The sequence below is a fragment of the Chenopodium album genome, chromosome 1, assembly GCF_948465745.1.
Source record: "Chenopodium album chromosome 1, dcCheAlbu1.1, whole genome shotgun sequence".
In the NCBI taxonomy this organism is placed as follows: Eukaryota; Viridiplantae; Streptophyta; class Magnoliopsida; order Caryophyllales; family Amaranthaceae; genus Chenopodium; species Chenopodium album.
The window spans coordinates 59,437,243-59,498,190 of NC_137834.1; the positions used below are offsets into that span (position 1 = coordinate 59,437,243).

Here is a 60,948-nt window from a genome sequence, read left to right on the forward strand (position 1 = left end):
ACGTGAAAATTTTCTCCATGACAACTGACACTACAATTGCAACAGAATGCAGCAGGTCAAGCACAACTCCTGATCCGTAATCAACCATAACAAAACTTTAACACTCAATACCCTCTCATAGCACTTATCATTCTTGGGACTATGATAAAACTTCCGTTTCCTTCTCAATACAACCCATATATCCTCGAAAGTTGAAACACATATCAATTATGGTACAACACAGGTTTTTCCAATGAAATATTGCTAAGGCAATTGTAGTTGGTGCGAAAAGATTGTTCATCAATATTTGCCTTGGCAGACTTGCAGTAGTATTAGTATAGCTAGTTTAATCTAAAAAGAACTTACTCAAACTTAATTGTATTCAATGCCATTTTTTCAAACATTAGTCCTACAAAGACAAATGTACACTTTACCCAGTGAAGCACTATAAAAGCAATTAAGATCGAAAAGCTACCAATCAATCAACTTGAATTACATAATCCTTATTGTTAAATACAATGTATAATTGCATTATTTTGATATGATTTCGATATCAATCAAGGTAACTAACTGGATGCCTCTCACTAAGATCAATACACAGGCTGCGAGGTGTCAATTCGGACAACAGGATGGAGTTTGAGTCGGGTCTATTCCGGTCAGGTCAGTTCGGGTCGGATATGTTTGGGTCAAAATTATTCTTTTAATTCGGATCAGGTCGGGTCAAATTCGGGTTGGATCAAATTCAAGTCATGGTCTATAGAGTCCGGGTCGGATATGGGTCGGGTCAATTGGTTCATGTTCGGTTCGGATAAATTCAGATCGGGTTCAAAAAGAGTTAATTTCGGGTCGGATGAATTTGGGTCGGGTTGATCCTAATGATTTCGATTCAGTCAAGTTCGGTTTGATTAAGATAAGGTTGATACGTTGATTCATTAATTGGTCAATTTCAATTCAATTCCTTTCTGTGTTTGGTTGGATTTTAATCGAGTTGACCCAATTTATATCCAAATAAGATAACTTTTAAATTAGAGTTATTATTGAGTTTTTACCTTATTATTAGGTCAATATCAAGTCATTCATATATCATATTTTTTATCTGAGTTAAAAGAAGAGGTCTTAATGTTCAAGTATTACAAATTATTTGTAGCAAATTTTAGATTAGACGAATATAAAGCTTAGAAAGTAATTTTATATAATTGGTATATACATGAAGTAAACTTGTTACTCCGGATTATTTCTTTGTAGTAAAAAACGTTAAATTATTAATAATTAATAAATATAGTATAAGAACTTGAATAAAAAGGTCAATAATTAATTATGGTCGGGTAAAAATCAAATCGAGTTAAAATCGGGTCGAGTTAATATCAATTCGGATCAAAACAGATCAGATTAGATCTGTTATTTGCCGGGTCAATTTCGGATCGGGTTAAACTCGGTTCGGATCAAATCGATTCGGTTTGAGTTCAGGTCGGGTCAAATTGAATTCGGGTTGAGTTCATGTCAGATAAAATTGATGTCGGGTTAAGTTCCGATCGGGTCAAGTTCGGATTCGGGTTGAGTTTAGTTCGGCTACAGATCGGGTTTTCGGATCAAATTGGATCGGTTGCAGTTTGAAACGGATAGCTTTTTTCGGGTCGGTTTGGTTTTGACACTTCTTGACAGGCCATGTTTAGTTCAACATATTTCTATTTTATCGAATAAGTTTGGCGAAAATCAAGTTCTAATAGCAAGTTTATGTAAGTTCATGTAAGTTAAGATAAAACTAGATTGAAAATCAAGTAAACAGAATGCACTTTAGCCATTGTCCGAAATTAAACCAACACTGCTTCATACAAGTATAATACACAACACAAGAACAGAAAAGAAGAATAAATTTATAGAAAATTTCACAAAATTCAACCCAAAAAAACAATAAAGATAATAGAGAACATACCATAAACAATAGTAATGACATTAAGCAAAATAATGGCGCGAAATTTATTGGAGGTGAAAAATGATTGGCTTTGGAATAACAGGTTGAAGTTATTAATATCCGGAGATTTGATTGGCTGAGAAGCCGAAAGCGCCTTCGGCGGAGTAGTTTGATTGGCGGGAGTCCTACAAAGGTACACGAATCTGTTGGATGGCTTAGAAGGTGGATGAGGAAATGAGAGAGAAATGAATGGATTTGACTGGTGACAGAAAAATGAAGTTTTTATGGTTTGCTGCTTCCATGGATATCTGCTGCTTGAGCTTGAAACTACTGCTGAAGCCATTTCTGTTACTCTCCTACTCTCTCTCCTCTAAGAGTTTATGCAAAAAAAAATCCTACTTTATTTTTTGGTGTATGCTTTTGGACTGTACATATAGGTGTATTTGATTTAACTTATTTGAAAGGGGTCAGATTCTGTTTGTGAAGTGTGTACTCAGGTGTGAAATAGTGAATTGTTATGCACAAAATATGATCCATTCTATCAGTTGAATTTTGATATCAGTATTACTCTAAGCGCCTGTTCACATTTACTGAACTGATTGAAGCTGAACTAAACTGAACTCAACTAAGCTAAAATGAATATTTTATGAGAGAGGGAAATTAAGAGCTGAACTGAACTGATTGGAGCTGAACTAAACTGAACTGAACTGAAATTAAGTAAATATGAACCGGCCCTAAGTCTCCAATATTACTAATGCCAACTTTGTTTTTAATGAACAAGTCGGTGCCAATCCAATGAGTGGTACAACATGATATTAATAAATGTGATATACCCAAAGTTTGGTGTTATTGAGCATTATTTTACCCATTAAACATAACAAATACAGAGTAATAGTGTAATACTTAGAACTTGTATCGATGTATGATTATTGGTCAACTGTTGGTGCTGGTGCTGGTGCGTATCTGATTCCCACAAATCCCACCCAAGAGCATACATCTGCATAATGTCCTATGTTGGATAATTTCCTCCTACATGACACAAATGACACCTTCAGTCATCACTTTTGCTTATAACTCTCCTTGTTCTCAATCTTCCTAAAGCGGTCATGTAGCCACAGATGAATGCATAGCGATATTGTATCGATTATAAATCCACTGCATTCCTTTGTATCAATGATCTAAAACAAGTAGTTTCATACATATTGGAGCTTCAGTAATCAGTTCTTTCATAACATCTTGGCTAGGAGCCCATGGATTTATCACAACAGGCTGACTACCTTCCAGATTAATATGCTTTGTTCCTAACAGCACAGGGCCGGGTCAACTTCAATTGCTTTGTTCCTAACAGCACAGGGTCAACTTAAATTTCTTCGTTCCTACCATCCGTGAGTATATTTCGCCATAAACACACCACTCCTTAACAGCAAAGCCTAGCTTCTCAATACAAAATTTCCCCACACTCTCCTTGCAAACGCATTAGCAACATGAAATGGGAGGTTTTTCCCTGAATATGAAACAGGCAAATTGCAGTTCCCTAGTATTCAATTTCATATTGAACAACTTGCGCGATTTGTAACAATTTCACAACATGCTGAGAGTTCTGAATTTCTGATAATCAAATAAATGTGAAGTATGTAAAAAGCTGTATAAATGCCAAATTTTATAAGTAATTGTAACAAATTCAATATCTATACATTTTTATAAGATTACATACCCAAAACACTAAACAGAAAATATTTTATAAATATGCCAAACTTCGAAACTTAAGGCAGCAATGCAGCTGGCAGCTGGCTACTGGCTACTGGCTTAGATGAAGGATATTAACATGTTTTCGCTTTTACTGTTATGTACTTATGTATCAGGTTTATGTACACTAAACTATGGTGCTATCTATACATACACTGCACATCTTATCTACATTATCTATCACTCAAGTGTAATCTACCATTCCAGATATATAATTTGAGGCCTATTCTAGATCACCCCTCACCACTGCCAGAATCTGTGGACGATAAAGATCCAAACATATGAACAACTAGGCTTCCACCTGCAACAGAGGATAATGTGTAATAAGCACAAGTGAGGTACAACCATCATGATCACTCATACATAAAAACAGGAGATATTCAAGTATAGTATTGAATAGAACATAGAAGTTTAGATATTAATGCATGAGAGGCTGGAACAAACTTGAAAACAAGAGGCTGGGCAAGGAACAAGAGTGGCTTCTTCATCAACTTACTACTTTGCTTTATAGGTAATAATGTTTAGATTTTTCCTTTACTTATGTTTCCAACATTCACATGTCCTATTCCCTCCCATAAAATCCTTCCAGAGAGAACCATAACTAATACGTAGTAAATTGAAGCATTTATGGTGGTGCCTCCCAATTAAAGAAACAAAAGGTTTGGAAACCACCAGTGAGATACATAGGGATTCTGTCTGATAATAAGTTTAACAGAATCAATTTAAAAGGTGATCGAAACCCCTCCATTGAAGCCATTAGGCTAGTAAATCTCTCTCATATGCAGGCAGACTAGCTCATCAAGACTATTTTTTTTGCTGTACCAAGTTGCAAACCTGACTGGCCAAATCTTATAGTTTCATCCAAATCGGGTTTCAGTTTTAGCTTCTAAAGCTGATCTGCAGGTCTTTTTCATGGTTGGTAAGGGGGGAAGGAGGAAAAGGGTTCCTGTTGGACCATACATTCATGTTTCCAACTCCAAAGGTGGTCCAGGCTTGTTCAGTTTCCGGGATTAAACATTGGTAACCCACTTTGAAAAAGAAGCCTATGGTAAGATGAATCAACAAATTACGGCTATCACTTAAACATCCCTAATTCTGTGAAGCGCACATTCTTGAGCAAGCTTTCTTGATAAGTACAGAGTAAACACTATAATAGCAAAGATCATTAGATTCCTATAATTCCTCAATCATTGCCCTGGTCTAAAATGTTTCGGTCACATCGGGTACTCCTAGCAAAATTTTTGTAATTGGCTAGCAGTTTTTTAAATGCTTCTTACGAAGAAAGAATTGGCACCTCAGAAATCCAACTTAGATGCAGAGGATGAAATTACAAATTGCTAAATTTGTTCCATTCCAAGTGGGAAGAGATATGGGGCTGGGGCTCCAATCAAAAGGACAGAAGCATCGGCACTTAGATTTGCATAGCTGTACTTGCAGCACAGATTCACATATTCATTAGAATCTTTGCTCCAGATTTAAGGATGGAATCAAATCTGTAACGATAGTATTACCCACTACCACCACATCAGCCCAGATAAGTGTTTTATTTTTTATTTTTTTGGGAGGGGAAGGGAAGTTGGGGGGGGGGGGGGGGGGGGGGGGGTTGCATTTGTAATATACAGGGCATGTGTGAGGACTAATCAAATTAGTGATTGCTTACCAAGGATAAGAGCAGCACCAAGCCATCCAATAGTGTCCCATCTTTCACCAAGTAGGAACCAAGCAAACCCTGCACCCCAAACAGGTTCCGTTCCATAAATTATCGCTGTTTCAGTTGCTGATACATCTCTCATTGCAGCCATCTGCATTAAGAAATGTTTTACGTCACAAAAGAATTTTACCTGACGATATGATATCCTAGATGGTCAGCATAACACCATATTCACAATTTGTTTACTTGTTTTAAAGAAAAATAAATTTGAAGTTCACTATGCACCTATATGTATCTTCAATATAACAATTCCCAACACTTCCAGGTTGTCAATGCTGATACCCACTGAAAAGCATAATATTACCATTTTCAAAAATAAATAAACACAACATATCTTTTGATTTTATAATCTACTCCACGTTGTTAAAATGTTATCTCAAATAATTTCACAAGGTTCACTAGACCCAGCAGTCTAAAATGTATAAATTTTCCACAAAGCTTCTGTCATTAATTCATTACTACTTTCACCACATGAGTCTAGTTACCATTACAAGATGCAGAAGGTAATCAGCATGCTACCTCTATTAGCATAATCTGTGGTCTGAAAATTAGTTTATACACACTAGATGGCCAAGAAATAATTTCAACAAGAACAAGAAACAGGAATGTAATTCATATACAAAGTTAAATAAAGATGTAAGTAGCCATTTCTCATATGAAGGAAAAGAAGTAACTGTAATATAGGTCAAACTAAGGTTTAGAGAAGTTTACCTCTACCCATAAACATAACCCGGTTGTTAATACTCCTGTGTATATTGCTGGTATCCAGGGAAATGAGACCAATGATGCCCAAAACAAATCCCATGTCCATGGTCTAAGACTTTCACCAAACCAACCATCGAAGAAGAACCAGATTATTGATGATAGTGCAACAACGCATACCTGGAGGAAACCTCAGAACTGCTCAGGACACAGGCGAAAAAAATCAATATTTTCAATTAACAGGTAGCCTTTTTTTTTTTTTAATTACATACGTAAAGTATTTCTGAATTGGAAATGAACCTCAATTGCCAAACGTTGAACATGAAAAGTCCTTCAGGGCTCCTAAAATTGAACTTACCTCATATCCAAGAAGTGGTATGAAGTTCTCTTTGCTTGTGCATCTTGAAATTCTTTCAGTTCTCAACATATGAATGCCAAAAAAAACTGCACTCAGAATGTTAAATAGATCTCCAACCTGAAAAAAGATTATACTGAGATATTTAAGATATCAGACAATGCCATATCATCTAGCACAGAGCTCAGATAATGGTGATTACTAATTTATCTATGATAAGAATGTAATGACATAAAGCATAAAGCACAGACTGGCCTGGCATAAGACACTTACATCAGGTGGGGATCCAGTAGATTCAAGCATAGCAACCCCTACAACCGACATGATAGCACCAAACCATGTAAGAGGTGGAATCACTGATCCAAACAATCCATCAAGCAAAGGAACCACAATGATCTGAGCAGAAGCATGGCCAAGAAATCAACAAAGAATATCACAATCAATACATTACAACCAGATGAGGTTTGATATCCGGAATATAGAAGCTTACTGTAAGTATAGAGATAAAAGAAGCACGTCCTGCATCAGATGTAAGTAACCCAAGTGACTGAAAAAGATAACCTAAACTGGCCCATAAACCCAATTCTGCTCCTGACTTGCAGACGTGCGCATCATGTCTTGCTTGAAATGCAGCAGGTAGAAAGGGAATAGCTGATAGAGTAAATCTAACAACATTGAAAGTAGCAGGGTCCATAAATTCTTCAACTTCTTTCAGAACTGGAATGTCACTAGCTGCCATAATAATCAAATCATCATTAATAATGTTCAACCAGAAATCATTAAACAACTATAAAAATAGGCAAGCAATTAGAAACATATTTCACCGTTTTCACTACATAAGTTTCAATAATCAATGTAGGCAGCAGTCAAATCGCGCCTCAACTTCTGATTCATAATAAACCCCTAGGAATCATATAGAAGTTATGGCCCTGTTTGGGAGAAAGCTGAAAGCTGAAGCTGAAGCTGATTGATTTAGCTGATTTTGACTAGCTGATTTTATTAACTGATTTGACTAACTTATTATATTAACTGATTATATAAAAGTGTTTGGTAAATAGCTGATAGCTTAAAGGTAGGGGTGAAAGTTCGGTTTGCGGTTTGGATTATAGCCAAAACCGAATCCAATCCGAATTAATTCGGTTTCAGAAATCTCAATCCGAATCCAAACCGAATTATGATTCAATCCAATCCAATCCAAACCGAATTAATTCGGTTTTTCAAATTAGAATCCAATCCAAACCGAAATTTGTTCCCTTCTTTTGCAACATTTAAACCCGAAACTCGAACTTCACCTAGAAAATTCCTACAATCATTTCATGTTAACTACATTCTTTGTGAGAGAGTAAGATATTGATAAAGGAGAATTGAGTTTATATATGAAAGGGGAAAGTGGTTGGATAATTTGAAAAAGAAAATGAGCTTAAATTATTGGGTTGAAATTCGGTTTGTAATTCGGTTTTCGGTTTTTTTAAACCCCAAACCGAATTCAATCTATAATCCATATTTTTAAATTTTTTCAATCCGATCCAATCCGAATTCAAAAAAAAATCCAAACCGAATTAGTAATTCGGTTTGGTTTTCGGTTCGGTTCGGTTTTAATCCGAATTACTTTCACCCCTACTTAAAGGTGATTGAGTATGTGAAATGACCAATAAGCTAATTGTGGGGTAGGTAATTTAGATAGAATTTTAAATTAAATGAGGTTATAAATGTCATTTCACAATAATTAATGAATAAGCTAATTGAAAAAGCTTTTTCAAAAAGAGCTTATTTAGTGTAATAAGCTCTTTCAATAAGCTTAGTACCAAACACTTGTATTAGCTTGTTTGACTAGTCAATCAGCTAAAGTTAGTCAAATAAGCTAATATACCCCCAATAAGCTTACTACCAAACATGGCCTATATCTCTACTCAAAAGCACCTCACAGCACATATCACTTCCAAAATTCATAACACCAATTTTAGAGTAACAATCTTTCAAAAATCATATTTACTGCTGCCAAGACAATTGAAGTTGGTAGGAAAATATCACTAGTCCATATATGAAGGGGCAGACATGGACTCTTCATTTCACCTCAAGTACCTATGTCAGACCCTCGACACTCTGACATAGGTACTTAGACACTTCACTTTCGATTCATAACCATGGTTTTTTTTACACAAAATAGCTGAGTTGGGCGCTTGGACACATACCCGTGTTGGACATGGGGACCATAGTCCATGTAACATTGGGGGCAGTAGTAAAATTAGCCTGGAAAAAGAACTCTACCCTAATTATATTCTAGCCATTATTTCTGTCTTTCTGAAGCTAATTTGCATTAGTATTACCATAGCCAAATGTATAATTTATCAATTGAAGCTCTATCAAAGTAATTAATCAACACCAATAAACTCTCACGAAATTACGAAGTACTACTAAAAGTCTAAAACAACAAAGCCTTAGTCTAAAAATGATCTGGGGTTAACTCACTTGAGGAGCAAAAATGATTTATCATCATAGCAATCATCCAACTACAAACATTAATAATATTATCTAAAAAATATAAACTACAATAAGCTTCATAAATAATACCAAATTAACAATCATCACAAAACATTTAAATTGATTTTTTGTGTACCAAAAAAAGAATCAGCAAAATAACACCAAATATAGAACAGAATTAAGAACACACCATATATAACAGTAATGACATTAAGCAGAATAATGGCGCGAACTTTCTTGGAAGTGAAAAAGATCCTACGCCACAATGATCGCTTCTGAAACAACGCCCCAAATTCATGGGATTTGATGGGTTTTGAAACCACTATTGCCTTCTCTCGATTATCATTAGCAGAATACTTACAAATGTAGACGAATTTTTTGGAAGCATTAGAATTTTTAGAAGAAGATGAACACGAAGAAGAAAATGAAGAGAGAGAAATGAATGAATTTGAGAAAGAAGAGAGTGTAAAATAGGTGTGAGGTTTTGAGATTAACTGCCATGGATGGCTGCTGCTTGAGCTTGATAGTGCTGTTGAAGCCATTTTTGTTTGATTTTGCTAAATTATTCTCTGCTAATCTTTTGATCTGATCGTTTTTGGTTTATGATTATTGATTTATGATTTGTAATATTTGATTTGAATTGAATTGATTTGATTGTTGGAGAAAAGAGTCAGATTTGTAGGTGGACTTGGGAGTGAATTGTGAAAATATCTTTCACTCAGTCTGTAATATTCATCACGTTTTTCTTATTTGGTTTTTTCGGCCATTAATCAATGTTTTAATGTCTCCGGCCAAATGTACAAGTGTCAAAAGACTCAAAATGGGACTAACCCAAAAAAACTATCCGTTTTGAACTGTAATGGATCCGATTTAATTAGAGAAATTCAACACCCAAACCCGATCTGTAACTGAACTGAACTCAACCCGAATTCGAACTTGACCCGATCTGAACATGACCCAGCACCGATTTGATCCGACCTGAACTCAACCCGAATCCAATTTGACCCGACCTGAACTCAAACTGAACCGATTTGACCCGAACCGAGCTCAACCCGATCCGAAATTGACCCGGAAAATAACCGGCCCGACCCAATTTTTACTCGATTTAATTTTTACCCGATTCGAATTTAACCGGACCATAATTAATTATTGACTTTTTTATTCGAGTTTTTATACTACTATATATACTACTCCCTCCGTGTTTTTTTAAGTGTTACACTTCCCATTTCCGGCTGTTTTTTTTAAGTGTTACACTTCCTTTTTTGGCAAAAAGTTATATTAAAATATTATATCTCTCTCCTCTTATAGTCCCCACCAAAACATACTACTACTTTTTTTATTATATCTTTTCTCTCAAATTCATTACTTTTCAATAAAGTATTACACAAATATTCAATAACATCCGGTTTACACTAATTTGGTGTAAATCGGGTTGAGCAACCAAACAATTTCAACACAAACATTAACATCTAAAATTTTCTCTCTCTTCCTTATTTACTCAGCAACCTCTTTCTCTCTCTTCTTTCTTTCTCAACTGCCAATTTTCTCTATGAGAACTTCAATTTTCTCTCTCTTCAACCTCTCAACCAGCGATTATCTCGTCTTTCACTCGCATGCGAAGTTGTTATTTGCTAATATAACACTTATTTCATTCTTTAGTGGGGAAAGGAGCATCAAACAAATCTGAGGAGACATGAACGCACCCATTGACAAGACCTTCACCAACCACCTTTGGACCATTATCTATTGGAGGTTTCTTCCGTGCTTCGACAGCATCATCAGCTTCAGTCAATTAGCGTTTCAGTTTATGTGGTGTCGATCTTAATTATTTTGATTTGTTTGAGTGATTGTACTATTTTTTTTCATGACGATTGTTAATTTTGTGTTTTTTTTTTTTTGATTTTGATACTCTGTTTTGCATATGTAGCTTAATTCAGTTGTGAAAAAAGGGTCACTTTGTGGAAAAAAAAAAGGTCACTTTTGTGGAAAAATAAGGTCATTTTTGTGAAAAAGGGTTACTTTTGTGAATATATGGGTCACTTTTGTTAAAACAAAAAGTCACTTTTGTAAGAAAAAAGGGTCACTTTTCGCAAAATGTTCGATGTACAATAAAATTATTGTAAACCGGGGGCATGCAAATGTTTTTGAAACTATTAACCCCACTATCTTTCTTTTACAATTTTTTAATACTTCAACTACCCCACTTACCTGTTAGTGTATTTAAGTCAATTAAATTGCCTAAAATTATGTGTCGGTCAAACTGTAACACTTAAAAAAACACGGAGGGAGTAATTATCTGCGGCCAAAAAAAAAAAAAAAAAAAAACCTATATTCACTAATATTCATCACATTTTTCTTATTTGGTTTTTTCGGCCATTAATTGAATGTTTCAAACTTTAAGTGTCTCCAGCCAAATGTGTGTATTGTTGTGCTCATATATGGCCATTGGCCAATATGGGTGAAAATGTCAATTTAATCAACAGTTCGGTTTCAAGATGGTAAATTGGGTTGTGGGTTGAAATGGGTTGGGTTAAAACAGATTCATATGGTTACTAAATTGATTCGACTTAATTACCTTTTTTTTTGGCAAATTTGCGAAAAAAAAAATCTTTTAAATGCATCATTTTGCGAAAAAAAAACCTTTTAAAAGCTTTATTGTAAAATAAATCCCGAACTTAAATTTTTTTTTGTTTAAAATAACATAGTAACACTAATCCTTATAATTAATATCTAATTTTTTCTAATCACTCTATAACTCTTACTTAACTATTTAATAATTTAATTAGTTTATAAATTCAAAATAATATAGAATACCACCACCCCACCTATAGGCAGCCACTCTTTCCTCTTCCCCTTGCGGCAGCCCCCTCCCTCGGCGACCCAACTCCACCGCTGGCCAATTCCCCTCCTTTTCCCTGTTGCAACCCTCCCCCTTTCTAAACCCTGGAAGCAGCCCCCAATTGCCATAATCGTTGTCGTATAACCCAATTCATGACTTCTCCACCGCAATCACCGCTGCAAACGAAGTAGAAAACTGCCGAGGTGTTCTTATGCACTTATCTTCTCTCTCCTCGAGGTTTGTTCTAACCCTTGACTATTCTTAAAATTTTAATTTGAGGCTCTTGATAACAGAGATGGTGGTTTTCGTGGCTAAGGTGGTGCGTAATTAGAGGATTGGGGTTTAAGGGTTTTGGAAAAAAGAGTTGGGAAAGGGGAGAATGAAGGGTTTGTGGAAGTAGCCACCATTGTTGAAGGCATTGAAGGTTGAGGAGAGAGAAAAAGAGAGAGATTGAAGAAGAAGAAAAAGGGTGTTGCTGCCATGGTTTAGGGGGGGGGGGGGGAGGTCGCCGAGGGTGAGGGCTGCTGCTAGGGGAGGGGGAAAGGGTGGTTGTGGTGGAGTGGTGGTTTTCTATTTTATTTTAAATTTATAAATTAATTTAATTATTAAATAGTTAATCAAGAGTTATAGAGTGATTAGAAGGAATTAGATGTTAATTAAGTGAATTAGTGCTACAAGGTTGTTTTAAAAAAAAAAAATTAATTTCGGGTTTTCTTTTACAATAAAGCTTTTAAAAGGTTTTTTTTTCTCAAAATGACACATTTAAAAGGTTTTTTTTTAACAAATTTGTCTTTTTTTTTTAAAACAAAATAGCAATTCAATTGTTTTTTTTTTCTTTTTTTTTTTTTTTTTTTTTTTGGTTTTTGGTTTTTGGTGTTTCCAATTCGAGGCTATGAATTGGATATATTAGATTAGAAACGAGCTTAATCAGGTTAAAGAGGATTTCGTTTCAAATCAAATGGAGGTAGGTCATAATTGAATTGGATATATTATAAACAAGTTAGGTTATTGAGTAGCAAGTTGGAACAGATTGATTACCAATTGCATTTTGCTTTAAGATTTATGTTTTGTTTTAAGCCTTTATTGATATTGTGCTTACCTTGTTTTAAAGCATCCCCACCAAACCAAGAGAACCTCAAATATCGGTTGTCACAAGCCCCGACCTCGCACCTATTGTAGATGCGTGCTCTATTGAGATACACTTGATCCGTGTTGTTGTGTGCTCATGTACCCTTTCCACTCTAGGCTTGTGTTCCTATCGCCAAAAGACACGAGCGCGCCACATGATTCGGTGTCAAAACACTCGACCGTGATAGTTGCTTGGATCATAACTAAATTCAGTCAACAAATAATAGATTGAAACGAGTCAAGTTATAAATGTTAGAGTAGTCTTCATAATAGGTGTTATGAATGATGGGAAATTAGTCCCACATTGGTAGAATAAAAGTTGGTTACATAGGTTAGTCTATATAGCTTAGTGTTGGGATGGAAGTCCCACATTGGTAGAATAGAAGAAGTTGGCTTGTTCAATTCTATTTAACTTGTTATTGGGAAGAAATTCCCACATTGGTTAAATAGAAAAGTATAGCTTGGAGCTAGTCTATAAGTTACTCTATTCTATTTAACTTGATGCTGGGAAGAAAAACTCCCACATTGGTTAAATATAAAAGTTTAGCTTGGAGCTAGGCTATAAGTTTAATATTTGGAGCAAAACAAAGTTTTTAATGTGAGTCGTGGTTATGACCACGGGCCCGGTCCGGCGGACTTTTCCCGATCGGGCGCGAGCATTAACTAAGGAAAGTACTTTTTGCTCGCCCGATAGGGCTAAGTTAGCCCGATCGGGTGCAAGAGCAAAGTTATTTTCCTAAGTGTAGATGGCCCGATCGGGCGCGAGCCTAGTTAAAAGTTTGTCCGTTTACTTGCCCGATCGGGCGGGCTTTGCCCGATTGGACGAATGCAAGTAGTTACTTTCTTACGGTTAAATTAATTATGATAATGGTAACTTTTCATTAAAAGTCTGACTATCTTAATTGATTTATTTTTGGAAATTGTGACTCTTGGAATAAAAGGCAATTCATTATATATAATTAATTGCTCCAAAATTATCACTCACCTTTTTACTTTGTCTTCTTCTTTCCTATCCATTCTTTTTGTTCTTAAAGTGTTCTTAGGGAGTTCAATTACATTGCTTCAATTGATCTCAAACTTAGGGAAATCCTGGAAGCATATATATTAACCGGTAACCCATAGCAATCATAGTGGGGGTTAAAATTGCTTTAAGGACAGTGTAAACACGTCCCTAATTCTTCAACCCCCATAGTTATTTTTCTAACAATCTTAAAGCAATTTTAAGTATTCTATCATGGAGAATGTCATGAAGAGTGTTGGTGACGCTGGGAAACTTGATCGGTTCGATGGTTCCAATTTTACTCGTTGGAAGGAGACCATGAAGTTCTTTCTCATCACAATGAAGTTGTTCTATATCCTTGATGTTGATCTTAAGCCCATTCCCGAACCGAAGGAAGATGAAAATGATGTTGTGAAGGCTGAACGCAAAAAGCGTGTTGAGGATGAAGCACTATGTAGAGGATACATTCTGAATCATCTTTCAGACCGACTATATGATCTCTACATACCGATGAAGAATCCAAAGGAAATATAGGACTCTTTGGAAACTAAGTATAATTTAGAAAAGCAAGGGGCAGATAAGTTCATTACTATGCAATTTTTTGAATTTACTATGAATGATTCTTCATCCGTGTTAGACCAAGTGCATTAATTTCTTATCTTGGCCTCTAAATTTAAGGATCTTGCTATAACCATTCCGGAAAAACTACTTGTGGGGGAAATAATTGCAAAATTACCCGCTAGTTGGAATGATTATAGGAAGAAACTTTTGCATACTCTTGAGGATTTTACTTTGGAACAAATTCAGAAACATTTACAGATTGAAGAGGAAACTCGAAATCGTGATAAGAAATCTGATGGTGGTTCTAGTTCCAAATTACAATTATTTAAGTAATGATCAAAAGGGGGGAGGCAAGAAAAGAAAGGCTAATAATCAAAATAAGCAGAAGAATTCTAACAAGAAGCCTAGAAAGAATTTGTCTGATGTTGTTTTTTACAAGTGTGGTGAAAAAGGGCACATTAAGAAATATTGTAAGAATCCTAAGAAGACTAAAAAAACAGAAAGAAGGTGGTGAGGCAAATGTTGTAGAGAATAACACCAATGATATTGTTGCCTTGATTTCTGAATTAAACATTGGTATGATTCAAGAAATGCACATGGCTTCGCTCACTACAAGTGATGATTGGTGGTATGATTCGAGTGCTACAGCACATGTGTGCAACAATAAGGCTCTTTTCAAGACCTACACCGATTCTTCCCCTGATCATGAAGTTCTTATGGGTGATCATCATTCTGCCAAGGTCCAAGGTTCTGGAACAGTTGAAGTGCAATTTACTTCTAGAAAGAAAGTCATTCTCACCAATGTACTTCATGTGCCTCAAATTAGGAAGAATTTAATTTCTGGTTTTATGTTTTCTAAGAAGGGTTTGAAAGTTGTAATAGAATCTGACAATGTAATTATATCTAAGGCTAGAACCTTTGTTGGAAAGGGCTATGCTTGTGATGGAATGTTCAAATTATCTATCAATAAATTTGAAAATTCTGCTTACTTTGTTGTGCAAAATGTAGAATGTGTGTGTATCTTTCAATTTATGGCATAATCGTTTAGCACATACTAATTATAAGACTATGAAAATTATGTCAAAAAGTGGTATGATTTCTTTTGGCAATGATAGTCATGATAAATGTGAAGTTTGTGTGCAATCGAAAATGAAGAGAAAACCTTTTCCTAAAGTTGATAGAAATACTGAAATATTAAAACTTGTTCATTCTGATATTTGTGAGTCTAATGGAAATTTGACTAGAGGTGGTAATAGGTATTTCATAACTTTCATTGATGATAGTTCTCGTTTTACCTATGTTTATTTGCTAAAGACAAAAGATCAGGCATTTGATACGTTTAAAGTGTATAAATCCATGGTAGAAACACAAAAAGATAAGAAAATTAAGATATTACGAAGTGATAGAGGTGGAGAATATTTTCCCTCAGAATTTTCTAATTTTTGTGAAGCTAATGGCATTATACATCATGTTAGTGCCCCTTATAGACCCCAATAAAATGGAGTGGCTGAAAGAAAGAATGGTGTGTTAGGTGATATGGTAAATGCCATGCTTGTCAATGCAAATTTGCCGCTTAATTTGTGGGGAGAAGCTTTACTAACCGCATGTCATGTACACAATAGAATTCCTTCTAAGAAAAATAAGGTATATTCATATGAGCTATGGAAAGGAAAGAAGCCTAATATTAATTATTTTAGAGTTTGGGGTTGTGTTGCATATTATAAGGTTCCCGAACCTAAGAAAACTAAATTAGGTCCTAGAGCTTTAAAGAGTGTTTTTGTGGGATATGCTGAAAATTCAAAAGCCTATAGGTTTTTGGATTTGGATTCTAATGTAATAGTGGAATCACGAGATGCTGAATTCTTTGAGAATAAAGTTTGTGGTGATTCCATAAACATTGGTGATTCAGCACTACCACAAGTTCCTCCTAATGATGTTTCTAGCTCAAGTAATGTTAGAAAATTGTCTGATTTATCTAGTGAACCTAGAAGAAGTGTAAGGGCAAGGAAGGAGAAAAATTTGGGTCCGGATTTTATTGATTCACAAGCTATTCTCTTTCTTGTAGAAGGCAATAGGTGTGAAGTTACTAATAAGATACCCATTCTACTTAATGTTGATGTTAATGTAGAGGATGATCCAAAAACGTTTAAAGAAGCAATGGCTTCTAGAAACGCAACTTTTTGGAAGGAGGCAATAAATGATGAGATGGATTCCTTGATTTCAAATAATACTTGGTATCTCACGGATTTGCCACCTGGTTCCAAAGTTGTTGGATGTAAGTGGGTGTTTAGAATTAAAAAGGACACAAATGGGAAGATAATATCGTTTAAGGCTAGGTTGGTAGTACAAGGTTTTACTTAGAAGGAAGGAGTGGATTATTTTGATACTTATGCACCCGTTGCTAGAATTACATCCATTAGAGTTCTAATGGCTTTAGCTTCTATTTATGGTTTGCATGTTCATCAAATGGATGTAAAAACAACTTTTCTAAATGGTGATTAAGATGAAGAGGTGTACATGAGGTAGCCTGAGGGTTTTGTTCTTCCTGGCAATGAAAGCAAAGTTTGCAAATTGATTAAGTCCTTGTATGGATTAAAACAAGATCCAAAACAGTGGCATGAAAAATTTGATTCTGCAATTTTTTCACATGGTTTTACTCATAATTCTGCTGATAGATGCATTTATTCTAAGTTTACAAAAGATTATGGAGTCATTGTATGTTTATATGTTGATGATATGTTAATCTTTGGGACGAACATAAAAGGCATTAATGAGACTAAGGAATATCTATCTTTTTGTTTCCAAATGAAAGATTTGGGTGAAGTGGATACAATATCAGGAATCAAAGCTATAAAACACAGTGGGGGTTATGCTTTGAGCCAGTCTCATTATGTTGATAAAATGCTTGATAAATTTCAGCATTTGAATATCAAAGAAGCCAATTCCCCTTATGATTCGTCATGTAAACTTGAAAAGAATAATGGTAGAGCAGTTACTCAACTTGAGTATGCAAGTGCAATAGGTAGTTTAATGTATGCATCACATTGTACTAGGCCCGATATTGCATTTGCAGTTTGCAAACTTTCTAGATTTACTAGCAATCCTAGTGTTGAACATTGGAAAGCTATTGGTAGAGTATTTGGTTTCTTAAAGAGAACCAAAAATCTTAGTTTGCATTATAATAGATTTCCATCTGTTTCTGAGGGTTTTTCAGATGCTAGTTGGATTACTAGCACTGGTGATAATAAATCTACTAGTGGGTGGGTTTTTATTCTTGGTGGAGGTGCTGTTTCTTGGGCTTCAAAGAAACAGACTTGTATTACTCATTCCATCATGGAGGCTAAATTTTTAGCTTTGGCGGCCGCAGGGAAAGAAGCAGAATGGCTGAGGAACATGTTACTTCCTCCGTATTGCAACAATGGACTTTTTGCACTATTTATCACTCTTGTTTGACCATATAATATGAGTTATACGTTAAGCAAAATATAGTCAAGTGGGATCTTATTGGATTCGTCTTATATAATACTTTCACAATATCAACTTTTTTATAATTTATACTCTTACATAACTATAGATATTTAGCATATAAAATGTGTCTCGGGATGCGTAATTTCCTCCTTGTTGCAATATTAACAGAACGGAGGAAGTATTAGATATAGAGTTGTGGTCACAACCGATGTCAGCCGTTTCTTTGAATTGTAATAGTGAAGCTACTTTGTCTAGAGCGTATAATAAGATTTATAATGGAAAATCTTGACATATTAGTTTGAGAAATGCATATGTACGTCAGTTAATATAAGATGGGATAATAACTGTTGTGTATGTTAAGTCTTGCAATAATTTGGCATATCCTTTTACAAAAGGATTACCAAGGGACATGGTGCAAACAATGTCTAAGGAAATTGGTTTGAAACCAATTATTTAATCAAGAACAACGAAAACCCAACCTTTCCTATAGTACTGCCCCTATATTAAAGGTTCAATGTGGTAAAAACAAGTTGTTTGTTGATGATATATTGATTATTGTTGAGTATAATTAATATATATGTGTGAGGGTGAGTTTTAGACTCTTAATGAAGTTTCAAAGGTTATTTTTGTACTTCACCTATATGAACATATAGGAATGGTGCCGTTCTTAGCAAAAGTGTGTTTACATTTGGAGATGTTCATGAATACCATGATGAGCACATGGCCATAATAGTGCTACCAATTCTAAGAACAATTTGTTTAACAAAGTTGTGTGTGTAGAATTTCCGGTAATGATATTTAAGATTATGGTTCAAAGCTACATGCTACCATTAATTTTGTTGTTACTTTGAAAGTTTATGCTCGGTGGAGGTTCAAATCGATAAGATACCTTCATTGATGCATAATTTTGTTGGTCAAGAACAAACACCAATTTTGAAGACTAAGTGGGAAATTGTTAGAGTAGTCTTCATAATAGGTGTTATGAATGATGGGAAATTAGTCCCACATTGGTAGAATAGAAGTTGGTTATATAGGTTAGTCTATATAGCTTAGTGTTGGGATCGAGCTAATAGTGCTCTGATACCATGTTGAATTCTGCAATTTCAGCAGAATTTCTTCAACTGATGAATTCTAGAGAGATGTTTTACAGGAATTGAGGAGAGAGAAGTTTGGGAAAGAATCTTTTTATTATTGAAATTGTAATGAAGAATTACAGCTCTAAGACTATTTACATCTAAGTATACAAAAGTGATATAGAGATTAAAATTAGCTATAATACAACAGAATTCTGTTGTAACAGAATTCTGACTTGGCCTTCTGTTGTAACAAAATGCTGAGCTAGATAGTAGCTTGTAACAACCTAGAGAAGGTTCTGGAACTATCTAGGTGAATCTAGAACACTTGAGAGAAAGAGAGCCAATAAATCCTTAGCTAGTTGTTCCTCGAGCTGATGATCATTTGAGCTGAGAACAGCAGCAGTGCGAGCATGTGTATCACTAATACCCCCCCCCCCCTCAAACTTGGGGTAGCTGAGATATCAGTAAGACTAAGCTTGTACAATAAGCTTCTGAATTGAGGACCAGATAAGGCCTTAGTAAATACATCAGCCAGCTGCTGATGAGTAGGAAGATAGTGTAGCTCCAGCAATCCTTCAAGCACCTTATCCCGAGTAAAATGCACATCAATTTCTATGTGCTTTGTGCGTTAATTCATGATGCACTGGGTTCTTTGCAATGTGTATAGCAGATTAATTATTACAATATAGAGTAACAGGCTTAAGTTTAGTGACCCCAAGTTCCTCTAGCAGCCTAACTGTCCAAGTAACCTCTAAGGCAGCAGAAGAAAGTGCTATGTATTCAGCCTCAAAAGATGGTTTAGAAATAGTCCCTTGCTTCTTGAATTTCCAAGATATGGGAGAACCACTAAGCAAAACAATGTAACTAGTTACAGAACATCTGCTATTTGGACAACCTGCCCAATCAGAGTCTGAATATGCTCTCAGAACAAGAGAGTCTGAAGCCTTGAGTAGGATGCCCTGGCCTATGGTGTCTGCAACATACCTTAACACATGATGCAAGGCATTCATATGAGGTATTCTTAGCTGGTGCATAAATTGGCTTAGTGTTTGTACTGAAAAAGAGAGATCTGGTCGAGTATGAGTCACAAAATTTAATTTCCCAACTTGTGACCTATATAGAGCAGGATCAGGGTAGAAATCACCCTCATCAACAAGTAACTTGAGATTTATAGGTAAAGGAGTAGAGGTTGTCCTGGAGACATCCATCTCAGAGAAAGAAACTAGTTCCTTGGTGAATTTCTTTTGAGTTAAGACAATCCCTAATTCAAGGTAATTCCCTTCTATCCCAAGAAAATAGTTGAGTAAGCCTAGATCCTTAATGCTGAAAACCTTGTCCAAATGAGTCTTCAGGTTGTGAATCTCTGAAGTGTCATAGCCAGTGATGATAATATATCATCAACATATACTGCCACAATAGTTATCTGACCATTTGCTTTCTTCAAGAACAAAGAATGGTCATCCTTGTTCTGATTGTATCCCAGCAGTTTGAGCTCACTGTGCAGTTTAGAAAACCTCTGCCTGAAAGCTTGTTTGAGCCCATACAAGGATTTCTACAGCCTGCATACCTTGTATTCAGGATTTGGAATCCCTTGAGGCATCTTCATGTAAACTTCTTAATGTAAGTCACCATGTAAGAAGGCATTATTGATGTCAAATTGATGAATAGGCCACTTGCAAGAGGCTGCAATGGCTAGAACACATCTAACTGTGGACATCTTGACAAAAGGAGAGAAAGTTTCCTCAAAATCAACTCCATACTTCTAGTAAAACCTTTGGCAACCAACCTAGCCTTGCATCTCTCTAGGGTCCCATCAGCCTTCAATTTCAGTTTATATACCCATTTACACCCAATGGCTTTCTTGGAAGGTGAGTAACTATATCCCAAGTTGAATTCTTTTCAAGAGCTATGATCTTAGTCTGCATAGCTTGTACCCAATTGTTGTCTTGAGAAGCTTCAAGATAAGAGACTGGTTCAACCAGCAGGGCAGCCGTGTGAGCTAGAATATTTCTGGATGTAGAAGGGAGAGAATCAAATGAAACAATATTACACCAGTGAGATTGGGAGGTATAACACTTGTAATCTTTCATCCAAGAGGGTGGATTTCTTAGCCTGGAAGACAACCTAGGCTGTCTTGAAGCCTGTTGCGGAGAAGACAAGACTGAAGCAGTAAGAGCATGAGTATTAGAAAGAGTGTCAGATATAGTGTTCCCATTTGAAACAGAATTCGAAGTAAAGGAGGGAGGATAAGAAGGTGGGGGGGAAGGAGGAGGAAACGTGTTGGGATCTGGTGTGAAATCAAGGTCATCTGAATAATAAGCAGTGTGTTTAGGCAAGAAATTGTCAAGTGAGAGATGATTTGAAAATTTATAGTGAAAAGGGAAATGAAACTCATGGAACACCAAATCTCTAGTAACATGAATATTATAAGTGCTAAGACCAAGTAATTTATAGCCTTTCTAATGCAAGGCATAACTAATGAACACACCAAGGACAGCTCTGGCATCAAATTTTCTTCTGTGAACCTTAGAAGTAGAATGGAAACAAAGACAACCAAAAGATTTCAGTTGCTCTAATGGAGTAGTAGTGTTGTGATGTTTCTGGTAAGGTGTGTTGTAATTAATGCTTGACAAGGGCATTCTGTTTACCAAATAGGTAGCACAAAGGACAACTTCTCCCCAAAATCTCTTAGGAAGCTGTGACTGGAAACTAAGGGCCCTGCCAGTCTCAACAAGTGCCTATGTTTGCGTTCCACAACCCCATTTTGTTGTGAAATATCTGAGCAACTAGTCTGTTGAACAATGCCTTGACTAGTCAGTCATCTCCAAGTTACTATTAGACCTCACACACAAAATTTTAGTGTTAAATTGAGTGTGTACATATTTGGTAAAGTCAACCAAAACAGATACAACATCAAATTCAAATTTCAACAAATGTACCCATGTATATCTAGAGTAGTCATCAACAATTGTTAAGAACTGATTGTATCCATTGTAAGTTTTGTCCTTATAAGGACCCCATACATCAATGTGAATAAGCTTAAAAGGTTTACAAGTCTTTATTGAACTCTTAGGAAAATACTTTCTAGTCTGTCTAGCAGCTGGACAGATCTTACACAAAACAGAATTACTACATTCCTTGACGTTCCAAGGCAAAATATGCTTGAAATTATGCAAAGGTAAATGCCTTAACCTAAGATTCCATAACTCAGCATTCTTAGTGGCATTACTAGCTTGATTCCAACCAGTAGTATTACAAGATTTAAGAAATGGAGCAAACAATGAACTATTTGAGGATAATCTCTGATCTTCAATAAAATACAGACAACCATGCAGTTTACCAAGAAGAATTGAACTATGTGAAAGGCCTTGAGAAAAGCATGCAGTACTTGTAAATGAAACAGAACAATTCATATCGTTGCATAATTTTGGAACTGACAACAGATTAAATTTGGATGCAGGAACATGTAATACATTATTAAAATGTATAACATTGTTTATAACAACAGTTCCTATATACATAACTTCATATATACTTCCATCTGGAATAGTTATGGTATTATGAGAACCAAATTACTTTTTATATGAAGAAAACATACTTAGATCTATGCATATGTGATCTGTAGCACCACTATCAATCAACCATCCCAAGTTAAGGTAAGAAGAGAAGCAGAATTTACCTGCTAAATTAGCTTGAGCATCAATATCGGTGCTGGAAGATTGATGAGCAAAAGTAGTGTTTGGCTTGGTATGAAGCAATTCCATAAGGTGATTATATTGATCCATAGTTATAGCAGGGGAAGTGACCTGTTAGGATCTCCTTCATGTCCTTCAGTTGAGGTATTCTCAGCTGCAGCAGCAACTCCTCTCTCTTTCTGCCATACATTCTTCTTCAAATCTTCTAGATAACCATGTAATTTCCAGCAATTATCAATAGAATGACATAGACGATTGCAATGATTGCATTAAGTTGGTTTCCTTGTGCCTGACTTATTCTTGAGATTAGAACCAGATTGACTATAAGGTATGGTATCTTGAGATTGAGGCATAAAACCTTTATTCGGTAGTTTGTCATTGAACCTCCTAGATGAGGCAAACACCATGGAATCATTCGAACCATGAGTTGGAATTTGCATAGTACTGAGCTCCTTGTGTCTTTCTTCTTGAATCAAGAGTCTATAAACTTGACTCAGGTTTGGTAGAGGAGTCATCATCAAGATATTACCTCTAACAGCAGCATATTGCTCATTCAACTTCATTAAGAACTGCAACAATCATTGATCCTATTGTAGTTTAAAAATCTTTTGAGTAAGGTTGCAAGTACACTGGTTACAGGTACAACCAAGTAAAGGACTAGCAGCATTTAACTCATCCCAAAGCATCTACATCTTGGTAAAGAAGGAAGCAATAGAATCAGATCCTTGACTGCCTTCAGATAGTTGTTGCTCAATAGAGTACAATTGAGGTCCAGAGGTATAACCATATCTATATTCCAGATCTTTCCAGATTTCAGTAGCAGCATTGAAATATAAGACACTACGAGATATTGCAGTATCTAGGTTATATAGAATCCAGGAGTGTAGACACCTAAAAATGTCTCCCCAAAACCAAACCCGATGATGAACAACCTTTCACCGCCACTATTGGTCGGGTTCAGTATTTAATCCCGAGAGTGCTTAAAAAATCGTATTTGATTAAATTCGTATTTTTGAATAGTCCATGGATTAGTCTTGATGTTTGGTAAAAGCATAGTTTTAATTTCAGCCCAAACTTATTATTTAATTTTAGCCCAAACCTTTTTTATTTTATTGTTTTATTATTTATTTTTGGCCCAAACCTTTTATTTATTTTATTTGCTTATTTTCTTATTTTAGCCCAAATAATAATAAATAAGAAAAAGGCCCGAAATTATCAATCGGCACTTAAAATGCTGAACGAAATTAGGGTTAAAAATGTATTTAGACGGAAAAGCGGACTAAAAATTCCAGCGCCACGATAGGACTCCACCGTGTCACGGCAATCTTTCCCGTCTGACGGTGGGATTTCCCGTGACACGGGAAACCTGCTGTGACACGGGAATTTCCGTTTCCTTTCCGCGTAAACCCTTAACGTGTTTTCTTCCCCGTTTACTAAATATTTCCCGCGTCACTAAAAAATTGCACCGTGTCACGGGAATGTTTCCCGTCTGACGGTGGGACTTCCCGTGTCACGGTACAGTTTTCCGTGTCGTGGGATACTTTTTTAGGGTTTTTATCATTTTAGGGTTCCGTGTGCTCCCTCAACACATTTTCTCTATAAAAACCCCCTCATTTTTGATGTACGACATCAATTAATTCTCTATTTTTCTCTCTTCTATGCTTTAGCCTAAACACTACCCTACCCTTCTTATTTCAAAATTCCTTCTTCAAGTACTCCAAGGAGTCCATACTTTACTCGTGGTTCTGTCCTTAAGCCAAGACGTGAAAGGTAGAACTGTTTGAGGGTTTGGCCCCAAATCAATTCTATTTAATTTAATTTAATGATTGCTTTATTATTATTTCCTTGAAGTTACCAACTCTTTTATTATTTTTTAGTTGTAAACAAACAGAATCAAAGTAAGAATTATGTTCCTTTTATTTCTATTATTTTTCTAACGATTTTTATATTGTTGGAATTATGGTTAAATTGCTTCCAATATTGATGTTATTCTATTATTTTTATGATCACCATATTGCATGTTTAAAGGGAATATGTAATTGAAAATCACGCCTAATAAGATAATTTGGACAACCGGTTTAGGTTCCTTTTTAATCTTGTTGTTAATTGAAGTGATCACAATATTTTAGAATTATGTGTTGCATTAATATTAAACCAATTTAGCCTAATAATAGTTTGGAGCAAATTGAATCTTTGTTTCCATGCCTTTCAGATTGCAGGAATCACTTTTCACTATAAGAATTGAGTAGAGGCCAATACGGGCGAATGTGACTCCATGACTCACTTCGTACCATCATCCCCAATCCTCCTTTAGTGGTTCCGAACCATATGGAGTTAGTAATCTCATGGATTATGAATGGGGTGTAACCTTCACGGGTCAATCGTTGTTGCCTATCGTTGTCCCTTTATCGTGGTTTCCTTTTATGATCCGTGAACGGTTTACAAGTTCCTTAAAAACTTGTTGGCGGCTCCCTACTTTATTTGTCCTTAATCGTATAAGTCAATTCCCACTTCCTATGAGTGCCAAGCATATTCACACATGCTTTAACGTAGGCGCACTTTAAACGACGCCTACAAGGAGATAATCATATCATTGCATCTCTCCTACTGTTTGTATGTAACATCATCTGGATTTGGCTTAAGAATAATACCAGTGACAAAACCAAGTTTATTCTTAGTTGAAAAGAGCAATTGTCATGCTTCTTTTCTAGTTAGTAAAACCTTCTCCATTGAACTTATTAGTAACAAATTGCATAGAATTCATATCAGAAGGATGAATGTAGAAAGGAGAAGAAGGATCTTGTCCAATTGGAAGTGGAATTTGATTATGAGCAGCCATTGTTATACTTATCAAAAACAACTATCAGCTCAAGAAACTCATAAATCCTTTATACAAACAGTTAAGATGCACAAGAAAATTTGCTCGAATTATCAAACACGTGAAGTGACAGGGTAAAGTCGTATCCCCTAATCAAAAGTAATTACCTAAGTCCTCTAACTAAAGTAGATAGGGAAGTAGGGTCGAACTCCACAGGGAAACAAGTCTTTCTACTCCTAATTAATTATTATAATCTAAATTATCTAAGTAACCAATATTTTTGGGAATAAATTCTATACTACGAAGAATAAGGTCGGAAGAAATAAAATAGGGAGAAATTAATTATTAAAAGACCTAGGGCATAGGTTTACTAAAAACAATATTCTAGGGCAAATCATAATAAGCAATCATCAAGCATTGATTAATCAGATTATAAAGGGCTTTCGCTACGTATTATAATCACAGAATTAATTTACCGGTATTAAATCTCATCTGTCGAATCTCGACTTAACCATTTATAAATTAATCCGCCTATTGAAACCAAGCATAAACATCAATTCTCATCTGTCGAATCTCGAATTAATATTGCTAAACTCATACAATTTAATCTGGCCAAACCTAATTGCATAGCATTAAGTCAATCAATAGGAAATTAACCAAGCATTAATAATTAACAATCACAAAATTACCCCTTCATATCAGTTATTAGATCCCCATAAACCCTAGAAATAAAACTACTCAAGCATCATCATAACTAAACTAATCAAATAAATAAAACAGAACATAATCAAAGAAGTAAATAAAATAGCTGAAATTGAAAAAGAAGAAATTGTTACCAAAAGAAATCAGGATTAATGAAAGTAATTAAGAACAAAAGTTGAGTTAGAATTTAAGAGAGAGAAAAATCCTAAGTAGAGAGAGAAAATCTAAAGAAGAAGGTAATCCAAAATTACGTACATAATTCGTACTAAAACATTCCTCAAAACAAAAATTAAAACTAATCTAATCAGCTCTAAGAAAAACACGCGCCCGATCGGGTGAAAGGTCCGCCCGATCGGGCCCGCCTTTTTTGCCTTGCCCGCTGCTGGTGTGCCGCGCCCGATCGAGCTTACGCTCACCCGATTGGGCGCGCCTCTTCCTTGAGGGTCTTTATGCGCGCAGCCACCCGATCGGGCCCGGTCTTCTTCTTCGAGGCTTGGATTTCGATTGGGCCCAATTCCTCGGCCCAATCTAAGTTTCCTCATCGGGTCTTGATTAATCGATCCAATAGCCCCGGTATCTCTTACCGAGCCCTTAATCATTGGCTCTCACCGATCCTGGGCTTCAAGAGTGGCCGTGTCTTTCTAGCTTCCGTAGTTGATCCATAAAAACCCGGGAAAATGCTCCAAAAGTGCAATATCCTGTAAAATACAACTAAAACTACGAAAACACTAGAAAACACAAATTAGTAATAAAAGTGGCTCTAAGGAGCCAAAAACACTACTAATTAGACCGCGGGACGGGGGTAAAACACTATATAAATTGGATATATCAAACTCCCCCAAGCCAAACCTTTGCTTGTCCCTAAGCAAAGAGCTCATCAATGAACATATAAAACATGCCTCATCCCAATAAACAAAATCAAGCACAAACGATTCAAGATAAATCTAATGAACATGCTTCAATGTCAATCAATCTTATACATCTAATTATCATTCATCCCCAACAATTTTCAAGTAAAGCAAACCACATGAGCATATAGAATTCAAGACTAGTGCTCACGCACTCAACTCTCATTTATGTGGCGAGTAAAAAATGTACTCGATCGCTCTCCAACCAACCCCTTTATTTGTGAACAATGCCCACCGTACCCATCTCACACTCTTGTGTGTTTAAAACAATGAACGCTCAACCTACTAGTCGACTCGAAATATGTCAAATCATAACTTGCATTGATAAACAACACTTTCACATTCACACAACTCTATGCACAAAGGTCGGAAGGTCTTTAAAGCTTGTAATGTAAGGCTAGGGTAAAGGGTAGGATAAATTTGGGAATATGTGAGAGAAAAGCTATGCATTAAGGGAGCCAAATCCTAATAAACCCATGATCAAAATAAATGATGATCATACATCTCCATCAACATAACTAACTCCAACAAGAATCCACCAAATACAACTCCAAACAATATAAACAATCCCAACACTTACAAATTTCACTCATAAAAATATGATAATGTAGAACTTGAGTGAAATACAAACTTTGAACTCATTCTTTTTTTCTTTCTTTTCAAACTTGAATTTTTTTTCTTTTTCTTTTGAATTTTTTTTTCTTTTTTTTTTTCTTGAACAACCTTCAAATAAAACATTTGAACATATGAAACAACTTTTTTTCTTTGTTCTTTTTAACTCATATTGGAAATTTCAACTTTGTAACACAATATATCAATATTTTCCAATCATAAAATCAAAGAACAATCACTCTTCTTTTATTCCCACATTGTGCAAATAATGTGCACACCACAACTCCCTCACCTCACCAACTAATAGCTCCCCCAAGCCAAGCTTGGGACTAGTAACCAATGTGGCTCATTTAGGCTTGTAATGTGGCTAAATAAACAATAAAAGGGCACAAGCAACAACATGGGTAACAAGAAGGGAACAAATGTATCTAATATCATCTGAAGGCTTCCTAAGAGAACAAATGCCTTCGTCCTCCTCAATGTGCATAATATTGAGCTATATAAACATTACTAATAGTTGCAAACCAATACTCAAATTCATTGACATACCAGGAACTATCACACATTCCTAACCAAATCAACTAGTCAAGCACTATATTCACAAATAGTTGGCAAAATTGACGCATGTTTAGGAATCCAAACAATTAAACTTCAAATCATGATCAACAAATTCACAAAGCTCATTATCATATACCAAGAATCAAAGCAATATTTTCTAAGTATGGGACACAGGAAAGCTTGAATTACAATTCATTGGAACGTATTTTTTGATTTTTTTATTTTTCAAATTTTTTTTTATTTTTTTCATAAAGGAAAGAAATAAAAACTACACTAGGAAAGCAATAAATAAAGAAAAGAGAAAGAAATTTACCATATATACAAGAAATCTCCCCCCAAGCCAAATCAAGCAATGCCCTCATTGACTTGGGAAGGTAGCTAGGAGAAGCTACTCCTCATCGTCATCCATCCTCTCATATCCTCCTCCATAGCTCGAGCCGGCACCGCCCTGGCTCGGTCAAGCACCACCATAACCCGAACCACCTTCAAAGTAGTTAGGGTTCACATTCCCCCCCATACCCCCATAAGGAGCGTCACCCCCATATCCATGGACTGAAGAGTAGTCCACATAAGTACCATATGCACCGGGGTGAGAATACCCTCCTTGGGGGTATTGGAACCAATCGGGAACTAATTCCTCGGGGGGAATAGCCCCTCGACGTGCATAATCATCGTACATGGGGTATAGACCCCTCCCGAGATTCCTCTCTATGTATCCTACCCGACCATCCAAGGTGCTTAACCTAGAATCTAGGTTTTGCATCATACCTTCAACTCTCCCTTGCCCCATCTCGATACGGTCCAATTGGCTCCTAAAAGCCGAAAAGTCATAAGGGGCATTGGGGTCGACGTTATAGTCGACCGAGGAAGTGGGTACGCCATAGGTGAAGGGTGGAGGTGGTGGGTAGTGTGGTGAATGATGGTGGGGGGAATGGTCTTGGGGAGATTGGTGGGGTTGTGGTGAGGGGTGAGGTGGTTGAACCTCACCTTGACCGTTAATCTCAAATGTATAAAAAGGCTTCCCCTTCTCAAATTTGGTAAAGGCGGGGTTGGGTAAGGTGAAGGCTTGGTCCCTCCTACCCGATTGTTGGTGGACTATCCACCAAGTGTCACCCCCCACGGGTTGCACCCAGTTTAGACTCCCTAAATAGGCTAGGTCCATGAGGTTTGAGCCTACAACTTTCCTATGCCCATCCGGGTTCCAACCTAGGTGTTTTTTGGCGATATGGGTCACTAACCCCCCAAAATAAATTGGTGCCCTAGACCTACTTGCTTCGGCCGCATTGGCCGCTCTTTGGAAATGATTGGCTATCCTATGGGCTATGTTCAATTTTTCAGCGTTAGGAATTACATAGGATGCCAATAGTTCCAATTCATCCCTCCTCACATTTGCCGGTTCATGCCTCCCAAAAATAGTGAGGCCGGCAAATCTTTGCCAAAATTTTGGGACGGGATGTTGAATCCACGTCCCTTTGGCATGTTGGAGGTTAACCAAATCCTCCCCAGTTAGCCTCTTGTAGACCACGGCAGTGTGGTCTTGAAAGGGTTCATTGGTTTATCCAATTTTAAATCAAACAACTTTCCAAATTCTTTAAGAGTTAGTCTCACATCGTTGTTCAATAATCGGAATTGTACATGAGTGATTAATGCATTCATTTTAATAACATTAAAACTTGAAATAAATTCTAATGTTAAATAGTCATACGTATCATGGAACATTTAAAAGAAACCACTCATGCCTATACCTTTGAACAATTTTTCCACATATTCATCTAGACCTAATCTAGCTAGGTGTGGGATGATGAACAAAACGGGTTGAGATTACCTGTCGATCAATAAGGTTTAGCATCCTAGCCCGTTGCTCCTCCGAGGTGATGACAACCTCCTCCCATCCCGGTATTTGAAGCTCCGGGTTGACCGTTGGTTGTTGTGCCCTCGAACTTTCACCCCTTTGTGTCCTTGAACGCTTTGAAGCCATTGTATGTGGAAAATTGGGTATTTGGAGCTTTCTCTCTCTAAGGGTGTGAAGGAAGTATGAGAGAAAGTGGGAGGAAATGGGTGGAAAATGTAGAGGAAGGTGTGAGGATTAAGAATATGTAAGAAATTTGAGGTTTTGATGGGTGAATTTGAGGAGATCTTGGATTGAAGGTGTAGTTGAAGGTTTGAAAATGGAGGTTTTAGAGAGAGAAAGTGTGAAGGAGAAAGAAGAAGTAAGGAAGAAAAAGAAAAGAGAAAGGGAGAAAGGGGTTTAAAACCCCGGATTAAAAAGGCGCGCCCGATCGGGCACAGGTGGTTCAGGAGGATTTGTAAAGTGCGCGCCCGATCGGGCGACCTCCGCCCGATCAGGCGCGAACTCGAACCTGGAAATCGCCCTTTGCTCGCCCGATCGGGCGAGCTTCGCCCGATATATCTTTTTGTGGCACTCGATTTCTCCAAAATTCCTCCCGATCGGGCGGCTTCGCCCGATCAGGCGAAATTTCCCTCGATTTCTTCCCTGACTTGCGCACCCGATCGGGAATCCTTGCCCGATCGGGCGAAATTAAGCTCCGATAAAATCAATATTGCGCGCCCGATCGGGCAAAGTTTTCTGCAATTCTAACCTTAGGTGCGCGCTCGATCGGGCGAAGCTCGCCCGATCGGGCCCGTACCCAGGCTTGGAGCTTCTCTTTCTTCGCCTAATTTTTTTTTCTCTTGAAACCTCCGTACTTTGTGATCTTAAACCTGTACAAAAACACTCATGAAAGGTAAAATTCACTCTCCTCACCTCTCTAAGAAAAAGTAAAAATAAAGAAAAATAAAAAATTAGTCTAGAAAGCAAGAAATACGGGTTGCCTCCCGCAAAGCGCTGGTTTATCTAGGTCCCGCACGACCCTCTTACCACAGTGAAACTCAGATTGAATCGGAACCGCTTAGGTGAAGTAATTCAACTGCACCAATTGTAGCCCCCTCATGATATAGCTTCAGTCGTTGGCCATTAACCTTAAACTCGTTACCATGTTCGTCAAAAACCTCCACAGAACCGAATTTATTGGCCATTTTTACAATAAAAGGACCCAACCACCTTGACCTTAACTTTCCTGGGAAAAGTTTAAGTCGGGAGTTGAATAGTAACACTTTATCACCCTCCTTGAATTCTCTCGGAAGGATCATCTTGTCGTGCCACTTCTTCGTCTTCTCTTTGTAGACTCGAGCACTATCATAGGCCGTCAACCTAAACTCATCGAGTTGATTAAGTTGAAGTAACCTCTTTTCTCCCGCTAGTTTGGCATTTAAATTGAGCTCCTTAATAGCCCAATATTCCTTATATTCCAATTCGACCGGGAGATGACATGGTTTGCCGTACACGAGTCTATTCGGAGTAGTACCTATAGAGGTCTTGAATGCAGTTTTGTACGCTCAAAGGGTTTCGTCCAACTTGTCGCTCCAATCTTTCCTTGACTTTGCCACCACCTTCTCTAGAATGGCCTTGATCTCACGGTTAGAAACCTCAACTTGGCCACTAGTTTTGGGGTGGTAGGCTGAACCTGTCCTATGGTAGACTCCATACTTTTTGAGGAGGGTGTCTAACTTCCGTTCATGAAAGTGAGATCCACCGTCACTTATTATTGCTCTAGGTACGCCAAATCTTGGAAAGATGGTCTTCTTGAAAAGTCTGTGGACCACCTTGGCATCATTGGTAGGAGTGGCGATGGCCTCAACCCACTTGGATACATAGTCGACGACGACAAGAATATAACGGTTCCCTTTTGAAGAAGGGAACGGTACCATGTAATCAACACCCCAAACGTCAAAAATTTCAACTTCTAAAATTCCTGTTTGGGGCATCTCATGCCTCCGCGAGATGTTGCCAGTCCTCTGGCAAGAGTCACAAGCCTGCACAAAAATGTTAGCATCCTTAAACATTGTAGGCCAATAGAATCCCAACTCATTAATCTTGGCCACTGTTTTAGTGGGGCCATGATGTCCTCCATATGGTGAGGTGTGGCAACTAGTAAGCACACCGTGGACTTCCTATTCGGGAACACACCTGCGAAACAATCCATCTGCACACTCACGAAACAAAAAGGATCATCCCAAAAATAATGTTTAACATCAGAAAGGAATTTCTTTTTTTGTTGGTAGGACAAGTCAGGAAGTAGAGTACCACCCACTAAATAATTAGCAAAATTCGCGTACCATGGGTGTTGCTCTACAACTGCATAAAGGTTATCATCAGGGAAAGAATCATCTATAGGTAGAGAATCCTTACCCTCATCATACCTGATACGTGACAAGTGGTCTGCCACTACGTTCTCTGCTCCCTTTTAATCTTTTATTTCTATGTTGAAGTCTTGGAGCAAGAGAACTCATCGGAGTATCCTTGGCTTTGATTCCGCCTTAGCTATCAACTACTTTAATGCTGCATGGTCAGTAAAAACAATGACTTTAGAACCAACAAGATATGATCTAAATTTTTCTAAAGCATAAATAACAGCAAGAAACTCCTTTTCCGTAGTGGCATAGTTGACTTGGGCATCATCCAAAGTTTTGCTTGCATAATAAATAGCATGCAAAACCTTGTCCTTTCTCCGTCCAAGCACGGCTCCTAACGCAAAGTCACTTGCATCACACATGATCTCGAAAGGAAGATTCCAATCGGGAGCACATATGATGGGTGCCGATACCAAAGCCTGCTTAATCCTATTGAAAGCCTCAAGACACTCGTCAGTAAAATAAAAGGAGCATCCTTGAGCAAAAGCTGAGTCAGTGGTTTAGCAATTTTAGAAAAATCTTTGATAAACGGCGATAAAACCCCGCATGGCCTAAGAAACTTCTAACTCCCTTAACATTAACTGGGGGAGGTAATTGCTCAATCACTGATATCTTAGCTTTGTCTACTTGTATGCCCTTATCAGATACAATATGACCTAGAACTACTCCCTCTGTCACCATAAAGTGACATTTTTCCCAATTAAGAACTACATTGCACTCTTCACATCTTTTCAAAATTTTAGCGAGATTAATTAAGCATGAATCAAATGAGGAACCATACACGCTAAAATCATCCATAAAGACTTCCATAATAGACTCTATGAAATCAGAAAAAATGCTCATCATACAACGTTGAAAGGTAGCGGGTGCATTACATAAACCAAAGGGAATTCTACGATATGCAAAAGTGCCATAAAGGCATGTAAAAGTAGTCTTTTCCTGATCTTCAGGGTGAATCGGAATTTGGAAAAATCCCGAATACCCATCCAAATAGCAAAAGAATTTATGATTAGCTAACCTCTCAAGCATTTGATCTATAAAGGGAAGAGGGAAGTGGTCCTTTTTAGTGGCGATATTTAATCTACGATAATCAATGCACATACGCCACCCTGTGACAGTTCTAGTGGGAATTAGTTCATTTTTTTCATTTGTTATCACAGTCATCCCACCCTTTTTTGGCACTACCTGCACAATACTTACCCATTTGGAGTCAGAAATAGGATAGATAATACCTGCATCAAGTAATTTCATAACCTCCTTCTTGACTACTTTATGCATGTTGGGATTTAATCTTCGTTGGGGTTGAATGCAGGGCTTATAGTTGTCCTCTAGATGTATCCTGTGCATACAAAAATCAGGGCTAATACCCTTGAGATCATCAATACTGTACCCAATAGCCTTCTTATGGGTTTTGAGAACCCCTAGAAGTTGGGAAGTTTGTAGGTCAGTGAGTGCAGTACTGATGATCACGGGGTATAGTTCTTGTTCATCAAGAAAAATATATTTTAAATGAGAAAGGAGAGGTTTTAGCTCAGGTTTCTTGACCTCTACAGGTTTTGATTCCTGAACTAAATTTACTACCTTCATTGTTTCCTTGGGGCTTAACTCTTTTAAGGAAAGAGCCTTTTCAAAATCTTGTACTTCATTACCCTAAACGCTTGCATTGTCTCTAGATAAATTCCCGCAGAGGACTTCCACTAGGGGATCCCTCGCAAGAACCTGTGGCAAGCTATCATCACAAATATCATCCATTATATCAATTACATCAATATAACAACAATTTTCCTCTAGCATAGGCCCTTTCAAAACCTTCCCTAAATTAAAAGTAACATTGTCGTCACCTACAGAAAGGGTTAGTTTACCATTTTTAACATCGATAATTGCTCCTGCAGTATGGAGAAAAGGCCTACCTAATATAATTAGTATTTGCGTATCCTCTGCCATGTCTAACACAACAAAATCAACAGGAATAAAAAACTTACCAACTCTGACAGGGACGTCCTCTAAAATACCTAAGGGGTATTTTACCGAACGATCTGCCATTTGCAAGGTTATATTAGTAACTTTTAACTCTCCCATATTAAGTTTAGCACAGACAGACGATGGCAAGACACTGACACTAGCACCCAAATCACACAAAGCTTTATCAATAAAAATATTCCCTATATGACAAGGGATAGAAAAACTACCGGGATCCTTAAATTTAGGAGGGGATTTGTTTTGCAATAAAGCGCTACACTCCTCTGTGAAAGCTACAGTTTCTACTTCATTAAAGGCCCTTTTCCTAGTCAGAATGTCTTTCATAAATTTAGCATAAGCAGGAACTTGAGTGATTAAGTCAGTGAAAGGAACTGTTACCTGCAGGTTTTTCACAACCTCTAAAAACTTACCGAATTGTTTATCAAACTTACTCTTCAGTTGTCTATTAGGGAATGGAAGTTTGATAACCGGGCTCTGCACATCTCCTCCCTTATCCTGCGATTTACCCTGCACAGAAACATTAGTAGAGTTAGTATCTATTTGTAGCCCTGCAGGGCTAGCAGGATTAGCGTTTAGTATAGAGGAATCTAGATCAGGAACTGGTCTATCTTCCTTTGGCATAGGAGGTCCATCATAATGTGAAACACTCCTTAGAGTGATTGCATTGGCATGATCTGTAGGATGGATAGGTTGTGATGGTAGAGCTCCCTGCTGACGGGATTGTAGGGTAGATGAAAGTTGTGCAATTTGATTGTCCATGATTTTATTATGGGCTAGGATAGAATCAATTTGCGCATCCCTACTCTCCATATGCTTTTGCATATTAGCAAGCATTGCTCTAATTTCTGTCGTGGCAGGGTCGGAAGATGATGAGGGTGATGCTTGGCTTTTCTGGCCGGAATTAGGATGATAATATTTTTGCTGTGGTGGGGTTTGCTGTTGTGGTTGTTGTGGAGGTGGAGGATTTTTTACATTGGTGCTCCGGTATGAAAGATATGGATGGTTCTTATAACCGGCATTGTAGGAATTGGAATATGGGTCATTCTGCCTATAGGTTTGAAAGGCATTAACTTGTTCCATAGAGCTCCTACAATCTTGCTCTCAATGCCCTACAATTCCACAATTTTCACAAAAAGCTTCATTGTTAACAACAGTAGAAACATTAGCTACAGAGTTAGGAGCAACAGTAAGATTATCTAATTTTTGACAAATAGACGTTAATTGAGCTTGCAAAAAGAATACGGAATCGACATTATGTTTTCCTTTATTTGCAAACCCTCTCGGATTCCCGTATTGGGAATTGTGTATTGCCATGTCTTCGATAACCTGTCCTGCATCGTCCACATTTAAATTCATGAACCTCCCACTAGCTGCAGAATCTAGCACTCTAGAAGAATTTCCAAGTCCATTGTAGAATGCTTGGATCAATTGTCATTGCGCTAGATTGTGGTGGGGGCACTTTCTCTGTAGATCCTTGAACCTCTCCCAAGCCTCATATAGAGTTTCGTCGGCCTCTTGAGCGAAGTTCTGAATAGCACTCCTTAGTACCGCTGTTCTCTCTGCAGGATAGTATTTATTATAAAAATTCAAAGCAAGAGTTTCCCAGTCAGTAATACCAAGTGCAGTTCTATTCAAACCATTAAACCATAATTTAGCTTTGCCACATAATGAAAAAGGAAAAAGAATCTCCCTAATTTGGTCTTGCGTGACCCCGACTTGTTTAATGGTGTTAAAATATTGGCAGAAATCTGCGATGTAAAGATTAGGATCTTCACCCTTAGCTCCACTGAATTGCTTCCTCTCTATCATAGTGATAAATTGGGGCTTGATTTCGAACTGAACTCCATCTAGTGCTGGAGTGGGAGTAAGGTGCAGGAAATCTGTGAGCTTCGGCTGCAAGTAGTCACTGAGTTTCTTCTGGTCCGTCATCTCTGATTCTGAATCTGAAGGAATATCTGTGTCACTAGAATCAGAGGGAGGATCTCTTTAACTGTTGTCCTCCTCGGAACCCGCCAGAATTTGTCTATAGATCTTCCTTTGCCTATGAAAAGAGCGCTCGATCTCAGGATCGAATGGGATGTAACCTGATCTGGAACACCTGGGCATAAACAAGGAACTAAAAAACAAATATGAGAATTGCCTCAAAGAACTAACGTTCTCTGAGACAAAAGGGGATAATCTAGACTACAAAAAATAATCAGAAAATAAAAATAAAACCGTTTCCCCGGCAACGGCGCCAAATTTTGACAGGGTAAAGTCGTATCCCCTAATCAAAAGTAATTACCTAAGTCCTCTAACTAAAGTAGATAGGGAAGTAGGGTCGAACTCCACAGGGAAACAAGTCTTTCTACTCCTAATTAATTATTATAATCTAAATTATCTAAGTAACCAATATTTTTGGGAATAAATTCTATACTACGAAGAATAAGGTCGGAAGAAATAAAATAGGGAGAAATTAATTATTGAAAGACCTAGGGCATAGGTTCACTAATAAACAATATTCTAGGGCAAATCATAATAAGCAATCATCAAGCATTGAAAAATCAGATTATAAAGGGCTTTCGCTACGTATTATAATCACAGAGTTAATTTACCGATATTAAATCTCATCTGTCGAATCTCGACTTAACCATTTATAAAGTAATCCGCCTATTGAAACTAAGCCTAAACATCAATTCTCATCTGTCAAATCTCGAATTAATATTACTAAACTCATACAATTAAATCTGGTCAAACCTAATTGCATAGCATTAATTCAATCAATAGGAAATTAACCAAGCATTAATAACTAACAATCACAAAATTACCCCTTCATATCATTTATTAGATCCACATAACCCTAGAAATAAAACTACTCAAGCATCATCATAACTAAACTAATCAAATAAATAAAACAGAACATAATCAAAGAAGTAAATAAAATAGCTGAAATTGAAAGAGAAGAAATTGTTACCAAAAGAAATCTGGATTAATGAAAGTAATTAAGAACAAAAGTTGAGAGAGAATTTAAGAGAGAGAAAAATCCTAAGTAGAGAGAGAAAATCTAAAGAAGAAGGAAATCCAAAATTACGTACATAATTCGTACTAAAACATTCCTCAAAACAAAAATTAAAACTAATCTAATCAGCTCTGAGAAAAATACGCGCCCGATCGGGCGAAGGGCCGCCCGATCGGGCCCGCCTTTTTTGCCTTGCCCGCTGCTGGTGTGCCGCGCCCGATCGAGCTTACGCTCACCCGATCGGGCGCGCCTCTTCCTTGAGGGTCTTTATGCGCGTAGCCGCCCGATCGGGCGTATGCTTGCCCGATCGGGCCCGGTCTTCTTCTTCGAGGCTTGGATTTCGATTGGGCCCAATTCCTCGGCCTAATCTAAGTTTCCTCATCGGGTCTTGAGTAATCGATCAAATAGCCTCGGTATCTCATACCGAGCCCTTAATCATCGGCTCTCACCGATCCTGGGCTTCAAGAGTGGCCGTGTTTTTCTAGCTTCCGTAGTTGATCCATAAAAACCCGGGAAAATGCTCCAAAAGTGCAATTTCCTGTAAAATACAACTAAAACTACGAAAACACTAGAAAACACAAATTAGCAATAAAAGTTGCTCTAAGGAGCCAAAAACACTACTAATTACGACCGCGGGACGGGGGTAAAACACTATATAAATTGGATATATCATGAAGAAGAAATGTTGTAATCAAACTCAGATATTGGATTGAACAAGAACAATCAGCAATTTGCAGAACAATTTCGGCAAAACAAAATCTGGAAAATACCTCACAAATCAATTTAATCAGGATTTTGATTGAAAGTCAACCAAAGAAGATTGCGGAAGCTTGAATGTAATCAAGATCGAGCTAGTAGTGCTCTGATACCATGTTAAATTATGCAATTTCAGCAAAATTTCTTCAACTTATTAGCTTTCTAACAGAATTCTAGAGAGAAGTTTTAGAGGAATTGTGGAGAGACAAGTTTGGGAAAGAATCTTTTTTATTATTGAAATTGTAATGAAGAATTACAGCTCTAAGACTATTTACAGCTAAGTATACAAAATTAATACAGAGAATAAAATTAGCTATAATACAACAAAATTATGTTGTAACTGACTTGGCATTCTGTTGTAACAGAATGCTGAGTTGGATAGTAGATTCTGTTGTAACAGAATGCTGAGCTGGATAGTAGCTCGTAACAACTTATAGAAGATTCAAGAACTATTTAGGTGAATCCAGAACACTTGAGAGAAAGAGAGCAAACAAATCCTTAGCTAGTTGTTCCTTGAGCTGAGAGCAGCAGCAGTGTGAGCATGAGTATCATAAATAAAAAACAATGGGACTGACCCACACTCTATCGAAATTCTCAATGAGGCATTCCCAGGTAGCATCAGCAGGGTAGTAGGAATAGATTGAAGAAGCAAATGGGAGGAAGAGGTCCACATGAACAAGGATATGATCGTGCAAAGGATCAGACACAAGCGGAGAAGAAACTTTAAAATTTCTCCCAGAAAAAGGAATTGGCTTTGGCAAGGGATCCCATGTGTTATTCATGAGATCAAAAACCTTGCCGAAGCAAGCCCATTTTGCACTTCTAAAGACATAGAGCTTGCTGCAAAGAGCGGCGCAATTTGGGAAATTCTTATCCTCTATGAAAAGAGGACCTTTTTTCCAATCCATTTGAGGGTTGGATAAATCGAAATAAGACATGCCCTCGTGAAATTCAACTATATCATTTACTCCTTTACAATGGAAAAATAAAAAGAGTAATATGGGTTTAGACTTCCAATTTGGGGCTTGCCGAGGGTGTAGATTATTAAACCTGTCGATAAAATTGTGCTGATTCCAGCATCCCCTACGAGAGTAAAAGGAGTTTTAGACAATTTACCACTATCTACATCCAATATCTGGAATTCACTATAGGAGGAAACATAAATTAAGACTGATTTGTTTTTCTTCGCACTGTGCACTAATAATACCTTCTTCTTTAACGAACACTTACAAACACTTTTTCACATGCTCATCACCCATTATTTCTCTGAGTAGTCTATGAGAGAGAAGGAGGAGAGAGAAAGAGCACAAGTGTTTTAAAAATTGAGATTAGGGCTTTTACAAAGAACGGTTCCTTAGGAATTATATTTTTTAACCCCTTATTATAAATATATATACGGGAGTTTATATTAGGGTAGCTAACATTGCGATGCGCCATATACAACTAGTCATGTCAGGAAAACTCTTTTAATTTAGCCTTATAGGCTTATATTATAACTTTAGTTGTGGTAGGATTAATGAAAAAAAATTATATAAACAAATATTTTTAGAGGTATATAATATAAGTACACTATTTTTAATAAGGGTATATAAATAAATAAACTTTTTAGAGGACATGATTGTCCAAACACTATTCATAATCATGTTAATTCAAACTTTTTTAAAGATAACGTTTACGTTATTCCTTGTGTCAATACTACATCTTAATTAGGTTTTTATGTACAAATACAATGACATAGGGTGAATTCTATATACACCAGCCATAGCTTAGGCTTCTAACTAATGTTTCTTTTGCATAAGGTTTTATCTGCTTATATAAGACTCAATTTGAGATAAATCGACATTTTTATCTAATCCGCTGTCAACAAGAAACCTGAAAGAAAAATATAAGCGAAATTAGTAAATAGCTTACAATGAGGCAAGGAGAAGTGAAAATGTTGGTCAAGCTAAGTAAGGTTTCATACTTATCCATAAAGATCTTAGTCATGGATCGGCAACCTCCAGGAATAGACGATTGCATGTTCACTGCAATATTTGGATTATGAACACTCTGCCTCAAGTGCACCCAACCTTGTTCATTTTCCTCCTTATCCAATACCTTCACCCTGCAATGTTTATTTTGTCAGTTGTTTTACAAAAGTTCACAACATAAAGGTTTGTAATAAATTATTCGCAACTGCCAAATAAGGCACTCTTTGTAATAGCAATGTATCTACTACCACAACTTTGGAATATAAGGCACTCTTTGTAATAGCAATGTATCTACTACCACAACTTTGGAATATTTTATATCTCACAAATAATACCCCAAAGTTGCGAAAAATTTGGACCGGAGGTAGTATATAATTTTAGCTTCTATACTCAAATAGTCAAAAGAGGAACTCACTTTCCACTAACTCTTACTTTTTCATGTTTTTAAATTACTACTATGATTGGGAAGATAGAAAAAAATTAAAAAGGATTTTATGTTGCGATCCTAAGAGAAATGAAGAAGTAGGAAAGAAAGTCCCTACTCCTAAGGGAAACGACTTTATACAAATTGAGAATCATACGCACTGCACAAATTCCAAATTTAGTCTTATATGAGTACATGCTAGATATACCTGTACATATGAGCATCAATAGCTGTTGGATTTTCGTTCAAGTCTACAAGGCAACCTTCGCCTACCCAACAATCTCCACATGAATCAAGCACCCAACCCTCTATTTTATCATCCTGATTGCATATTCATATATTAAACAACAATTAGTATTGATTAAAATCATCACTAACAGCAACTTAACAAGTTAAGCATGATTTTTTAATTTGTTACTTCATACCTCCGCATATTTTCGAAAAGTTTCAATGACTTCGACTGCCTTTGCCTTAGCATATCTTGGCTCTGAAAGAACATCCATCCTTAGCTCCACAGAATCTACAGGATCTTCAAGGTCTTTGATGAGGCTTCCTATTCCTTCACTTGATCCCGAAAGCCTCATACGAACCATTTCAATAATGATCTTGACAACCATATAAGCACCTAGCATACAATAACAATGTTAGTTATCATGCAAAACAATGACTAACAAATAATGCTCAAGTCATTAAGCAGTACATCAGTCAATAATTACCATCGTCGAGAAAGTAATTCTCCTTAAGAGCACCATGCCCGGAAGTCTCCATCATTAGATGAGTCTCAATGCCGTCTTTATTCAACTGAACACCCTTATCAATAACATTCCTATACCCAACTCTATATAAACAATGCTTTCCCCCACAATTAGTGATGAACCTCGACAGCCCAATGCTAGTCCGAGCATCAGTCACAATGGTTGTTTCAGGATGCTCTTTAAGCACAATAGCAGATATTAGTGCTATCAACTTGTCACCATTGATAGGGTTTCCTTTGTTGTCAACCAAACCACTACGATCAACATCAGTGTCGAAGACAATTCCGATGTCAGCCGAGTTTTTCAGGACTGCAGCTCTTGTGAAGGCCATGGCTGTTTTATCCTCAGGGTTAGGAATGTGGTTAGGGAACATACCATCAGGGTTAAGATGTAGTGATCCAAATGTGTCTGCTCCAAGTTTGTCTAGCACATCATATGTAAAAAATCCTCCTGAACCATTTCCAGCATTTACAATGATCTGCAATATATTCAAGTGTTTTCATGTAAGTATAAATACTTATGGTTATTGATTTTGGATATTTATCCTCTTAATTCATAATTTTCGTTTATGAAAATACAAGTATGCTGTAATGTACTGTAGTATGTTTATATACTGTTCAAAATTTGATTATTTTACTTCTATATGTTGGAAATGGTAATGCAGTCTGTTAATTGCAAGGCCTGACGATCCGCACTCATGGGGGATTAAACGTTCCAAGGAATACTCGTGGCCGACTGGGTGGGCCATTGCCTGACTGGGCCCACCTAATTTGCTTGAGTGGGTTTGTTTATTTGTATCCTATTTTTGGGATACATATAAAATACGAGTATTGTCTACTTCTTTTAATAATTAGAGAAAATTGTGAAAAATGATCTTTTAAGTGGTCGACTTTTTGAAAAAGGACCTTTTCAGTGAAAACTTGTGAAAAAGGACCTTTTAAGTTGTATTTTGTTTATAGGGGGTACTTGGGAAAGCCTGCGACCTTACGTGGTGGTTAATGCCGGAGCTCCGACGTTGACTATCACGTGTTAGTCACGTGACTTTTTTTTTTTAAAAAAAAACCCAAATTTCCCTCCTTTCCCGACCTAATCAATGAAAGAGTTAGGTCGGGAAAGGAGGGAAATTTGGGATTTTGTTGTTTTAAAAAAAATCACGTGACTAACACGTGATAGTCAACGTCGTAGCTCCCAGCATTGACCACCACGGAAGGTCACCCAAGTACCCCATACAAACAAAATGCAACTTAAAAGGTCTTTTTTCACAAGTTTTAACTTAAAAGGTCCTTTTTCAAAAAGTCGACCACTTAAAAAGTCATTTTTCACAATTTTCTCGAATAATTAATAACATAGTATTATTGAACCCAAAAAAAAAAAAAAAAAAAAAAAAAAAAAAAAAAAAAGCGCAAGCCTACCCCTTTGATATCTGAACCGTTCTTGAGCAATTCCGACCTTCGAATTCGGGTACACGAATTATGAAGGTCGTTGTGTAAAACTTGGGGGGCGTGCGTCACTAGGATACTTGTACCGGTGATGGCGTATTTCGCTTCTAAGTCAGTGGGTTCTAAACCACTGCACGGCACAACTGAAGGAAAACAGGTATTTGTTTCGAGTATGACGATCGAATTTGTTTCAGGGAAGTTCTTGATTTGTCTATTTTTATTTATGGAATCAACAGGTATTTTTCCAATAATTTAAAAGCGAAATAATCATATTACATTGTTGATTTCTTGAATTTGGAGATCCCATGAGAAATTTGGAGCAAGCGGATTTGATGATATTCAAGAACCTTAATTATGAGACCATTAATTTAGTCGGCAGAATATGAATTATGTATCCCAAGGATAGGGATTGAATTTAATAAAGGAAGTCCATTTATAATCTTATACAATTAGTTTTAAATTAGGAGTTCTTGCGATTGCGATCGAGTTGCTTTGGGTTTTGTGCTCTCAAAGATTTTGATCTGGTGATTGTTCGACGCGGAATTAAGAAAGTTAAATCCTTTAATATCAAATTATAATGAAGTGGCTTCATTATTTAATTCCTAGAAAGTGGAATTTTAATGGGTAATAATTGACAGAATTAATTTTCAAGGAACAAAACCCACTATAATGGTTACGAGTAGTTGATTTGAGTCAACGAAGATAAATCCTAACAAATATAGTGGATTGGGCATGCCGGTATGTGTAGACACCCATTTGTGTCTCCCCAAAACCAAAATCAGTGATGAATACCTTTCACGTCGAATCATAATCGGATGAAACGAAAGTGTGGAAAGGTCTAGTGTTGCGGAAAGTTTTTAATTTCTTTTCTTTTCTCTCTGTTTTTGAAAACTTATTTTAAGAAAACAGCCAATCCAGTTTGGTTGGTCCATGATATGGGTCCAATAGTAGTGTAGTTGGATGGGGCTTGCAAAGACCTTTCCAACGATATATTATAAGCCCAATTTCGATGAATATTGAGGAAGTTATGGCCAATTTACCAAACTGGGCCCGGTTTGAGCTTTATATGCGGCCCAATGATCTAGAGGAGGGCCTATTATTAATTATCATTCCTAAAGCTATTAGGATTGATTATAGTCTTCTAGAATATTCTAGAATGTTCTTTTAAATCCTAATGGAGTTAGGATTGATAATTATGTTTTAAAGAGTTTGAAATTGAATAAACTACTCCTTTTAAGAATCCTTGTTTTGTACGAAGTGGAATATATTCAGATTTTATTTTCGTGCCTCATAATATTTATCCAAATTTTATATGGTTGGATAGATCTTTAAATTATCTTTCCAATGATATATTATAATATTAAATCCGAGTTATAACGAAAAAGATATGAATGAGACATGAAACTTTATCCAAAACTAACACCCTTCCACTATTTTGGCCATATCTTTTTATCTACAAAATATTTTAATATGATTCTAATTGGGTTGGAAAGTAGAAATTAAGAGCTTTCCAACGACATATTATATGCCTGGAACCAGGTTTGGCGCCTGGCGCCAATAAGCTGGTGCTGGTGCTGGCGCCAGCTCTGTTTTGTCTGGCGCCAACCTCGTTTTGCGTGCGCCAGACTATGTTTTGTTAATTTTATCTTTTTGGCTGATTTTCTCTATAAATAACGTATTAAAACTCCGTTTTCGATAACAAGATTTCATCAATTCTTATTTCAATTCACCAACTCTCATCAAGATTTTCTTGATTATTTCATCCCTCTCTCTTTCCTTTTCTAAACTTTGTTTTCACATACAAAATTCCGCATTCGCAAGACTTAGATACACCTAGCCATATTCGAAGTTGCCTTCGCTCTAGACGTGAAAGGTTTAATTTCTGAGGGTTTGGTCCCAAATCTCTATTTCAATTATTTAATTTAATTGTTTTGATTATTATTTTCCTTGAAGATACTAACGTGTGTATTTTGTTATTAGAAAGAGGTACGAGGCATCAAAGTAAGTACTTTATTGGTTTTTATTGATATTATGATGTAGAAATCATGTTTAAATTGCTATTATGATTCCTAATATCATGTTTAGGGAAAAGGTTATAATATCAAATATGTTTATTATGATTCCTGCGATGCCTTTTATTCTCTTCCTAATATTTATGATTGTTAGTATCATGTTAGGGTTAAAGATTTGATTTTTATTGCTTAGTGACATGCTAGGGTTTGTTATTAATCTTGTTAGTATCATGCCTAGGATCTTGCTATTTTTATTATGCTTTAATATTAACATGAACATGATTATGATTATAATTGTTATAATTTATTATTATTTTAATGATGATTATTTTATTTATGATGATTATGATTATGATTATTATTATGATATGATTATTAATTATTATTCATGATATTAATTATTTATTATGTTGCTTGATATTTATTGTTATTGCTTGAGCACTCCTTTTATTGCATGTTTAAAGGGAATTTGTACTTGTAATCACGCTTAATAAGATAATTAATAGGGTTAATTGTGATTATAATTTCAAGTGATCGCCAATAATAGATTTATTTGTGCATTAAATTCAACTAACATAGATTAAACAGGTTTAGGGTTAAACCTAATGATTGTATGTTAATTAAAAAGCGCACATGAATACGATCAGAATAAAGTAGAGGCCTATTATTAGGGCAGGTTCAATCTCTTTTAGGTTGGATTTGTACCATCATCCCCGAACCCTTATTTGGTTCTAGACCTTATGGAGTTGACGATCTCTTGGATCGTTAAGGGGTGTAACCTTCACCTCGTGAACGGTTTACAAGTTCCTTAAAAACTTGTATGCGACTCTTTTGCTCTATCTTCTTCCCTTTTGGACGCCACCGTACTTTAGTGTATGATCACAGTGGGGTTCAAGCTAGTGGGATTTCAAAGGCTTGAAATTATTCCCTACACTTTTTGGCGACTCCACTGGGGAGGATTTCTATTTTAATTCCTGAATTTATTTCGGCAATGATTTAGAATGAGTGGATGAGACTCGAAAAGTTCTAAGTATTTCATGTGCGTAATTTTGATTAACATTATTGTCATATGCATAAAAAAAATCTCATTGGAAAGACCATCCGTAATGAGTTAAAAACATAGGATTTTACACGTAGGAAATTTGAGAAATATCTTTTACAACTAGGACCGAAATAACACCGCGCGAAACTGGAAAATTTTATCGAGCACAGAAAGCTGGTGAGGCATGTGGGAAATAGCGTCAGGAGCCAGAGCTTGGCGCCAGCATTTTAGTCGTAGCGCCAGACGCCAGTATTGGCGCCAGGCGCTACAGATAAAAGCTGGCGCCAGTCTCTGTTTGCTGGCGCGAATATCCCCCAATACCGAGCCAGAAATATGCGTTCTAATTTCGACCGGTTTTTCGTATTGTTTGCTCGTTCCTACTTCCGGATTCAATTTTTTCTCACTTTTCTGAAACCCATATGTGTTCTACATATGGACATAACCCTCTAAGAATTCATGCTCCATCTACCCGATTGAACGCTCCGTGCAACAAAGGGTACATCCGAGATGTTGAATTCACCAAACCATGGAAGCGAGTTTTTCTAAAACTCGCGGTGTCCCATCCACTCGCGCCAACCTTTCACAGTTAGGCTTCCGCGCGGTGCATCCGGACAATTAACCATGGACCCTCTATTGACTAAACCATATTCCGAACTTTAGAGAACTAGAGCTATGGTTAGGTTGCCAACTCATTGCATCATATTGTGCCTACCTGACTAATTGTGCATTATTTGTTGTGCATACTCTATGTGATTTTTCCTAAACGTTTGTTTGACCTGTGTTAAGACTAAATAAACTGATTAATGACTAAAGGACTTTGTTTAATTAATTAATTAATTAATTTGAGCTAATAAATAAACATAAAATCGAGTCATAGTTCCTTTAAGTCAACCAGGATTTTTATTCCCGTGTACTGCACAAATGTCAACTTGTTTTGGTCATATATGGAGTTCTAGAAAGAACTACGAGTCGTACGACTTATGGATCTGTATCCCCGAGTTTTTTCTTTAATTTGGCGTTGGTTTCATCCCAATCAGAGTCGCAGATTAAAAGTTATGACTAAAATACCACAGTCTGTCCAGTTTAATACATATACGTGAAGTCTTAACTTAGTCTTTGCTTGAGTCTAGTTACATAGTCTAGCCACATGGTCATGACACGAGTCTTAACATGTCACCTACACTCCCTAGTCTTATCACACACTTTGAGTATACATCACCATGGCCATGTCTTAGGTTCATGCATGAGTCGGTCTTTTCCGTCATTTGAGTTGGGGGGTACATTCTATTCCTAATTCTTCATATCCCTCCATCTAAATCTTCTTTCACATTCTATTCCAATTTTTCTTCACTTCCTCCATCCATTGCATGTTGAATAAAGTTTGAGTCAAATAATTAACAATAAATATCCCCAATTTCCTTTTCCACAGTACTTGGTCGAGGAGAGAAGGGCGATTAATCAAGGACAACCTCTTTATTCAGGTCTAGCTTTTTGATAAACCGATTCGTCAAAAGCGGAAGGCTAAAAATATAATGGCAACTCAAGAAGAAGTCAATGAGCTTAGGAACCAATTGGTTACCATGACTGAAACACTGAAGCTCCTCACACTTAAGGTCGATGATCCCGTGAAGCAACAACATATGGATCTCATGCAAGAGAGTCTAAGCAAACTATCTAGTGACTATAAATTTCAGGGCATGAGTTCACAAGGGGTCTCGCTGGACAAGGAACTTCTTCCGCATAAGTTCAACGCCACTGACATCCCTAAATTTAAGGCAACAGATAACCCTTACTTCCATCTAAGAGCTTTTGAAACTATAATGAGCATTAAGGGTATCGATAAGAAGGTTTTCCCCTCTCTGTTCCCACTATCTCTTGAAACCGTTTGCCAACAATGGTTCTTCTCCCTTGACAAGGAGAAAACCTCTACCTGGGAATCAATAGTGAACGCTTTCGTTGATAGGTACAAGTGCAATATCCAAGTTGAAACCGACCATAGACAACTTGAGATGCTAAGACAAAAAGAGAATGAAGGCTTTACTTCTTTCTTTAATAAATGGAGGGAAACTTCCGCCAAGATGATTGAGGTCCCCACCGAAAAGGAGTCTGTGAGGATGTTTATCAAGAATCTCCAAGAAAAGTATTCAAAGCACTTAAAATATCAACACAACTTGAATACTTTCAAGGCCGTTTATGACATCGGAATTGAAATCGAAGATGACCTCGCAAAGCAAAAAGATACTAACAATAGTAACCACGGTGGCTGGAAAGGAAAGAAGAACGACAATCCTTCTTCTTCCGAAAACGCCCACTCTAGTAATAATGTTAGTACCTTTGACCATAATGGTGTCTTAGCCATGGACAATCAAGGATCTAAAAGGAAACCCAGGCGAGAGTTCACACCCATTGGAATGACCTACGATGCTGCTTTCGATCGTCTCTATGATTGAGGATTAATCAAACCTATTGGCCCTACCGAGGATCCAACACCAGAAAATCGATCTTCGAGATGGAATCCAAACTCCTATTGCAAGTACCATCGAGGGTGCGGTCATACTACTGATGAATGCTATAGGTTTCAAAACCTCATTCAAGATCTCATAGAGGAAAATAAGATCCCATTGCCTCTAGCTAGCGAGAAAACTGAGTGATGATGAAGCGAACAAAACAAGACAAGAGGCGAGCTGCAACGACAAGATTTCATGACCTCTTTTTCTATTTCTTTTTCATTTTTTCCTTTCCCCAATAAGTCTAGCATAGGCACTTTTTTTTCTCCTTAGATTTATTTTGTAGGATCATTATATATTTCCTTTTAATAAAAATGAGCATTTATTCTCTTATATATGATCATTTCATTACATTGCATTTAAAAAAAAAAACAGTGTCGAATTAAGCACAAGGTATACTAATGATTTGAGGCACCCCTTGTAGCCACATCATATCTCCTTTCGCCCTTCAATTATACAATCCTTTCTTCATAAACCACTTTGAGCTTCGTCTAACGATAGACCTTTCTTTTTTCAACCTACATCTACCTAACCTTGGGATGGGATGGTGTGTAACTTATGCAATTTTAAGAAGGCTTGAGTAATTCAAAAGATAGAAAAAATAGAAAAAAATAAATAAAAGTGTACAAAAGGGTAAGTGTTCCAATGTCTTTGATGTGAAAATATCTTCGATAAGAACACGTCTCAGATTGCGTCTCTTATCGAGTGCTCGGTACCGTGCCTGAGAAACATGAATGCCAAGTGAGTGATAGACCGCATGATCGGGATTGCCCACACTTATTAAAATAAAATAGATGCTAAAGCAAAAGATGAAAGAGAGCTAAAAAAAAAGAGTAGAAAACCTCAAGCATAAAAATACAAATATTCAAAAGCAAGGTTGCACACCTTAGGGGCTTATCTAGGGTCTTGAGCCTTTATCCCCTTCTTCTTCAAACCTTTAGCCTAACCACGTTACAACCCTTAAAAAGACCTTTTTTGAGGTATACACACTTGTGCGAGGTTCGACTAGAGCTACGTTCGGCCTGATTCCTAACGGATACGTAGGCAACCTCACATCGAGGTGCGGCCGTAATAAACATGCATTCATATTCACATTCACACACTTACACCATGATCATATCAAGGGATCTCCAATGCTCATCCCTATTCACTTAGAGCTAGACTTGGGGGCTTGATCCCTACATCATTAGCTTACCTAGCCTAAGAGTCACCACCATTTGACTCTTTTCAATAATATATTTTTTCACACACTTAGCTCTTGCGGCCTAACTTTAGTGTCACTATCACACACATCACGCATACATGACCAAATATATTTCCCTTAGGAACCCTTTGTCACGAAATCTTAACATAACGATGAAGCATGCCTTGTCACATCACTCATCACTCATAATTGTCATTACATAGAAGTATGAAGTGCTTAGCCTCCGTGCCTAAGTTACCCAAATACTTTCATCATGGAGTCAACCATTGAGATAGCCTAGGATGGATTAATCCTTGCACCTTGAGAGATAGTATCGAATGACATTTGACTAAGCTCGTTCGACATGCACCTTCAAAACTTCGATTCTTTTTCGCGTCTTTCTTTTTCGGGAGAAAGTCGGTACCCTCCACAAAAATGACGGAAAATTTTGCTTTTTTGCATTTTCGAGTCGCATAATCAACACTATGCCCACACGGGTCATGAGTCACAAGTGTCATCTCACTTTGAGTCGAGTCAACCTCGAGTCAGTCATATCGAGTCAAGTTTATGCCTTGAGTCGTGCTAAGTCAATGAGTCAAGCAATGCTAAACATTAGGTCAACCCTAAGATGATTAAAAAGATTGGCAAAGTTCTATAGTCTAAAATAAATACAGGTGCAGCAGAATAGGGAAGACCCTACTCCAATTCTTGGCGCCAGAGATATCTCAGCAACGACAGAGCTCGAAGCCTCTCAGAAAGGTGATTTCGACCTCATGCAGCAATTTCGGGTTCCTTGGTACGCCAGTTAGCCCCTATAAGCAATTTGACATGATTAGTAGTCGGCTCGATTACAATCGTAGTAAGTGATTGACCTGACAAAAAATCGTCTCACTTAGCTTAAGCGCCTAAAACACTAGCTCATTACAATCGGTTCAAAAGCAAGAACTTAAAAGACAATATTTCCAAATATGGATTGTCGCGCATTCTTATTAAACGACAAAGTTTTCCAAAAATTGGATTGTCATCCCCAACTGACAATATTTCCAAAAATGGATTGTCGTGCATCTTCTTCAACGACAATTTTTCCAAGATTGGATTGTCATCTCTGGAAAAGTTTCCAAGCGTGGATTGTCGTGCTCCTTCTTTGTTTGGCAATTTTTTCCAAGTTCGGATTGTCATCGCTGGCAAGTTTTCCGAAATTGGATTGTCATACACCCAGTTCCCTATAGCAAAATTTCCCAAAGGATTTTTGTAGGTTTCTATTCATCATAAATATCGGCAAAAGTTCCTCAACGTGGATTGTCATTCATTTCAGTAAGTGGCAAATTTTCCCGAAGTGGATTGTCGGTCGACTCTTTTTTGCAAATGTTCCAAGACGCGGATCGTCAATAGTGGCAATATTTTCCCAAAAGGATTGTCGCATAGCGTTGGCAAATTTCCAAGGTGGATTGCTTTCAAGAGTTATATTCCAAGATGTGGATTGTCGATCGTAGCAAAATTCTTATGAAAGATTGTTACGAAGCATTGGCAACTTTTCCCAAAAATTGGATTTTGGCAACTTTCCCTAAATCGGATTGCCATACATCATACAAGAGTTGTGTTGGCAACTATTCCCAAAGAAAAGAGGATTGTCATCACAGCAAAAGCACCGACATACTGGTTCACAAGCAACAAAGCGTCGACGTACTGACATAGCAGCATTAAGGATAAAAGCAGTGATCTTTTCGAAGACTATCACAGCGGAAATTAGAGTCATATAAAAAAGAAGCTCTTTGTTCAGAGACGCGTGAACATATCAAAAAGAAGCTCTTTGTTCAGAGACGAGTGAACATCGAAAAAGCAAGGGGGCGTTCCCTAGATTGTGGAAAGTTGTCACAAACAACTGAGGATTATTTCAAGAGAGATAATCTTCGATGGTATTCCCTAGGATGTGGAATATTATCAATGCGGATGAGGATTGTTTCAAGAGAAATAATCTTCGATAGTGTTCCCTTGGATGTGGAATATTATCATAGCGGAGGAGGATCGTTTCGGGCGAAGCAGTCTTCTATATTGGAAGCAGTTACAGGCGTAGCGATTTTCAAGCGGGATGGCATTCTCTAGCTTGCAGGAGGTCATCAAAACAATCGGTTACTTTCAGAGACGTGTGCTCAACGATGCAAGATACGCGTTTCTTAACTCTTTTATCTGTTTAACTAACGCTAGTTTTGCAGGTATCGGCGTTGCAAGAGTGATTTAGGATCGCAGAACGTTCTGAATCATTCTCCGTCCCTATCGCTACTTTGACTTTTGTTTTCGAAACTCGCGTTTCTCCAAACTCAGTCAAAGTGGGGGCTTCTGTAGACACCCATTTGTGTCTCCCCAAAACCAAACTCATTAATGAGTACCTTTCACGTCGAATCATAATCGGATGAAACGAAAGTGTGGAAAGGTCTAGTGTTGCGGAAAGTTTTTAATTTCTTTTCTTTTCTCTCTGTTTTTGAAAACTTATTTTAAGAAAACAGCCAATCCAGTTTGGTTGGTCCATGATATGGGTCCAATAGTAGTGTAGTTGGATGGGGCTTGCAAAGACCTTTCCAACGATATATTATAAGCCCAATTTCGATGAATATTGAGGAAGTTATGGCCAATTTACCAAACTGGGCCCGGTTTGAGCTTTATATGCTGCCCAATGATCTAGAGGAGGGCCTATTATTAATTATCATTCCTAAAGCTATTAGGATTGATTATAGTCTTCTAGAATATTCTAGAATGTTCTTTTAAATCCTAATGGAGTTAGGATTGATAATTATGTTTTAAAGAGTTTGAAATTGAATAAAACTACTCCTTTTAAGAATCCTTGTTTTGTACGAAGTGGAATATATTCAGATTTTATTTTCGTGCCTCATAATATTTATCCAAATTTTATATGGTTGGATAGATCTTTAAATTATCTTTCCAATGATATATTATAATATTAAATCCGAGTTATAACGAAAAAGATATGAATGAGACATGAAACTTTATCCAAAACTAACACCCTTCCACTATTTTGGCCATATCTTTTTATCTACAAAATATTTTAATATGATTCTAATTGGGTTGGAAAGTAGAAATTAAGAGCTTTCCAACGACATATTATATGCCTGGAACCAGGTTTGGCGCCTGGCGCCAATAAGCTGGTGCTGGTGCTGGCGCCAGCTCTGTTTTGTCTGGCGCCAACCTCGTTTTGCGTGCGCCAGACTATGTTTTGTTAATTTTATCTTTTTGGCTGATTTTCTCTATAAATAACGTATTAAAACTCCGTTTTCGATAACAAGATTTCATCAATTCTTATTTCAATTCACCAACTCTCATCAAGATTTTCTTGATTATTTCATCCCTCTCTCTTTCCTTTTCTAAACTTTGTTTTCACATACAAAATTCCGCATTCGCAAGACTTAGATACACCTAGCCATATTCGAAGTTGCCTTCGCTCTAGACGTGAAAGGTTTAATTTCTGAGGGTTTGGTCCCAAATCTCTATTTCAATTATTTAATTTAATTGTTTTGATTATTATTTTCCTTGAAGATACTAACGTGTGTATTTTGTTATTAGAAAGAGGTACGAGGCATCAAAGTAAGTACTTTATTGGTTTTTATTGATATTATGATGTAGAAATCATGTTTAAATTGCTATTATGATTCCTAATATCATGTTTAGGGAAAAGGTTATAATATCAAATATGTTTATTATGATTCCTGCGATGCCTTTTATTCTCTTCCTAATATTTATGATTGTTAGTATCATGTTAGGGTTAAAGATTTGATTTTTATTGCTTAATGACATGCTAGGGTTTGTTATTAATCTTGTTAGTATCATGCCTAGGATCTTGCTATTTTTATTATGCTTTAATATTAACATGAACATGATTATGATTATAATTGTTATAATTTATTATTATTTTAATGATGATTATTTTATTTATGATGATTATGATTATGATTATTATTATGATATGATTATTAATTATTATTCATGATATTAATTATTTATTATGTTGCTTGATATTTATTGTTATTGCTTGAGCACTCCTTTTATTGCATGTTTAAAGGGAATTTGTACTTGTAATCACGCTTAATAAGATAATTAATAGGGTTAATTGTGATTATAATTTCAAGTGATCGCCAATAATAGATTTATTTGTGCATTAAATTCAACTAACATAGATTAAACAGGTTTAGGGTTAAACCTAATGATTGTATGTTAATTAAAAAGCGCACATGAATACGATCAGAATAAAGTAGAGGCCTATTATTAGGGCAGGTTCAATCTCTTTTAGGTTGGATTTGTACCATCATCCCCGAACCCTTATTTGGTTCTAGACCTTATGGAGTTGACGATCTCTTGGATCGTTAAGGGGTGTAACCTTCACCTCGTGAACGGTTTACAAGTTCCTTAAAAACTTGTATGCGACTCTTTTGCTCTATCTTCTTCCCTTTTGGACGCCACCGTACTTTAGTGTATGATCACAGTGGGGTTCAAGCTAGTGGGATTTCAAAGGCTTGAAATTATTCCCTACAGTATGGCAGCAAGATTTGGGTTTATTAATGTCTCGTGTTAGGTTTGGACGAGAGATTGCATCAGTGAAGGATATATATTTCTTAATTTTCATTACTGGTGGCTCATTAAGAAGAGAACTTGGGATCAACCGGTTTCGAGAGTATGATGCCCGTGTCGAAGGATGCAGCTGCGAGTAGTGATTACCAAGGCGCGTCCCAGCCTCCGACTTTCTTTCTCGAAACAGCGAGATTGATGATGTTCAGTGCCAGGTTGCAGTTGGCTCGATGATAACATGTAATTAAAGGCTATCATGCTCATACCAAAGATCAGGGAAGTTTCTTCTCATTTTATTTTGTGTTAATTTCTAACTCTTCCTTATATAATATGTTTATTATATGTGCCCCAAGTATGTATAATTTAATTTTTATGATGTTTTGTTTAGCAATGTGGGGGGTGATTTGAGTTAGATTTTGTGACTAACTAGTAAGTTGGTTTTACTCATGTTTGTGAGCATTTTTTAGGAGGAAGATTTCCATGAATGATCCTTTTTTCTCTGACTATTTCTTAGTTTTATGAGTTGCAAGTACCTTTCCTCTACCGTTTGATTTATGCCTTGTTTTAATCATGTATCATTATGGGCATTGATATTTTTCCTAGTTGATCAGGGATGTTATTAGTCAATCTCTTAATAGTATAATAATGTGAATTATTTCACTAATCTTGGAAGAAATATTTGTTGAGCATGCATGGAGTACATTGTGATAAGCTTGTGATGTTCCTTGTTGGGATTTAGAATTATTGTTGTTAATTCTTGTGGTTTGTTTAGCTTATCTTAGAACTTGAATTGTGTAGAATTGCTAGAGGACTAGCAATTAACCTCTCTTGTTGAAGGTCTAAGTGTGACCGGTTTTTCCTCCATGCTTAGAGCAGAAGTGAAAGGTATGATTTGACAAGGACTAGTAAAGTTATACTAGTTTAAATGTTATGGACTCCACATGAGGTAAGAATAGAAAGTAAATTTCGTATGTCTTAATTGTAGATTATTTATTCTGTGAATATATATTTGTTATATGGGGGTAGCCTTATAGTTCACGTTGTTATGCTATTATAGTGTTGTTCACCCAAGTTGTTAGTTGTCTTTCCCTGATACTTTGACAGGAGTCATGTTTTATTATCACAAGGTGTGTGATCTGATATGGGGGTTTTGTAACTTTGAAGTATATTCTGTAAAGTACATTTCATATGGCATGAGTGAGCAGTATGTAAATGTGTGGGTGATATATATGTTAAACTATTAGCTATGTATGTAAGTTTGGTATTGACCCAATTTTGTTACTCACTAGTGTTATGAGTTTGTCTATTTTGCAGTAAGGTTGTGTAAGCTTCCTAGCATGATTGACTAATGATCATGGGATTTGTTAGTGATGCAATCATATGAGACAACTCAAGGTATGATGTATAACCTTCATATATTAAATTAATTTTTGCAGTTAATATGGTGAGTGAACTAGACAAGTCATGTGGGGGTCAAGTATGAAAGTATGAGATGATGAGATGAGTGGTGTGATTCTATATGGTAAGATCATTGAATCGACCAAGGGATGTCTTGAACTCATTCTCACTATGTAGAGAATTTAATATGGTGAATATGCTGATTATCTTAAAACCACAGTTGTTGGGTGTGGATTAGCTTTGATGTTTGATTCAATATGCTAATGATTTGCAAATAATTTGGTTTAACATTTTAATCTTGACATGATGTAGCTTTGTAAAAAGGAATTTGTTCGTTCACTTAATTTGTCTAGATAGCATTGTCCAATTGTTGTTGGAGTTGGAATGATGCAGTGGGCAAAGATTAAGTAAACAGCAAAGATTATGATTACCCTGCCAGTGTATGTTTTTACAGGTTGATGGGTTGTACTCTGTTTGAGTTAATTACAAAGCAAGTGTGACACACTATCCAATAGGAAGCAAAGATCATTGCAATCTAGGGATGATAAATTTCAAAAATATGAGTTATTGCAAAGTGAACTCTTGAAGTTTGTCCATTGTGGGGGTAAGTTGATCCTCTTGTTCATTACATTATTTTCACAAGTGTCTTTGTGTGTGTTGTCAGGAACTACGAAGGTAGTGACAAAATAAGACAGGGCTTGTGGAAATGGTACTCCGGTGAGAATGTGTAAAAGTAGGAAGAATCAAGCAGTTCCTTACAAAAGGATGGAGCACAAGTAAGTGCTTGATCGTTAAAGGGAATGTATTTAAAAATCCCATGTGGTGTTTCATTCCAGTGGCGAAATGTAAGATAATGAGTCTACGCAATTGAGGTATCTGGTTCGGTAACCCTCTAATTTTTATGGTTATGAGATGTCCTGCTAGACATACTGTTTGATATTAACAGCTTGAGTTTTAGTGCTCTTAATGTGTCCATGGCATAGGTTGGGTGGTCAGGTGAGACAATTTACATGGATGCACCGATGTGCTTTTAAATTGAATTTTTATCTGATTGAGTCTGGAGCCTAGTTTGGTTGACTCATTGTTATTTTACACTGTTGGTGTATGTTGAATCTAACTCTTTGGAGTGATTTTTTGACCAGGTGATTCAGAGCAGGCTGAGTGTGGATCTTAATGTCATTTGTCCAGATTATTCTTTGAATATGACTGATAATGACGTCGATGTAGAGGTGAGCATACTCTTAATACCTCTATCCCGGTAATTAAGAGTGAGGAGTGATGGTGGTCTTAAGTGACCTAGACTGTCAGCTCTAAGACTGCTTGAGTAGGGAATGTGCAGTAAGAGGTACTGAAGAGATGGATTGAGCGTAGCTCTTAATGGCTCTGGCCCAGTGGCTCAAGAGTAGGAAGTTATAGTGGTCTTAAGTGATCAGGAACTATTAGCCCATATACTACTTGAGCAGGGACCGATAGAGACACCGAAGTGTTGAGTACATCTTGCCCGAAAGCTCGTTGAGCTGCGGCTAGATGGTGCACTTTTTAATGTTGAAAGAGGATGAACTTAAGTGTTCCTAATGTCGAAACTCTGATGCATGAATAGTCCTTGAATTTGCAAAGTATTGTGAGTTGCACATATTTGCATGAATAGTTCTTGGATTTGCAAGAGTGTGAGATGAAGATCACACGGAGACACCTGCGTGAGTACGAAGAGTGGCACTCTTTTAGGAAGGATTGGGTGTGATCCTTTTGAAGTACTCATAAGATCCCAAGTGTAGCCAAGAATCGCGGAGTTGCTCGAGCTCTAAAGTCAAGGTATGTGTTCCCAAGGTCCCTTCCTCGCCTAGGAGTTCAAACCTTTGGATACTCACTAGGGAAGTGTTGAAAACCTTGTGCACTAATGTGTTAGTTTAAATCTTCGGATACTAGCATTTAAGTACTGAGACTTTCATTTACTGTTCAGATTTCATGTTGTTAATCCGCTTGCATTAGTGGGGGATTGTTGGAAATGGTATTGCAATCGGTTAATTGCAAGGCCTGACGATCCGCACTCGTGGGGGATTAAACGTTCCAAGGAATACTCGTGGCCGACCGGGTGGACTATTGCCCGACTGGGCCCACCTAATTTGCTTGAGTGGGTTTGTTTATTTGTATCCTATTTTTGGGATACATATAAAATACGAGTATTGTCTACTTCTTTTAATAATTAATAACATAGTATTATTGAACCCAAAAACACAAAAAAAAAAAAAAAAAAAAAAAAAAAAAAAAAAAAAACAAGCCTACCCCATTGATATCTGAACAGTTCTTGAGCAATTCCAACCTTCGAATTCGGGTACACGAATTATGAAGGTCGTTGTGTAAAACTTGGGGGCGTGCGTCACTAGGATACTTGTACCGATGGTGGCGTATTTCGCTTCTAAGTCAGTGGGTTCTAAACCACTGCACGGCACAACTGAAGGAGAACAGGTATTTGATTCGAGTATGGCGATCGAATTTGTTTCAGGGAAGTTCTTGATTTGTCTATTTTTATTTATGGAATCAACAGGTATTTTTCCAACACTATACAACTATGGAGTAGTGAAAATAAAATCGAAAAATTTTATGGGACTCTATTCTAGGTCGTTTCATGTGAAAAGAACAAGTCTTTAGTCTTTTTTTTATTTCATATAGTAAAAAATTTGACTCAAATTAAGATAAAAAGGTGAAATAGTCATGGAAGTAGACTTTTTTTTTTTGCCTTTTGTTTTAATTCAAAATAGCATATAAATGTCTATTATAAATTCACTGGGTTTGCGTGCGATTGGCCAAACCATGTGATTGCTTGTAAGAAAATAAAGTAACCCTTAAACACTAACCGAGTAAGTTTCTACAATACAAACAAGGTAATCCCTATAATATTGAAGAAATAAACTCTATAATATTGAGTGAGTAACCTTTATAACAGTAATGAAGTAACCTCCATGATAATTGGACACACTGTTTGACCGCTGCATCTAAGACTTTGTGTTATAAATTTTTTTCTCTTGTAGTTAGCTAGAGGAGCAAATAATTGGCTCAACATATCATACAAATTGTGTGGTCCGTATTCCTAAGCTAGTGTAGCATGTGTAGAACTTGCATTATCTACAATCGACAGTACCATGCAAATGTGCGAACCATATAAATTGTCATATATCCACAAACACCAAATAAATTGTCATATCCACAAACACTTGAAATAGCAAGGTGGGTATCATATTTAACTCATTTTAAAACTAGCTTATAGGTAAGTTTTTGGTAAGGAAAAGGGCCCACCCGAGATAATAAGGGAAAATCCCCAAGTGAATTTGACCATATTTTTAACTCTAGCCTATTAAATGTTTGGAAGTTGGATAGCTAGCTAACGAAAAATGAAAAGGTTAAAAGTACGTACCTGAAAACCTTGAAGGGGCGTGTCGTAATGAGTAGGATGGTTGATTCTCTCCTTGATAATGTCTCGGAGATGGCTAGCATAAGCACTCATGAGATTTACTTTAATTGGAGGATTGTTTAAAGTCAAGGAAACCTTGGCTTGCCTATTAGCATACTTGCGGGCAGCTCTGTCACATAGCTCTTCCACCTCTAGAGACGTAAGCCCTCCTCTTTTTGTGAAAAATTTTAAACCATTTCTAGTGTATGGTAAATGTGATGCTGTCATCTGCAACATAAATAGCATAATGATCATGTAATTAAAATTTATGCATGAGTCACTTCGACATTCTAGATTATAAATGGTACCAAAAGGTAAGTCAATTTATCCCAAGTTAACAGATAAGGCCCCTAAAAGTGTCACTAGTGGGACTAGGAGATACATTCTTTACCTCTAAACCGGTTCATTTTTTTCAACTATGTTTAAATGTGAAATATAGTAGTTAAACCATATGAAAGATAAATGATATCACCCCAAAATATAGACAATATTATCATACTCTCAAGTTATTTTAAAATTATTTCAAATAAGATTGTCACCCCTTTCAAAATTATATATCTCTATGATGAAACTAGCTAGAACTAAGTATGAGGTTTAATTTTTAGTATAAAAAATGAACAACAAAATTGATAAATATCACTTCAAAAAAAGAATATTGAAGCTAGCTTGTTATATTTTAAAGATTTTTTACTAAATGTATGTTTTAGAAATCAAAACCCAATTAGCTTTCTAAGGCTATATCACCAAAAGCAATTTGTATATTTTGTCAATTAATAAAAATTGTCCATAGATAAATTTGCATATTATTATCCATAGACAATAAACTATAGATAACATGACTTAAAACTTTCTGTATATTATTATTAATTAATATTTATTAAATTAGTTATGAAGTTTTTTTTTTTTTTTTTTTTTTTTACAAAAGCGTTATAAAGTATTTGAGAGTATTAATTAATGTGACAATAAATTCCGAATTGAAGATGTACGTAATTGTATTTACCATGATAGAGCCATGATAAGAAAAATCAGGCAAAACAGTGCTCATAAAACAAGCTGGTGTAGTAGCAAGACCCATATCAAAACTCAGACAACCAGCTCTAGCAAGACCAGCAAACACAGCCACACTCAACACCGCACCCGTAACTCGAGGATCTCTTCCTAGTGACACCTTAACAACATCCACACCTTCATTCTCCTCCTCACCATCTCTTAACTTTGATATCAACCACTCTCCAAAACTCTCCGCAATGGCCTCCACAGCAGGCGGCGTAAGGTCAACTGTTCGACCCTTCTCACCCTCCAATGCCACCCCTCGAATGTCCGACCCATTCTGAAGCCTCTTTATTCTTTCTATATCCTCATCATTGGTCAACACATCCGACGACAAAGAAGGAGGTGCACTTGACGAAGATCTAACAAAAATGGCATTGCTTCGAGGAGGGAAGGATGGTAAGTTAAGGTTTATTATGGTTTGCAATGGTTTATTCCTCTCTGGTAGCCATGGAAAATGAAGTTTATTCGCGTTGCGATTTAGTGTGAAAGTTGGAGAAGATGTACAGGCCATGAATTTGGAAATAAGAAGAGATGTTGTATATTATTAAACAAGCTAAGACACCTGGAATGAAGGTAGAAGTTATGATACTAATATCTTTGAAGAAATCAAATGAGATACTGACCAATTAAACCAGAACCTTACAATATTTGAGTTACTATCCATTAAATGTGCAAATATCTTGAAGTAAACTGACAAAAATATTCAGATTTTTTGCTCTCTTTCATATCCACGGATTTGTAATAATTTGCAAGCTTATGGCTTTGCTCTTGTTTTCCTTTTTGTTTTGGATGTTTCTACTATGGTCCACTTTATTTGGACCATCACTATACTTAATTATCATTGGTCGAATTTTTAATTTTTTTTTAACCTTGGTCAAACACTATTTTTAGTATTTTCCTTTTTTA

General features: G+C 36.7%; 4 protein-coding genes and 1 non-coding gene across 7 annotated transcripts in view; 1 reads left to right on the plus strand and 4 right to left on the minus strand.

Annotated features, from left to right (window-relative positions):
• The window catches only part of LOC145592130 (uncharacterized), a 6,856-nt gene extending 4,532 nt beyond the window's left edge, over window positions 1–2,324 (minus strand). Inside the window, exon 1 of one of the 3 annotated variants that reach the window (XM_081648651.1) lies at window positions 1,913–2,323. In XM_081648651.1, coding sequence (XP_081504777.1) covers window positions 1,913–2,234 — 322 coding nt within the window. In that variant the 5' untranslated portion in view covers window positions 2,235–2,323. Of the gene's footprint in view, window positions 1–1,912 lie in introns of all 3 variants that reach the window. The other 2 variants (XM_081648608.1, XM_081648691.1) reach the window with 2 other exon arrangements.
• A 1,225-nt stretch (window positions 2,325–3,549) lies between these two features.
• Window positions 3,550–9,547, minus strand: LOC145592278 (uncharacterized). The gene is made up of 7 exons (XM_081648747.1): window positions 9,077–9,547; window positions 6,896–7,137; window positions 6,679–6,801; window positions 6,409–6,525; window positions 6,060–6,230; window positions 5,298–5,439; window positions 3,550–3,938 (listed from the first exon to the last, which is right to left on the minus strand). The coding sequence occupies exons 1-7, from the start codon at window positions 9,426–9,428 to the stop codon at window positions 3,871–3,873; spliced, it is 1,215 nt and encodes a 404-aa protein (XP_081504873.1). The 5' UTR covers window positions 9,429–9,547; the 3' UTR covers window positions 3,550–3,870.
• An 11,237-nt stretch (window positions 9,548–20,784) lies between these two features.
• Window positions 20,785–22,743, minus strand: LOC145633574 (uncharacterized). Its single transcript, XM_081685533.1, has 4 exons — window positions 22,638–22,743; window positions 21,838–22,499; window positions 21,607–21,696; window positions 20,785–21,417 (listed from the first exon to the last, which is right to left on the minus strand). Exons 1-4 carry the CDS (start codon window positions 22,741–22,743, stop codon window positions 20,785–20,787), a joined length of 1,491 nt encoding a protein of 496 aa, XP_081541659.1.
• Window positions 22,744–35,923: 13,180 nt separating this feature from the next.
• Window positions 35,924–36,030, plus strand: LOC145566475 (small nucleolar RNA R71). The gene has a single exon (XR_014095429.1). It is a non-coding gene; the product is annotated as a small nucleolar RNA R71 (small nucleolar RNA).
• Window positions 36,031–39,880: 3,850 nt separating this feature from the next.
• LOC145556669 (uncharacterized) lies at window positions 39,881–60,659 on the minus strand. Its single transcript, XM_081618327.1, has 7 exons — window positions 59,990–60,659; window positions 58,954–59,217; window positions 41,347–41,863; window positions 41,056–41,255; window positions 40,839–40,951; window positions 40,200–40,340; window positions 39,881–40,108 (listed from the first exon to the last, which is right to left on the minus strand). The coding sequence occupies exons 1-7, from the start codon at window positions 60,551–60,553 to the stop codon at window positions 40,039–40,041; spliced, it is 1,869 nt and encodes a 622-aa protein (XP_081474453.1). The 5' UTR covers window positions 60,554–60,659; the 3' UTR covers window positions 39,881–40,038.
• Between the last annotated feature and the right edge of the window lie 289 nt (window positions 60,660–60,948).

Bases quoted from the DNA above. Each gene is read 5' to 3' on its own strand.
- LOC145592278 (XM_081648747.1), bottom strand. From the start codon at position 9,428: ATGGCTTCAACAGCACTATCAAGCTCAAGCAGCAGCCATCCATGGCAG. The intron at 7,138-9,076 runs GTGTGTTCTTAA...TTATTATGGCAG, and splicing joins TGTCATTACTGTTATATATG to CTAGTGACATTCCAGTTCTG. The intron at 6,526-6,678 runs GTAAGTGTCTTA...ATCTTTTTTCAG, and splicing joins CTACTGGATCCCCACCTGAT to GTTGGAGATCTATTTAACAT.
- LOC145633574 (XM_081685533.1), bottom strand. From the start codon at position 22,743: ATGGATCAATATAATCACCTTATGGAATTGCTTCATACCAAGCCAAAC. The intron at 21,697-21,837 runs GTACACACTCAA...ACGCAAACATAG, and splicing joins TGGTTGACTTTACCAAATAT to GCACTTGTTGAGACTGGCAG. The intron at 21,418-21,606 runs GTAAACAGAATG...GCCTTGCATTAG, and splicing joins TCCTTTGTGCTACCTATTTG to AAAGGCTATAAATTACTTGG.
- LOC145556669 (XM_081618327.1), bottom strand. From the start codon at position 60,553: ATGGCCTGTACATCTTCTCCAACTTTCACACTAAATCGCAACGCGAAT. The intron at 41,864-58,953 runs GTACGTACTTTT...AATATATTGCAG, and splicing joins CGCCCCTTCAAGGTTTTCAG to ATCATTGTAAATGCTGGAAA. The intron at 40,341-40,838 runs GTATATCTAGCA...TAAACATTGCAG, and splicing joins ATTGATGCTCATATGTACAG to GGTGAAGGTATTGGATAAGG.